Source organism: Camarhynchus parvulus, chromosome 6 (genome assembly GCF_901933205.1).
Source record: "Camarhynchus parvulus chromosome 6, STF_HiC, whole genome shotgun sequence".
Classification (NCBI taxonomy): domain Eukaryota; kingdom Metazoa; phylum Chordata; class Aves; order Passeriformes; family Thraupidae; genus Camarhynchus; species Camarhynchus parvulus.
The window spans coordinates 6,293,170-6,365,258 of record NC_044576.1 but is presented as its reverse complement, the minus strand read 5'-3'; the positions used below and the strand labels follow the sequence as shown (position 1 = coordinate 6,365,258).

The 72,089-nt window shown below is 38.3% G+C and overlaps 1 protein-coding gene across 2 annotated transcripts; it reads left to right on the top strand.

Annotated features, from left to right (window-relative positions):
* Positions 1 to 13,789: 13,789 nt before the first annotated feature.
* Positions 13,790 to 64,128, top strand: CABCOCO1 (ciliary associated calcium binding coiled-coil 1). 2 transcript variants are annotated; one of them, XM_030951460.1, is made up of 8 exons: positions 13,790 to 13,808; positions 20,627 to 20,775; positions 23,628 to 23,797; positions 26,793 to 26,937; positions 31,080 to 31,152; positions 60,631 to 60,690; positions 61,084 to 61,218; positions 63,471 to 64,128. In XM_030951460.1, exons 1-8 carry the CDS (start codon positions 13,791 to 13,793, stop codon positions 63,510 to 63,512), a joined length of 792 nt encoding a protein of 263 aa, XP_030807320.1. In that variant the 5' UTR covers position 13,790; the 3' UTR covers positions 63,513 to 64,128. The 2 variants fall into 2 exon arrangements, with proteins under 2 accessions (XP_030807320.1, XP_030807321.1); XM_030951461.1 differs by having other exon boundaries at positions 13,797 to 13,877.
* Positions 64,129 to 72,089: the final 7,961 nt, after the last annotated feature.

The following is a 72,089-nucleotide window of genomic DNA, read 5'->3' as shown; positions in this document are numbered from 1 at the left end:
TGTATAGTTGCTTGATTGTGGGGGTGGGTGGTTTTTTGATTATCTAATCTATTGAGAGAATCCATGTATCTTTATTATACTACTTAATGGCCTGGAAACACATTACAACAGCATAGTAGTTTATTTATAGCTATATAAAGTTGAATTACTTTTAATGAGACATTTGCATACAATTATTGCAATCACACTGAAATGGAACAGCTACTTCAGCACATTTTTGAGACTTTGGCTCAAGAACTCTGAGGATTTCCCTTTGCAGCTGCTGGTAAAAGTAAATTTTTTTACCCATGCTCCAGACTGTGGTACATGCTCTACCACTGTTTCTGGAGGGAGGGAGCCCATGTTGCTCCAAATTAAATTGTAAACACTGATTCCCCTGAGAAGTCCAATAGGCTCAGTGCAAAATATAAGCAACTAATATTTTTATGGATGTCAGCTCTCATAGTAAGTCTGTTTTCTATTTCAATTAATATTTTGCATAAATCAGTGTCTCAGTAAAATAAGCAACACCACACTGAAAAGAACACAAGGCAACTGTAATTAAGCCATATGTTTAGTAATGTGCTGAACAAACAATGGAAAAAATTACTCTTTGGTTACTAAATCAATTGTAATCAACTTCATTCCTCCCACTGATCCACCTCTAGGAGCTGATAATACCTCTGTAGATATCAGGAACAAATCCAGCAACTAAATTAATAAAGCAAAATTGGTGGTTCAGCTACATGTGTCAGCATGAATGTATTGCTCCCTACAGCTTTATCTCTACAAACATCTTTTTGCTCCCAGAGGGCACTTAAAAATCCATACTGGTAAAATAAATATAAAGAAATTACTCAGCTTTATAATTACAGCATCATTTAAGAATTTCTCTGCCTTTTGCCAGATGGGTTGAAATATGATGGATTATTGCTAACAAACTATTTATCTCCAATAGTCAAAGAAAACCTATGAGCTAGTATTGCTTTAATTTATACCCTGTGAATAAGGCTGTTGGGATAGCTGGTTTGCTGTCAGGCAGCTTGTCAAGCTCACAGTGATGGCCTGAGAGAGGGTATTTGTGGCACAGGGGCTGCCATCACATGGTGCAGGATAGCAGCTCAATGTGCTGCTGCCACTTCAAGGTAAATACTTGACAGTATAGGGTCATCTTTATCAAACCTTCCCCCACAGATGTGGGCAGAGGCATTTCCTGCCTACCAGAGTAAGGGAGAAGATGCAAGGGACAGATTGAACATTTTCTGGAGCCTGAAGCCAAAAATTGCATTCTTGTTAGCTTGGCAACTGGTCATGGCTGCTGGCTGTTCTGCTGTGGTTTATCACTGGTTCCTGCCAAGAAGGAGTGGTGCTGATAACTGGGAAAGCACTGAAAAAGTGCCTGCTCCATGTCCATGTGGTCACAGGAAGGAGCACAGCAGCATCCTGGGCTCAAGGTAGCCCTGCTGTGCCTGTCTGGGAGCCAGTGAACAGAACTAGAGCACACAGAGCCCTGATTCATTTTAGTGTGTGTAACACAGACATGGCTGGAATACATGCACAGGCCTTTATAATCCTTGGGAGCTGCAACGAGGGGATGTCAGCTCAGTTCCCAATGGCTCTGGTTTGATTATCCTGCAAATTGCTGTATTCATGTGTGGAGAGATAGAATATAAGATAATAAAGATAGTGCAGAAGGCAGTCTCACACCTGAGGAGTTGCAGCTGTACTAATTACCAAAGATTAGGAACAGGCCTGCTCTTTATAGGCCACAGCTGTGTCCAGTAAGAAGACGAGTGCTACAAAAGAGAGGGTTAGCTGGGTGAGGAGAGAGATGGAGTTTGTTGGCTGTGCTGTGAAGAAGGAGTCAGTACTGTGAGGAGATGCCCATGAGAAATCACCGAGAAGGTATGGGAGCTTTGCAATAAGATGACAACATTCATGTATGGCAGGAAGTGTCTGAGAATTCATTTCCGGTGAAGTGCACACAGATAATGTGTTTAATGCTTTTATCTTATTAACCTGTGACTATTAGTCAGTGAACTATTTAAACAGCTAGGTGCTATTTAACAATAAAGGACATTTCCTTGCCAGCTATTTAATTGTCTTCAAAGAGTAGACATGACTTATGGGCACAAAAAAAGAATGAAAGGAAGAAGCAAAAGTCTCTAATTCCTGGGTTGAAATTCCCTGGAGGTGTTTGTCCAAAGAAGGAAAATCCAGATACCCAGAGCTCATTCCTAAAGAGAATGTAAAACTGCCTTACTTTTCTGTATTTCTTATGTAAGATTCCACTAATCAGGATTTCCTGGATAAAGAATGTCAGCTAAATCTTAATTTTTGCTGGCTTCCCACAGAGTAGTGATTATTAAATCCAATAAATACCTCCTAAAAAAATATATGTCTGCAATGCTAAAAGTATAATCCGTATTGTAGGAAAAAAAGCTTTACAGCTGTACTTGTAGTTTATAAATATTAATGAAATAATTTTTAGTAGAACCTTGCAAACTTAAAAAATATTTAGAAAGTGTGTACAATTATTACATAATGAAATCAAGGGTCTGAAGAAAGTGGAGACAAATCCTGAAAGAAAATTTAAGTTTGTTTGGAAGGTTTCAATACATATCTTCAGTGATTTTTAAAAACATTTTGAGTTCTAAGTTATATTAGTGTCTTGATGATATTGAAAATCTTGAGTGCCTAGTTTTATATGAAAATAATTTTTAAATAACATTAGTGGTTTGATCAAAACCACAAAAAGTAGTGTGAATTGAAGTTAAGAGCTGGAAATGGAAGTTCTTATTTTCATTTTTTAAATTACTCTGCTGTAACCAACCTGTGCGCATTGGACTGACTTTGCTCCAGCTTTATTTACTCCATAAATATACAAATGTCGTGATATGCCAGTAGGTCCAGCTTGGAATATTCAGTGAAATTGCACTATAGGGTCTGTGGATGATGATGAGACATCACAGACATCACTGGACCTGATGCATCCAAATTAGCTGAAAAGCCAACTCCAGCAGCAAGCTGATGTCTCCTGCTTCTGCTTTGAATGTTTGGGGATAGAGGCTACAGTAGCACAGAGATAAAAACAACATGAAACTATAGAGAAACTGCAGTAGCATGGAAGAGTTGTCAGTGTCTGTGGCTGAAGATCTGCAGGGGGAAGTGGAATGGGACAGGTGTCCTACAAAAGCCCAATTACTTTTTCAAATGTTCTATTGTAAGGTAATCAGAATAATAAAGGGTATGCAAATAATTCTGGCATTGGAACACCTTAGAATTCCTCTAGCATACAACTGCTCTTCTAGGGAATGATTTGGGTGCAACAATGTGGATTCTGCTGCACCAACATGAGACAGATTTACTGATGGGAAGCAACTGGAAGACTCTTGATGAGTAAGTACATCTGTCTCTACTCCATAGGCAGTGAAGGCAAGAGTTTAAAAAATCCCAACAGTTCTCAGCAGACCTAAAGTCATTCCAGAATAGATAGCAGCCTACTGCTTCTTGCATTCCACCTTTTCTGTATTGGCAGAGGGGAGAGTATGGGAAATACTGTGACTGCATGAAATGAACCCAGGTGTACCAAACAGACCATGTGGCAGCTTGTTTGAGAGGTCAGTTCTGGGAGCTGGTGGAAGGGGTCACATCTTGCCTGGTGTCACCGGCTGGCACAGGCTGCGTGTCCTGCAAGCAATCCTGGTGTGTTACAATGACAGCAGCGATGCCAGGAGAGCTCACACAGCTGAAGGCTGGGAGGATGAAGGGGATGTGAGTCAGCCCCGAGCCAGCCACCTTCCGAGTGGCCAAAGCTGCTTCAGTGCTGCTGCCAAGACATTTGAGGAGTGCACACAGCTCTACAGGGACACGGGGATGCTGCTTACTGCTGGGGAGGGATGCTGGAGGAGCTCTTACACCTTGTTCCCTGGCATCTGCTGGTGCCACAGCTCTGCTCAACTCTCTCAAACTGTGCTTCAATCCATTTAAATCCTTTGTGTCTTATGGTGGTATAGGTGAGGTGAGGGATGCTCACAGGAATGTCTGAGTTGCCCCAGCTGGGCCAGCAGACTGAGATGTGGGGCATCAGTTTCTTCTTAAGAGTAGAAGCATTGCCCTCCTGAAATTACAAAAAGCTTGGTGGTCTTACAGTGTGTTTACATACATTTAAAATAGAATGAATCAAATGGAAGTAAAAAGAACAAATGTGGACTTCGTGAAGATTTATAACGTGTCAAAACTAGGGAGAAAAATTCGCAGTAATGATCTAGCAGATGAAAATAAGTTACTTTGCATTACTAATGGATAGTTTATATTGCAAAGCCACTGTCCCATACTGCACACATTATAGAACCTCTTTGCTATCTCAAATAGATAAATAACATTAGCACAAAGCCAAGAAGATTTATAGCATGCATGAATCTCTCTCCATTACTCTTTTCCGACTAAGTTTCTGTAACTCTTTCTGTTGCATATGAATCACTTCACTGACCAAGCTAATTCATAGATTAACTCCCTTGGCTCCAGTGGAAGTACTCCAAAGATGATTTTGAGGTGTACACTAAAACAGGTCATACAGTGAGTAAATGGATGTTATAAAACAAAGTGCTTGTGCTAATTGGCAATGGCATCATCCCATCAACCCCAGAACAAGTGGATTCTTCCTAGCCTTTGTTACAGATCTCTATTACAGACAAGTAATTTACTTCTTTTCTTTTTCTATCTATTGTTGGTGTTCTAAAGCAATTAGCTCCTTGGAAACTATTTTTCCTTTCATCTGGAGACAAATGTTATTTCTGCTTATGTTTTTATAGTTACTACCTAATATGACTGGTCATTCTGGTAGAATTGTACTGTTATACTTGGACTGTCTGTCACCTTCCAACTAAAGATCCCAAAGCACATGGCCCATCTTATGCCTCCCAACACTCAGAAAGTATATATGTAATTTTATAGATACTTAATAGATTATTTCAAAGAAGAGGATTTCAAATTCTGTCTTGTCTGGAAAATTCTAGTGGGTTTAGAGTGCTTGCCTTTTGGGAATGATCCTTGCATATTCACATCCCAGATGTTCCTTCTGGTGGAAACCCAAGTGTTGCTTGGTGGACTGTGCATCTAAATGGACTTTCTGTTGTGGGTGGAGGTTACATCAGTGCACTGATGGTTTTGTATGGGCCTGGGTCTGCTGCAACAAGCTGTTATATTTCTCCCTAACATGTGTTTCACATCAATGCAGAATTAGCACATCATCACACAAATGATCAGTGCTGGGTTCAGTCCAGGAAGAAACCAAATGTAAAAGGAAACTGCATATGCACAAGTTCAGATTTTTAAATGGGAGCTGCTGCTAAAGGCTTGTAGAAAAATCCTGGCACATACTGAGGTAAGAAAAATGTCTTTACAGTTTTAAAATTTCAGATCAAATTTTTCCAGAGTTCTTAGCAGCATTAATCAAGATTTTTTTAAAATGCCTAAGTTGTGTTAATTATGCATGTGTAATGGTCTGGGAAATGTGGAAAATCTTAAAGTGATGAGAAAAGAGTTTGATGTCCTATTTAATATTTAAGTTCATTGACACCTCCTGCCCCCAAAATTAACAGAAAGCTAAACTGTGCCTGAGCTTTTTAAAATGCATATGGACTGACACCAAGTATGAACATTTTCAGTCTTAAAGGAATAAAACTGAGAAAATGGCAAGCAATCAGAAACAAAAGTTACATTACATGCCTAACTATTGTATCTATAGTGGCCACTACTACTGCCATTATAATACACAAGAGAATTTGAAAGCATTTAGATTTGCCTTTTCAGCTGACAAGCTGCCGCAGGTGCTGTGCCATTATAAATAACTATTCAGCTGTTATGTGTTATTGTCTAAATCACCATTTTGAACCTGAAGTATAAGCTGCACAACCCATAGATCAAATCTAAGAAATTGGCTCTTGTTTGCAATGTAGTTATTTTAAAGGAAGAAAATACCCAGTAAATCAAACTCACAAAGAATTTTAATTACGCTACTTGTTCCTAGGAGCAGTATTACAGTTTTACATTCCAACACTGTGTGCATGGGAAATGTAATACACAACACCTGTTAACAATATATACTCTGATGAATGCTTGGCTAAAAATTGGTGTCTGATTTTTTTTAATTATATAGGGTGGAAAGAAAGAAGATTGAGTCCATTTTTTTCTGTAAGTAGACAAAAAGTATCTATTTAGTATAATGATTTATGTTTTACCACCAGATGAAATCACACAGGGAATTTTTTGGTCTAACACAGAAATAGTTATGGTTGCTCTATCATTATTACATGAGTGATAACGGGATTTATGCATAGCAGCAAAAGGTGTAGGTAGCACTGGAAAAATTGTTTCCATTATAATTCCCTACTTGCAGCCTCTGATTTTAATTCTTATTTGGCACCAAAAATTTACATAGTTGAGTTCAACATAAAAAATGCTTTATTTGGACTGTATTTAATTTCTCTGTATTTTCAACAAAACCTTTCACTGTGGCTGTGAGAAAAATATTTCTCTGGTATGTGTATAAAACATCCAGTTACAGTTAATATTTTGAAACGCCACAGAGGCAGTGAAAATTTAAATAGTCATTTATCAAGAGTAATGTCTGACTTGGGTAACATGCAAAAGGTAGTCACCAAGAAGGAATGTGTGATCCATGTGCTAGTGTAAAAGCAAGAGGTAGACGAAAAATTACATTGCGTGTGATAAACCCAGGAAATAAAATTTTGAGTCAGTTTTGTGTAGGAAAGCCTATAATTATCTTTTGAAGCTTAGTCTGGTTTTGGAGCTTGATCTTCTTTTCATCAAAGGGAGTTTGAAATTTACATCAGAGGAAGTGAAGAGGCAGAAATCAGAGCTGAAAGAGCATCTCAATCCTCCATTTTGGGGACTTTCCATTTTTGCTGCAGTTTTAACTGCTAATGTTATAAATAAGTAATGGCTCAGTCCTCCCATCCTGGCTCTGGCTGAACTCCTGTGGCTTTGCCTGTGGATGGCTGAGCAGCTGCCCTGCTCAGGTGGCTGCAGTGCTGAGGTAGGGGAGCCCTGACAAGGACAGCAATGGGCGGGTGCATCGCTGCTTCCGAGCACACAAAAAGGTTGAACAGAACAACTGGAAATATTACTCAGGCAGCCTAACAAAGCCGTGTGCTTCTGAAGACAAATGTTTTCACTGCAGGGTTCCCAAGGAACAAAGGGAGTTGTGGCCTTTACAAAGTACACAAGTGGCAGAAATACTTGTATACAAAGTCTGACTCACAGCTCATGTAAAGAATATGACAAACTTCTTAGTCTAATTCATTAACTCTAAATAATGTCCTTTCAAATGCCATCCCCAGAAGCAGTTTCTATTGGAGCTATTTTTTATCCTTTTGCCACAGATTGTTTTAAAAGAATTATGGGAAATGACAGCTGTAGAACTAAAGTTCAATTTTTCACAGATGAAACTACAAAATGCATGGAGTAATGTAATCCAGTCAGACAAGTGAGTAAATTATATCTTGGTTGCAACAACGCACCACTTGCTGAATATCAATAAGGATATGTTTCCTTCTTTAGAGTAAAAATATTTGCTGTTAATGTAAATGGTTCTGAATGTCCCTGGCAGTATAGGCACAGATGCCAAACAGCATTAAAACTGAGCAGAATCTCATAAGTTCTGTTTGCGAGGAAGAGGAAGACGGCATTCACAGATGTTAAAACAAGGAAGATGATTCCTTTTACATTGCTTTACCATAATGAAAGTCCATTAACTTCTATCATCTTCTTTCAAATTTCAAGTAAATGAGAAAAGCATAAGCTCCAGTTCAAGGAACACTCAAACAGTGCACTCAGTTTTTTTCATTCTTCTTCTAAATTTCCTAGGATAAGTGTGTGGGTAACTCTGCTCCCTGTGTACCAAAATACCCCTATTCTCTATAACCCAAGTCACAAGTGTTAGCAGAGTATATGTGAGCTGTGCCCCATCTTTCTCTTTGTTTGAATTTTGAGTTCCAAGATACTGAGGAGCTCAAGAAAGGGTTAGAGTAATCAGATTTCCACTCTAAACAGGCTAATTCTGCCTCATCTAAATCAATAAATTACATTAATAAATACCTTATGGAAATATTTGACCCCTGTTCTAGAAGAAACCCATAATGTTCCATATGACATCACATGCAGAGCTCATGTGCAGTTAAAGTGATATTCTTAGCACAAATATATGTGCTGGCCTTGGATCCTCTGCTCAATGAGTTTTTATTTTTACAAGAAGTAATATACTTAAGCTCTCTAGAGCTCTGCAAATTCACTTTTTACATGCAACTACATAATCTTTTTGGAGTGAATATGAACATTAACTCCTCCTTGCAGCTCACTATAAACATATGCTTGCACAGCAGATATTTCAAATTCAGAATCCAGGAAGGAAAGTGCTCCCAGGACTGACTACTGAGTTATATACAATTCTATTTTAATGTACTTTGCCAAGATGAGTCCATAACCTCAAATGAGTCAGGGAAATAAAGGGGAAGGGCAATAACAAACAGCTTCATCGTAATTTTGACCCTAATGCCTAGTGATCACAAAATAACCTTTAGGCTTACATATTTATTTAAGGAGACCACATGGACACGTTCTTCCTGAATGTGTTCATCCACTCCTTCGGATTTGTACTCTGTGATTCCAAGTACACAAGGAGAAGACACGTGATCCACTTTGTTACTTGGATCTGGTGGCAGGGACACTTAGGCTGTATTGCCAGACTGCAGAGTGACACATTTCACTCTCTTGGACAGACCTTTCTGTAAAATGGAGATTTTGCCATACTGACTCTCCAGGTGTTTCTGCTGTAGGTGGGATCCTACTCCAAGACATCACTTAAATATGATGTTATTATGTCCCAGTACTTCATGCTTGCCAGTCCTTTTTAAATGACTAAAGAAAGCTTGGAAGCTGTTTGTGTAGTCCAACAAACAAACAATTCACAAGTAAACAAAGAATACAGTCAGCTTTAATATACAAGACAACTTTTGTCTTGATTAACTATAGTCTCTGTATTAAAATTCCCCTGTAATTTCAGCTGGATGTGTTTTTTCACTTGCTGCCCTAGATTGTTATATGTTATTCTAAAAGCTGGTTAACGTCACATGGAGAAGGTGGCAAAAAATCAATAGAGCTTCACAACAAAGGCATGAAAGGAGTAAAATATGAAACCTATGAAAGAAATTATGTTCCCATTTGGGGGCAAAAGGGCAAGGACAATGGAATCAGTGAATTTATATTTTTTTTGTAGACTTTCCTGTGTTACTAAGATGTAGTACTTCACGCAGTTGTGTCTTTCTATCTTCTTTGGTCTGCCAACAAAATGAAACAGTAGTTCAAATGGAAAAGTCAAGTTTTGTCTATCAAAATGAAATTTCAAGAGAGTTTTCCCAGGAGATTAATGTCTCATCTTTCTCATGGAGTAAAATATACTCCAGTTTCTGTAAACTTGCCAAGATTAACAGTAGTTTATATCTTTAGAAAAGATACAGAGTAGATGGGAATCTGAGCTGAAGTGGCTGTCTGAAGAGAGAATATATACATGTGTGTTATACAGTACCAATACTTGAGTATGTGTTTAATATATAACATTTTATATAGAATATGAATATACATACTCCTGTATTTTACAAGTTTTATTTCTATTTGCAATTATAACTTGTTAAATTATTCTTTCTGGTGATTTTCATCGCTACATGAATTAGCAAATTCTCTGCTGCACAACATGTCCTGAAGAATGCAGCTCTCTGCAATGAAACAATTCTCTCAACAAACCCAAAACCCTACAGTAACCTTATGTTAAATTATTTGTCCATTGTCACTGTGTACTCATGGCTGTATAAGATTTAGGGGTCTTAGAGTCACTCAATGGTCTGTGCTCCTCTTTTTGTCTCTTGTCTTGAATTTGGGACTTCTGAGTAAATTGTTCTGGTTTGAATAATAACTATGAGGAGTCCTTGAGTTCTGTAGAGATTTTGGGTTTTATTTTGTCAATTGGTGACCTTGAGGGTAGTTAGTTTGAAACAGCTGTGCTCTAAATTATCCCTATTGCTTTAGCTTATTCATCAAGTCTTGTAGTTTAGGTTTTTGTACTAAGAGGTGTTCAGAGGGGAGAAAAACCTAAGCTTTCTTACTGATCAGTTCATACTGATGGTGTACTGCAATGTTATATACACATTTACATTATTCCCTAAATTTAATACACAGTAAGGAGCTGTCTTGAACTACTGGATTAAATAAATTCCTATTTCTGCTTGAAATTCTTGTTGGCAAGAAAAAGTACAGGTCCCCTGGAGATGGGTTACATGTTCTTTTAAGTATTTTCTATCTAATTTTTAGGATTTCTATGAACCTCAGTTCAATTTCTTGGCACTAGATATAGCAGTTTTCTGGCTATGATCAAGAAGAGAATCAATCTAAAATTTGCTTTTATCCTACACTGAGCCACTTCTCTTTATGGTGAGAAGATAATGGAATCATTGATAGAATAGGTGTTTTACTGCTTTCATTTCTTCGTTTGCATATTGTTTTGAATAATTGAAAAGTTATGATTTGCTCCATTTAACTTGGACTTTGTTATTGCTGGGCAGAGTACTAACATTACAAGTCTCTCAAAATCACAGTCAAATCACATGGAAATTTTACCTACCTATTAATTAAACAGGCAGGGACAGGTACTGAGCTGGATTGTGTTGACAGTGAGCAAAAAAGAAAGAGGATCTGTCCCCAAGTAACTCAGAACCCTGTCTATCCTGCTGTTGATATACCAAAGCAATTATCCTCTCGTACCTGTATCTCATTTTAATTGGACACTGCCTGAGAAATGGCAGAATTATCTTTTTGTTTTAAAAACAAGTTTCCCTGACAACCTGGGATTTATGTTTTTCTTTTCCTAGTACATAATCATGCCCAGAATTTTTTTCTGAAGGTGTGTATCTCTATATGTAAAACAGAAGAACATTACCTAGAGGGAATGAATGCTGTTCCCTGAATAGAGTATCTGCTAAGAATGTTATAAAGGAGCCAGGAGGGGATGATTAATTACTGTGTTAATGCACTCAGGTACAGTAATGCAGGGCTCTTTATTAAGAGTCACATAGCACTAATGTCCTGTTGCTTTCACAAATTACCCGTTTGTTACTGGGAGGGTCAAACCCAAATACTGTGTGCAAGTCTTCCACATATGCCCGTGGGTTTTTTTCAATTCTTGTACCACAGGACATGAGTATAAGCAATTTGTTGTCATGAGGGCTGGCAGCCAGGAGAGCTATATGTCCATCTGATGTTGATGTAACAAGCAAGGCTCTGCTAGGAATTTCTGTCTGCTTTTCATCCTGAGTTTGCCTATGGCTAATTACTGTGCTTGGTGATGCTTAACTAAAAATGACTGGAAATGTGTTTGCAATTGAACATTTTTATAGGATCTCTGTCAATAGGAGGATGTTTCTTTAGGCCTTTGCTTTGTAAAAGGCAACTTCTGAAAATTCATTCCTTTTCTTAAATTAGTAAGTTTCATTTACTCCTGAAATGCCAGGATCTCTGCAATGAGTAACAAAATCAGACTGAATCACCTTGGTTACTAAAACTTTGGAAGTCTTGCTGGAATATTTTGGAGCACTTGCAGCTGCTACATGTGTTCCAATTGCAGGTAGCCTGCACTATCAAAGCTTTGCTTGTAGGTGTGACCTTTATTTCCCTTTTGACATGGACTTGTGTGATGCAGGAGAACCTGCTCCCTGCCCAAAAGACAGAGTATCGTGATGAAGAGGAAAATATTTTTACAAAGACAGCTGTGTAGTTCATTGTGCAGAGAGCAGTGTGGAATTGCTATATTGGTGATGCTTCAGTGCATAATTAGCAAAGTGAAAATTCAGCAACTTGAAGAAAATTAAGGGGAACAACCAGCTCTTTGCCCAGCCCCTGCCAGGGCAGAGTGTTAGTGGGCTGTGTGGTGGTTATCTTGTACAGGTTAGAGGTGGCCCAGGCACCATGAGCTAAAGAGCTTTAATCAAAGAGAGATGATAAAGAAGTGTTCCTTCCACGATGCTCATGCACTGAGTGATAGCAGTCTTGGCAGAGCATCTCCCAAACCTTAGCTCTGCTTGCTTCTCAGACAAATAGAAGAGCACTTATGGTGTAAAGCCAGACTTTCAAATATGTTCTGCTTAAATGACATATTTTAAATATTAAATAACAGACACTTTCAGGAAACCTTTACATCTAACAGAACTGCACCAGTGGAGAAAGAGCTCTGCTGTTCTCTAACTGGGGTATCTTTGATGATTAGAAATCATAGGAAATCTACCATGGTTACCTGTAGTAGGAAAGGACTACGTCAGCATTTTAAGTTTAGTATTTCTGTGTTGCACTTAGAAGTTTTGCATTTGATGGAAATCAAAAAGCCACCTTAAATATTCATGTACACATGAATGTGGTTTTGTAAACATGAAGGATCCACATGAAATTAGATGGCGTGATTTGATGTGATTCTTGAATCCTTTTTTTTTTTCCTATTTCTAAGCCTTCTGACACCGACTATCTAAAAATCTAAATTGAAAAGTAGGAAGTTTAGGAGCTCACAACTGGAAATGTGGTTCGAGCTTCAATCAGCGCTCAGCTTCAATCACCCGCTCAGTTCAGGTTTTGTGTAAGAGAGAATTCAGTCCTTTTATATTGAGCAAGAGACATAGAATTAGCTCTTTCTAAAGGCTTTAAGCCCCCAAGTCTTTTACATTGAAAATGTTCATGGAAGTCAATGGGCATATTCAGTTACAGAGGAGTACAGGGTTAAGTCTAGAATCTACCTGTTACCAACTAGATAACATAATAATGAATGTATGCAATCTTACATTGCATCCAAATATCACACTTAATTCCCCAGTTTTAACTCCTTATTATGTGCAGCTCTGAATAATGTTCTTATTTGGTTAGATTTATATACACTGTAAAAGGGCCAGTAACACAGCTGTGCAGCTATCAGCCACAGAGCACAGCACAAATTGTAGGAATTCACAGTGTGGGCTCTATTTCTTTAAAATTTACAGTGTGGGCTCTATTTCTTTTAAATAGTATGAATAATTCTACAAAACACTGCAGGATCCAGCTCTCTGAACCTCAAAGATTTCCGACTCCTTTTGGAAGCGCGATTGGTCTGCGTGTGTCAGTGAGGGTCAGGGTGTTTGAGCAGAACAGGAGCTACAGACGTGTTGAATCTCACACTATACATCACAATCTTAGTGGGTAATGGGCATGTTCTGGTCTCCTGTGCCCCAGCTAGGACACAGGTACCGTACTTTGTGGTTTGCACATTTAAAAACACTGAGGATGACAATCTTCTGAAGGTGGCAAACTGCTCCAAAGCAGTGGCACAGCCTGAAACAGCTGCAGAAAATCCCGGGAGGCCTTTGCTTTATGTGGGGCACTGCAAGGAAGTTGTTTTGTCATACCAGCTCCCTCAGCACATCCATAAACTTTGCAAAGTAAGTTATTACACTCCTTGTTCTTTTTACTGTTCACCTACGAAATGCTTGCATTTTATTTGATATTGCGGGTAATTACTATTACTCTGAATTACTGCTGCTGCGTGCAATACAAAGCTGACAGAGAAAATGTTTCGATGTAGTTTTAGTGCACTACTGTTCCGAGTTTATGAAATAGAAGCAGCAGGCGCTGGGCCGGGCCGCGGCGGCAGCGAGGCCGTGAGGGGCGGGCCGGGCTCTGAGGGGAGCGCGGGCGGGGCGCCGTGAGGGGCGGGCCTGGCGGCCATGGCGGAGGGCGTGCAGGTACCGCCGGGATGGGAGCGGTTTGTGGTAAATTGTCCGTGCTGAGCTGCGCCAAGGGCCGCAAGGATGGTGAGGGGTCTGGAGCATCTCGTTTGTGACGAGAGACTGCCGCAGCTGGGCTTGTTTAGTCTGGAGGAGATTGAGAGGGGTCTTATCAATATATTTAAATGTCTCAAAGGTTAGGAGGATGGTGCCAGTCTCTTTTCAGTGGTGCCCGGTAACAGGAGGCGCAACCGCCATAAACCACAACACAGAAATTTCCACCTCAATATGAGGAAGAACTTCTTCATATGGAGGGTGGCAGAGCACTGGAACGGGCTGCCCAAGGAGATTGTGGAGTCTCCATCTCTGGAGAGGCATTTGAAGACATTGCAAACCCGTCTGGACGCATTCCTTTGTCACTTGCTCTGGGTGACCTTATCTCGGCTGGGCGATGTACTGTATTACCTCCACAGGTCCCTACCAACCCTTACGATTCTGTGATTTTGTGTAGAAAAGGGTGTGGCGTTAAAAAAGCTGTGTGTGTATGTAAATATGTATATGTACATATAAAAATACACCCGTCGTCAATGTCCGTTTCCAATGTCACTGTCGTCACCCAGTCAGTTCAGTGGAGAGACGGGGCCTGCCCTGGCAGCTCCTCCAGCAGAGACTGCGGAGCCTGGGCTAGCACAGCCCAGCCAGGTCTGTCCCTCACCCGGAGCTGCTGCTGGTGTGTGCCTGCTCCACCTCTGACCTCCCATTCCCTTGCCAGCTTTCACTCGGTTATGGACCCTCTTTTTTAAATGTATGGTTATTTAGTACATTGGCTTTTTGTGGCTTCGGTCGTAGGGAGCTACAGGAGTGGTTTCGGTGAGAAGCTGCTGGAAGCTTTCCCTTGTCCACTAGAGCCAATGCCAGCCGGCTCCAGAGCACACCCACGGCCGGCCAAGGCTGACCTCACCAGAGACAGAGATCTGGGAGAACAGATTTAGGAGGGGGAGGAAGGAAGCCATACAACAGCAGCTGGAAGAGGGGGATGAGGATATAGGAGAGTGACAGTCCTGTAAACACCAAGGCTAGCAGAGAAGGAGAGGCAGGAGGTGCTCCAGGTGCCAGATGAGATTCCCCTGCAGCCCATGGTGACACAGCTGGGGCCCATGGAGGTCATGGTGGGGGAGACACCCATGTTGGAGCAGTTCATGGAAGACTCCCTGGTGGGGGGCACTCCATGCTGGAGCAGAGTTAGAGTCTTCCCCATGAGGAGGTGGCAGGATCAGATGCAACACGTGATGAAATGACTGCAAGCCCTCTACGCCATCCCCCTGTACTCCTGGGGGGAGGTGGCAGAGAAAACTGGGGTGAAGTTCAGCCTGGCAAGAGAGGAGGGGTGTTTTGAAATGTAGCTTTTATTTTGCATTATTCTACTCTGATTTCATTGGTAACCGATTATTTTTCTGTCCAAACCAAGACCATTTTGCTCATGACAGTAATTGGTCAGTGACCTTTCCCTGTCCTCACCACAAGCCTTTTGTTATGTTTCCTCTCCCCTGTTCAGCTGAGGAAGGGGCTGGCAGAGAGGCTGTGGTCCGCTCCTGGGCATCCAGCCTGGGTCAAACCACCATAGTGGGCTTTTTTGTGGTGGCAGGAGTCTCCTAATTTTTGGTTGTTGAGGAAAAGGCTTGTGGTTTCCTTTTAAAGAGTACTGGGGCAGTAGAAGCAAGCTTACACTTTCCTTCCAGCAATATCACAGTTGTGTTTCTCACCTTTCATTGCTTTAGGTAGCTGAAGTGCTCTGGAGGATTTTATAAATCCACAGTGTTTGCATTAATACTTGCTTTATTTGCTTGTCTTTGGCCTCCTCCCTGTTTTTTTCCTGTTTCCTTTTTTGATTTGCTTGACAGAGGTGTGGTTTCTGACAGGCAACTCATTTCATGCTGCTTGTCAAGAGATATAAAATTCATTCCTCCCAAGAATGTATGAGGTATTGCATCAACTCAGAATTTCTCCCTCAAGCCTGTCTATGTAGTTCTAGCTACTATAAGATAATTTTCTTCTGCTTGAACTGCTTTGTTGTCTCCACTGGCCAAGAAGTCACTGTGACTGTTGTGGGAGTGATTAAGTGCCCTCAGCCGTGTCATGGTTGTGTCTTTGTCAGTACAAAGCTTACCATTTAGGTTTCCTTAAATAAATAAACCCTCTTCCAAGTGAAATGTGTTGCTAAGTATTCTAAATGCTTCATGAAAAATATATGCATCTTTCACAGTGCTCTCCGTAAATATTTTGGCAATTGGAGCAGCGTAACACTGGGGTAATGCAGTCAGATCACAGGAAAAGGATACAGGGTGTGCTCTATGGGACACGACAGGCTGTCAAAAATATATGGTACATCTGGTTGAAATGTACCATTGAAATTTTTGTAGATTTTACTTCATGGCTTTATAGAAAGAATCTTCAGAGGAATTCAGTGAACTTTGTTTTTTCCACATGTTTTCTGTTCCTCATGTATTGAAGTTTGTTCTACACACAGTAGCTTACCTTTTTGATATTTCTGTCTATCCTTTATGATTTATTTTTATCGGAAACCATGTGGAATTGTGTTTTTATGAATCACATTCTACAGTGTCTAGTTTTGGCTGAAGGTAGCTTAGCATGGTCCATATATAAGGCGTAGGAAACACTATTCTGGTGCTGTTTCTTTATATAATTTCTTACATTTTGAGACAATTCCTTTTATTTAAATTGAATATTTTTATAGTTGTTACAGCTTGTAATGACTTTCAGTAGAAGGTCTGTTAGAAAATCTGAATACTGATCTTATCAAGTCTTGCTGCTGCTTTATTTTTAACCACATTTTTCTCATAAGTGGTCTGCAGCTGTGAAAACATCAGTAAAATTTATTGTCATCATACATTTGGTCAACCATAAATCATGATATATGGACTGTGACATTTTTGAAACATATTTTGTTATTAAAAGGATACTATCATGTTTATAGTGTTCCTTGAAAGCTTTCTTTGCCTATAGCTTTTGTGTTTTGCATTTGACATATCTGCATATTTCCCTTTTGAAGGTAGTTGAAATGAGTGCTGCTATTTTTATTTCCTCATTTGTTTGATGACAAATGTTTATGACTGAAAATAACAACTATTGATCTTAACTTCCCATTGTGGGAGTGGACAAGTGGGGCCTTTTAAAAACAAACAGGAACAGTGAATGTGTTTCTGTTTCTGCCTTAACTATTTGCGTAGAAAGCTTCAGGATTTTCTGCTGCTACTGAAGCATTTGACAGCTTGATAACAAAATGTGTATAATAATACAAATAACAGCCTGTGTTGCTGGTGTAGTTTGGTTGGGTTTTTTCCATTCCCATTTTGATTAAAGTTGTAACTGATATGCAACGCTCTTCCAGGGTGCATCTGCTCTGCTGTCAGCCCAGGCAGAGCAGCTGAGCTTCCTTTTCATGAGCTACTGGAAAGTTGAGTCCAGTCTGATTTCCCTGGTAGGGTGAGGACAGCAGGATCATGGGTTCCTTATGCTTTTAGTATTTGCTACACTTGTATTTGCTGTTCCTTGTGTATTATGTGTTTGGAAGCCATTTTGCAAAGCGTGGTGGTGTATTGTCAAACAAATGCAAATGCTGTCTTCAGCCACTGCAGAAGGCTCATCCCAAAGGACAGGCTTATTTTTCTTGAGGAATGCTGGTGCTCCTTTCAATTGCTGTGTTTCAGGATTTGGCCACTCTGGAAAGGCCCACACCAAAACTGCAGGTAGTGGGACATTTTTCCTAGCCAGGGGTGACTCAGTGCAGGTTTGAGGTTTTGAGAGTTCTTTCTCACCCCTGTAAACACAGAGGTTTTTTGCAATTTGTTGTTTAACTTTATCAGTCTGCTGCTGCTATTTCCTGCTTCATGATAGTGAAGAGAGACTGAGAGATTTAGAAAGATTTTACTTTTTTGTTTTAGACTGTCTGATTTGGTATTTTGATTTGATGCTAATGTTAACAAGGGATGCCCACAGTATTTGGAGTAATGTATTGAACAGCCAGAAACATATTGTGCATTCAGAACAGCTAAAAATCCTTCAAAGGAAAATGAAACCGTAACAGATAATTCTCTTCTGTATTTAAACAGGCAGTCTGCTGCTGGGAGTGGGCATTGGTAGGATTGGTTTCAGGAGTTTTTTTCCTGACACATGAAGACAGCATTACTAGAATTAACTCACCTTGGATTACCTCAGTCAGTCACTGCAGTTAATACTAAAATGAACAGTAAATTCTTTGACACCGGTGAACACATATAAAAATAATCTCACGGCACTTTTAGTAGTGGTTATAGAGACAAAAGTAATCAATCAAAATAATTGTAAGCTTTTAGTCAGGTGTGTGTGTGTGTGTAGGTTCAGCCCAAACAGAAACTGTCTATAAACACAGAATTGTTTAAATGATTTATGGACCTTCAGTACTTTCTTAAACTACAGAAACATTACTGATTTTTTAAAAATTTAAATCATGTGCTTTCTGTCCCATAGTTCCTCATCTGTCATTTGTGACAGTATTTCTTCTTATCTGATACCTGTGCTTGCTATAGTGGACAGTGGTGCCCAAACCCCATCCTTATCATAAGCATTACCAAAACCAGTAATACATTGGTGGGAATGTTGCTGCTGGGAATGTTGTTCCAGCCTCCAGGTGATGAATTGGATCTTGGGAAGCATTCACCTTGCCCTGTAAACTGTTGTGGTTTGATGTGCAGATTAGGGAGCCTTATCTGCAACGCTGAGTTAGTTACAGTAGCTGCCAATCTCTTCAGTTTAAACTGCAGCTTGTAAAATGTTAGTGTTTTGCCTTACTAACAGTTATGCCCAGTAAGATGTTGACTGGATGACGAGTCATGTGTAATTTATATAGTGGTGGTCACTGTAAATACTAAACTATTCTATGTATTGAACATCCTAAGAGAAAGTGAGGGAGGAGCATTTATTCAGTTTCCAAAGCATTAATATCAGTTACTCATTTAATTCTGCCCCCATGGCTTCTAAAGAATCTCATGTTCAACAGGTTTCTAACACCACTGCAGGAAAGCGTTTATATTTTTTGTTCTTACTGAAATATGTCTTTCAATAATTGTATATTAGCAGGTAGTGCTATTGTTTTTTCCCTGCATCTTCAATTATAGCAGCATTACTGACTGTAGGAGTATTTTTTTATGCTGTTTAAATTACTGCTAATAAAAGCAAGCTAACATCATGCTTTTAACTATGTGAAGGAAGCCTTCATTTATTTCATTCCTGTTCTTATGAGATAGTGTATCTGAGACTGACTTGTTTACAGTTGGGAACAATAATTTTTCTTATTGAAGTAGATGTGAAAGTACTCAAGTACTTAATTAAAAGGGAGAAAATAGTCTGTCCACTGAATGAGTGTTCTTCGTTGCTCTCAGTCTTGTTTTGTCCCTCCTGTCTGTGGTGGTTCTTCAGCTAGTCCCAGGATTTCAGTGCATCTTGTAGCTCAGCAGCAGCAGGGGGAGTAGTGTAGCTTTATTTGGGGGCTCTCCTTGACCAGCGCTGGAGTGAGTTGGTATCAGCTCAGAGCAGTGCTGGTCAGGCTCAAAACTCCGTGTGTGTCAGGAATTCTCCCTTGCTCTCCTTGTATGAGCTGGGAGCAGGATTCTGCAGGCTTTGCCTTGCTGCACTTCTCTAAACTCCAGATCCTGCAGGTGTACAAGTGTATCTGCTGCAAGCAAATTGTGCCAGGGGTTTTGTGTGGTCAGGCCAGGCAGACTCCCAGCAGAAGGCTGGGAGGCATTTTGGGGCTGGTTCAGCTGCTTGATCAGAGCTGGGCCAGCACCCAGTGCCCAGCAGGGCTTTGTCCAGTTTGGTCTTGAAGGGCCTGCAAGGATGGAGATTCCTCTGCCTTTCTGGGTTATCTATTCTAGATACTGAAATATTTTCATACTGCAGTATTTTTCTTTATGCTGCCGCATTGTGGATCCCCTTCAACTGGAGCACGGTCCATGACCGTTGTCCCTTTTTCCCCTGCAGTGCGCCTCTCTGAAGGGGCTGCTTCATCTCACACCTCACTTTGTCATCTACATATTCTATTGTGAAACAGTTCAAGGGGATTTTTTTTCCACTGTTTTTTGCATTTCATAGATTTCTTACTGAAATTTATTTTTTTGTCAATGACAACACAAAATATCATCAAATATTCCTATTTTTTTCGAAGCCCATTGCATTGTTAGTTCATGCTCAGTTTGTTATTCCCTAAGAAGTGTCCGTCCTTCCTAGGGACAGTAGTGTCAGATCCTTATTATTCTGTTGCAGCAAACATCTTGGACTTCTGTTTGGTTAGGGGAAGGAGAGAGTGTAGACAGTAAATTTGAAAATGCAATCAAGTACATGGTGGAGAGCAAATAACATAGTAATTTTCGTGTATTCTCATAGTATGTTTAGGAGAAAGTTAATTTTAAAATTTAATTATTGTGCAATACAGTATCATGTTGGTCAAATTTAGATTCATGGATTCTTTTGCACCTTTAAATCTCTGTTGTTTTTACTTGCAAATTAATTTAATCTTGTGCTGCACATAATATGTCATTGTGTTCCCATATGAATTTATGACAAAAATACTATGTTCCATGTATCTGCCCAGCTTTTCTCTAGTGAGAATATGTTAAGGTATTGTGTTACTGCTGTATAATTACAGCTGTCTTGCATTTTTGGCATTTGTTGAATTAATCCCTTGCATACCTCCTCAATATAAAAATGTTATTTAGATAAGTTACTGACATAATAAAATAAACATTTTTTAAATTACATTCCTATGTACATGTATGCAGGATGAAGTCCGAGATCAGGATGAAGTCCCCGATCAGGAAGAAGTCCGAGATCAGGGTGATTTAGGTGGAGCAAAGATTATCAATAGGACATTTCTTTCTCTTTCCCAAATAACTGCCTTGTCAGAAGAAGATCTGGAAGGAGTTGAAAAGTAAGTAGCAGTGACAGCAATGCTGGAACCCATATAATAATGAAATAAAAATTGCAGACTGTTAGATTTCTTTTGTGATGGTTATGTTATTAGTCTTTAATTGTTCAGTTAAATCATTGATATTTAATATTATTCACAAAAGATGGCAGAAACACTTTTGATCTCGGATCCAGCCTGGTTTACTGTTTTTCCTATATCTTTTAATTTTGCTTAGACTCCTTTTTTTCCACTTGAATTTCACCTTGTCGTGGTTTCTGAATTTACAATAGCTTTAAATACACTGTAAACAAAACACAAAATAAAAACAGGCTGATACTGAGCTTTTTTTGGTAAGTCTCACTGGGTAACTTTTTTTGCTAAAACATTCAAGATTCTGTACTGTAACATGAGTTACCAAAGAATCAGAAAGGTCTTGAAAGTTCAGCAAGGGATGGAAAGCTTAAGAAGGCATTAGCAGGTCGCCATTATGGTGTTCTGGGGAAATAGGAGGCAGCCAAAGACTTCTGATGTCAGGCTGCCTTTGTCTTTCCTGTCCCAACACTCTCCCTTGTTATTAGTGTTTAATAGCAGCTAAATTTCGGAGGCCACGAGTTCAACCTGAGACTCCAGATTTATATTTGAAAGATGGGACTTCAGAAGTGCAGGAATTATTTAGGAGCGTTTGTGTCTGCTAGTAGGTTCTTAGGGAATTGAAAGCCAAAGGGCTGGGCTGCTGGTCTAGTTTGGGAAGGAAGAGGTGGGGGGTGTATAAAATCCAGCTTTGTTCCTCTGAATAGGTAACAATTTAATAGAGATTAAAATATTCCTGAAACATATTCTGTTCTTCCTATTTGTCACTATTCTAGGGAGAAAAGGTTTTTCTAGGATTAAAAAAAAAAAAAAAACTGGAAAGAAAATTTGCCACCATCAAATAATAATAGAAAAAATTCTTTCCTTTCCTGTTTTCTCTTGCACAATAGGCCTCTTTAAGTTTAGAGGAGACTGAAGTGTACAACTCATGGAGTCCAAAATGCGCTTAATGTGCGCAATTCTTTGTGCAACTTTCTCATCAAGATGAAAAAGAAAAGCACTGAAAGATCATATGCTCTTTTAGTCTCAGCTGATCACATATGTATTTATATATACATGCTGTACAAGGGGATTGTAAAGTATATACTGCATCTGACTGGAAGGAGCATAGTTACAGGGTATTTTATGCACACGAAGCAGTTTAACTGCAGCATTAAAATTTTCTTTACCACAGTGCATTGTGTCTATTTACAAGAGCAGTTTGAAGGCCGCAGCTAGGATTAGAAAATCAGAATAGGTCTGACTGAGTCTGAGAGTTTTGACCAGGAAGTTTTGTACTGATGTCCATCTTGGTAAGACTTGAACCCTATGACGAAAGAAAAAGCAGGGAGGGTAACTATGGAATCAAACTGCCCCATCATTTCACAAGCATGTACAGATACTGTTGTCAGTGACATGCCTTACAGAATATTGGAAAGATGAGCACTGGCATTGTTAGCAGAATCAGAGAAAATCTAAATCCCTGAGAAGCTCTGATTATGAAAACACAGAGTTGGCAGAAGCTTCAGAGAGAGAGGATATGGACTGTTTCAAACCTTGGAAAGTTCAGCTGGCCGTGTTCCACTTCTATTCCAGGACACAAGTTAAGTGTTTTTAACCGACTTGCATGTGTGCAGCCGTACAAATTTGTCATGCAGAACAAAGGAATACATGTTTTAAACAAAACTGATTGGATTATATGCTTTACTCTGTTAGCTATTGAGGCTTTAATTAAAGAAAGAAACTCATCTCTTTTGACAGCATATCTGTACTGTGTCGGGTAAAGCCCTGAAACTCTAATGGCTGCAGTCAGTAGGTCTGGGATTAATGTCCTTCTTAGGAAGGAATGAGAGGGCAGCAGGGCTTGGGAAGACCTTGCTTTTTCACAGGAGAGTAGAAACTCTGATCACTGGCACCTGTGTCCTCAGCTGTAGTTAAGAAGCCAAGGATTGCTTTAATGTAAAACTTAACTACCTGAGACATGGCCAAAGTTACACTGGAAGAATTGAAACGAAGTCCTAGCCCCAGTCCCCTCTCTTCATGTGGAAAAAAGCACACACTTATTATAAAAGATGTAACTAATTCTGTGTTTGGATAGAGTAGACATAAATGTGTCAGCAACAGTATGGCCTCCTACAAGGGAGTGTATTTTTTCATAAATTTTGCAAGTTAAAGTGAGTGGAAAAATTTTCATGGTGCGCCAGTAAAATGGGATAAGGTTCTTTTTAAATGTTTTGACCATTATGGAAGTGCAATTTAAGCTTCTAAATATGTTAGCTACTTTCAGTAATTATGTATTACATTATTTGCATTAATTTTCAAATGTAATTTTTCATCAGAGGCCACATGAAAAATAATCTTGAAATGTAAACAAGACCTTATTACTACTGTAAAGCTATCTAAATCAGAATGAAAGCATGATAGTGGAAAGTGGAGACTAATTGTGTAATTTCATCCCACAAACCAATTCCTGATGAAACACTTTTTTCCTCTGGAATTTTCAATGTATTTCTCTTTGGTTTTGTAATGCTCTGATTTTTGTTCTTTTGTCAGTCCTATCTTAACACTTCAATAGTTTTTGGTGAAACCTGCACGTAATTGTTTACTTTTTGATATGTCCTCTGGTCATAAATGCAATCTAGGAATTGATGTAGCTAAATTCAAGAAATTATGTACATATGCACAAATGAATAATATAGCAACTAAACAAATATTATGGATATAATTGCATGCAGACCAAGTAAGACTTTGGAATCTGTAATTTATTTTTTTAATTTCATGATTTTACTCTGCAACTTTTTTAGGAAGATGGCAGAATTTCTGAATCTTACACAGCTAAAGACATCTTTGAAAGAAACTATTTTATTCGATTATTATACTGCAGGATTTTGGTGGGCTAAAGAGATGAAGTTCAGTCTTATCCAGATCTCAGGATTCATGGGTCTATTAAATTTTGCCTTGGAGAACCTCAGCAGTAAGTATAATTAAGAATTGTAAAATAAATATCTGAAGTGGAAAGCAAGAATGTTTCCCATTTTAATAAAGTGATATTTAATTACATGTAATTGTGAAATTATTTATTTTCCTCTTGAATGTTGCTATGTTAGACCTTGTGCCTGAAAATAATTCTTACTGGCAGATCTCAAGTCTTTTGAGTAGAATATTCCTCCTTCTTTGTACAATACGTTGTACAAATGGCCCAAGTCCTGAAGAGACCTTTTCTTTGCTATGGTAAAATAAATAATAATTACAGTTGAGTGAGAGCAAGGAGCTCCTAAATTCCAATTCCAGCTTTCTCAGTGACTGACTCACTGTAGCCTTGGGCACATTTCTCTGCTGTTTGAGATATTCAGTACATCCTGTAGCATTACAGCAGGTGAATTACTTCTCTTTATCCTCAGAGGTCAACTCTCAGCTTCCTCTATGGCAAGTGGTGCACTTCTGGCACAGAATCTATGTTAACTAAGGACTGGTGAGGGGAGTAAACTGGCATTGCTGCTGAAGATGAAAAATGACAATGAAAGGACTGTAGCTCCTGTGGCTATGAGGAAATCTGCCACAAAGCATGACGCTTGGTCTAGTGGGAATGAAATAGCCAGAAAAAAATGGTAGCACTGTCCTCTAAATCCTTCTTTGTCAGAGATTCTAATGCTTGTTTAATATTCACTTTGAAGGTGATTATGTTCAGAAAAGTCCATCCCAGAGGAAGAGTGAAAGAACTCAGCAGTTTCATTCAAAAGAGAAGGCAAATATTTTAAAATCAAACTCATAACAGTTATTATACTTGTTCACTGTAATTTAGTTCACGGGCCTTTCTGACTTGGAATTTTGACAGAATATGTACATGCTTTATGATCATTAGAATTCCAGTTGTCCTTCCTGTCTCCAATAAGAGAGTATCTTAACATATGCTAACTATATTACTATAACAATGGAGCAGAATGGAAACTTGTCAGAAATCAGCTTTATGAGACCATGTAATACGTGTGTACACAACAGGCTGGTAGCACAACCACTTATTAAAACTGACTGATGTTTTTCAGGAATGTCATCTTAGTTACATTAAGCTTTGCCAAACTTTTAACTCTTTAAGCTTAAGAAATTTTCCATGGCCCTGTCTTCTTTTGGTGAATTTTTATATATAAAATTGCAAGTGAAACAGTTCAGTGGGCTTGCAGACAGAGGCTGTGGGGAAAAAAAACCCCAGTATTTTGAGTCTTTTTTTTTAAGAGGTCAAATGCCCTGGTGCTTTGAAGTAAAGAAAAAGATTTGGCAAGCAAATATTGTGAATTTGTTTTTTGTTGTCCTGTGAAAATCCATTAAGATTTGGCTAAGATATACATGGTTTTTAGAGAAAGAAAATGTAGTTTTTAAATGCTTGCAGGAAACTTCTTATATTTGCTTCACAGCCCAGGGCTGAGATGAATTTTCTTGTAATTACCAAACATTTCAACTAAAAGCAAAATTCTAATGTCTTCTATATTGATGACTCTTTCTTTTCCTTTCCCTGCACTGGACCCAGTCAGCCTGGAGAATTAAACTGACTTGGGCGTAGTAGCAAGAGTAGCATTAAGCAGGAAGAATGGATTTAGAGAAGGAGGGTAGTGGAAATGCATTTAAGGCAGGTAAAGCAGCAAGGAAAACTGGAGGCCTTGCTTGATTGGGAGTCAGAATGAGTTACATTATTTGATTCTCTTCTATCAGTTGGGAGTAAAGTACTCCTTACCTCACAGAAGTGCTGCATAAGTCTTCCTGAGACAGGTGGTTGGGACTAAAAATCAGGTGTGCAGAGGAAAGAAAATTTGGATGAGTTTGCAACAGACTCAGGGCCTGGGTGATCCTGTTATGTGCCTTCACTTCCCTACAAACGATGATATTTCTGGTTCTATTGCTTTTCCTTATTTCCTGTGGCTTCTGTTTCCTTTGCATTCTCTGTGTTTCTTTCTTGTCCCTTCCCATATGGTTATTTATATTGTACTGCCTCTCTTACTGAAAAGTGAGGTAGAATTTTCAAGCCTTTGATTACCGTACCACTAAAGGGCAAAACTATAAAAGAAAAGAAGTCTTCTAAGTATTTTAATTTGTTTTCTGTACAAAAAACCCAAGGAGTGTATCAGTAGAGACATAAAACAATGAGGAAAATAAATCTATTTCACCAATGGTGGATATTTCCCCATTTTTTTCTGTAGATTTTTTTAGACATAAAAGAAAAAAATTGTATTTGAAGCTTTTTTTTTAACTTCCCATGGTACTGGCGATGGCAGACACTGTGTGCAAATCATAAAGATGGATCCTTTCTTTTTATGGGTTCAGCAAGCACTGATACATTTCAGATTGTCCTCTTTGTAAGGACAGTTATCAAACAGAATTTAAATTCTAATTCCAACCTGTTGTGGCACTTGGTTTTGATTTCCAGGGTAAAAATGTAAAGTAATTATCTGGTTTGGAAGGATATAAAAATATCTCCAAGTTTGATGATACATGCAGGGTCTTATGCATATTCATGTTTAATCTATTATGACTGTAAGCACTTTAAAATATTCTTCACCCTTTTTAATATCTGTTCCTGTATTAATGGCTTATGTTGCAAGGGGCATGGTCAGAAGAATAATCTTTTACAATTCATAAGAAGTAGGCTACTTTAAAGAAAAACATACTCTGCCTCTCAAATTTGCATATTATTCTGCCTGTGGTTCTCTCAGTACAGGTAAGAGGTGAAGCTGTAGTATCTTGAACACCCATTATGATGATCCTTCCATTGTGAAGGCAGCGTGGTGGTTTTGTAGTGGAATTTTAATGGACACTTTAGGGATGAGAATAATGGCAATAGAAGCATTTGACTGCTGTTGGCTTTTAAGTGGTAGTCATAACTAAAACTTTAAGAAGTCTTGTAATTAAAATGGACCAAAAACCCCCATCCCACCTTGTCATGTTTATACATGGTTTTGTTCTTTGGGATTACTTTGCAGTCAGACGTATGACCTTGGGAGACAATGTAAAAGAACTTGAAAGAGCAGTGACTGGAATAAGAGAAACTGAGTCAGAAGAAGGAGGTGACGTGAATTTATTCAGCATTGACCAAGGCAAAGCAATCATTGATTTCTTGTTTTCCAGGTATTTATTTCTACAGAATCTATTTTTTATTTCATTAATCTAATATAGTGAAAAAATGACTGATAAAATAACAGCAACAATAAGAACAACAACATCAACAATTTAAAAATTATTATTATTATATTTACACTACTTCTACTATTAGTATTTTGCTCTTATTTTACTGGATACTTTCCTACTGTGCCAACATAATGCAAACACCAAACTTTAAATCCCAAAAAAAGAAGAGACAATATGCAAGGAGCAGTAAAGATCTGGCCTCACATGTGAAAGCCCAAAAATGAAATTTGGACTGGAAGTTTATAAAAATATAAGATTGTGCTGAAAATATTCCTTTTGGGTTTTGTTTGACGTGATAAAAGAAAACAGAGTGATGCATGGGCAATAATCTTGTTTTGCTTTTAAAAGCTACTTTTAGATTCCATCTGAATAAAATTGTAGATCTTATTTATCTTATTTAGATCTTATCTTGACTCTGTTACTCTTAAGTATTTGTATAGCCTTGACAGTTATTGTGTACTGAAGTGATTTAAAGTTTTGTACTTAGAGAATTAAGGTTCTGATCATATAGGAGTCATAAAAACATTGTACTTCAAAATCAGCAAAAGTCCAGTATGTACATGAAAAGGTTTTGTGGCAGGTCTCAGCTTTTAAACAGAGACACAGAAAGAGATGCAAATGGCTGTACATTCGTTATTTATTTGAGAAAAATACCGAGTCTGCTAGCACCAGTAATGCCCCTGTATGAAATTCTGACTGTATAGCTGTGTGTACAGCCCATTTCCACTGGAGTGCTGTGGTTAAGGCAGTGGCTGCACTGACATACCCCTGTTTGCAGTACATGATGGACAGAATGGTTCTCAAGCTGTTCAACCATCCATCAGTGGCAGAGGCAAGGAGATGGAAAATGAGTGAGTTACTCCTGTAGTATATGCTCATCCACTGTACTGCAGCTCTAGCCCTTCAGCCCATTTTCTGCCCCAAATGGAGGTGGAGGGATTTTTGGCAGATGGGCATAAAAATTGAGTAAGGTCATGGCTGATCCATACGTGGATTTGCTGGGAGTTTTCTGACTTTTCTGTAGGAAAAGTGTAACACAGCAAAGTGGGAGTTTTAAGAGTGTTTTTCTGAATGCAGAAAAGTATTTTCTCTTGAGGAAAGGCAAAATACTAGGGTAGCTATTAGCCTTCTAGTTTAGATTACTTGGATTTAAAGGGGGATTTAAACCCATTGCAGGCATTTTCTCTTATGATTGGGCTATAAAATATGTCTCTTTCTCCTACTCTCTGATTTTTTTCCTTTTGTTTCTTTCCCATGGAAAATATAAAACACTTAAGATTCTTCCCATAAGGAATGGGAACATCTCTTTAAATCTCAAATTTCTGTAGTCAAGGCAAAATAATGTCCTGCCAAGTACTAGCCCTAAACTAAAAGGAAACTTGGCATTTAAGATGTCTCAACTCCTTTTACTTCTGCCTTCCTGTCTGTCTTTTGTGTATTTATATGGAACAAATGTTCTTTCCAAATAGCACATCTATAACTCTTGTGTAAATTATCCATTGAGAGATATCTTGTCCATGAAGTAATTCTTTCACAGTCGGAAGAATTTCATCCAAGAGATTAGGTGCTCCATCCTACTTTGAACCAAAGTATTAGCTGGGCAGGAATACAATCAAGCTGCAAAACTTTTGCAGCAGAATGGTATTTTGGCCACCAGATATGGGTTGTATGTCCAAACTGCTTAATTTATTACAAATGGATGCTGTAGCGATGTCATGGATGTACACACATAACACTGAAATGTATCATATGTGTCCAGTTTATGCCATCCATTATTTCAGTCACTGGAATATTTTTTTCTAAATAAGGATGGAATTGGTACACTTAAATGGGTGTATTTTAAACTTTATTAACTCAGAAATAGTTTGAGTTTTATTACAATTCAAATTAATGTATTAGTTCAATATATTTTTTCTTGTTTAATTTTAAATGATAAGCCTGTAGCTATTTTCTGCTCAAGACAGTATGACATGTTGTAGTTCAGATCACATTTTTACAGATGAGCTGTAAACCCACGGGATTTATAATGGAAACAGGGACAAATGCTTAACCACATTGGCACAAACTGTGCAGCAACTATAATGACACCTTCAGGTTTGGTGGAAGGTGACAGTTAGCATCTTTTTATCTTGTCTCCTTGGGCAAACACACATCAACATAGCTCCTGACATTTTCTTTTCAGGAAGCAGTGGAGCTGGGGAAATATGTCATTGTTAATCACCTTCAGATTCTCATATGACATCATAAGAGGGCCTATTATTAACAATATTACTTACGCAAGTAAAATTATTTCTGGGTAATTGCTAGAAACACTGGTATGGAATTTTTAAATTGTTCACAGCAAATTGAAACAAAAAAGGGCATTTTGTATAATGCCTGATAAAAGAAAGAAAATGACACTGTTTTTCTAAATAAATGCTGATGTCTGATTTATGTAATTTGATTTCAAGACCATTAAATGGAGAAATTTTTTCCTTCATACAGGATTAGGAGTGCCAGGTTGAATAGAGATAGTTTTAAAAATAAAGACATAAAATTCAGAAATGCCAGAAATAATTACTTATACATTTGGGTATATATTTTAAATTATATGTACCTGTAACATAGTCCATGAAGAATATCATAACACATTCGGAGGGGAGGGGAAAGAAAAGACCTGACTTTTAGGTGCTGCAAATCTGGCTTATTTCAAAAACACTAGGATAAGAGAACAAATTTGAAATACTAATTTCTGCCAATCCAATTGGAAGGATATATGTCTTATTTCCTGTGTGTCTATGATGTTCATAAAATATTTTTTGTCTTTTTTCAAATAATCCTTGTTAGAATTTTACCAAATTACAGGTGTGTATGAAAGGGGACACATATTTACATAAATCAGTGTGAGTCATTTCCAGGTTAAGTCCTGAACTCTCTTTAAAAATAATTTCTGTGTTTCCACTGAAACATGTCAGGAGTTCTTTGGTGAAGTACTGCAATAAAAATGTACTTAAATGAAATTGCAAATACTGTAAGAACTTAATTAATTGCCTGTGTGCTTTGGGTTTGGGAGAAGGCAGCCTCTAGCTGATGGCAGTCAGACTTCTTACATGGGCCTTGCCGGTACCAAGCTGAAGGTGTTGCTGACCCAGCTGATGGGGGTCCCAAGAAAAGAACCTGGGTTCTGTCCCTAGGCAGAAAGCACAGGAACCAGTTACAGATGTTCCCTGCAAATATTGCTGTATCTTTCATGGATACAGCAGGCAGGACAGCAATAAATTCTTGGAATCATTCTTCAGCCTGGACTTGGTATGAAATCACAGAGCAATGTTTTAAATCTTATGTCAAAATGATGTGACAGAAGCCAGGAGTTCTGTATCATGATTGTAAGAGAAGAACTAATTGTAACAGACTATGACAAACAAAACTTTTGGTTAGACAAATGCTGTATCATTGATCATTAGAAAAGGAAACAAAATTATTTGAAACATGTGAAATGGAAAGCCACACATGTTTAAGGAAGATAAATATTTTAGTCCATTGACAAAGTCTATTTAAAGTTGCTTTTGTTGTAGTACACAAAACTGCTGTGTGTTAATCTAGTTTTTTAGTTTTTCTTTGAGGAAATACTACACTGATTTTGCAAAGTGACCTTGAGAGAATAAATACTTCTATTCTTTATTGTTTTGGTGTTCCAAGATCAAACTTTCTCCCTGTACTGGCAGCCCATCCCAGAATCTGAAAGCTGATTTGGCTTTGTTTCCTTCTTGTCTGCTATTGCTGATAATAAAGGCATAAGTATCCTGGTGATAAGTGTTTCAGGAATTACTTTTTTCAGAGAAGAACTTTGTCTTCTCGGAGTTCAATTTCGTAAGGACTAAGTGGATGTATTTTTAAGTATCACACTGTATTTTCTACAGCCATCTGATAATAAATCCTGCAAACTAAATATGCTGCTTGTTTCTGAAGTTAAACAACTGTTTCTTTTTAAAATTTGGACTATTACCATGCTGGAGGGTATCTCTTATTTTAAGAAAACTTGTAATATTGTTACCTTTCCAAAAACTTACAGCTGTGATAGTCTATGTTATGTTGTTTTTCAGCTTATTTCAATACTATAAAGCATATGACTACCTCTTCCACGTTCGTAAAGAAGAGCCTGTGCTAGGTAATGAGGTGAGTCATTTATATAGATGGAACTCATTATGCAGAGTTCCTTAACGAGTGTGCCATGGCATATGTTTTATATTGCTCAAAGCAACTTCATGTCAACATCCCTGCATTACTAACGTAAAACGGCTGATTAAAGAGCGCAAGTTAAGATGTTTTGATCCTCATATTCAAAATTAATTTGGGATCTCAAAAAAGTGTAAATGCATTGCTTGGTTAAGTCGTTAGTTGTGTTAAATCAGGAACACTTTTGTGTAGGTATTTGTAAGTTGATGCATGTAATTTGAATTAGCAACATAAGTCTGACTCTGCTTTAAAATCAGCAATCAAAATCGGAAAATGTTGTGTGCCATGCCTAGTCTGACCACAGCCCTAATAAACATGTATGCTTGTGCATGTACAGAGTTCTGTACATGCTTCTGTAGCCACCAAGAGTTAATTATACTGACTATAAAGAAAGAAACAAGCTAGAAACTGAGCATTTTGAAAGAATTCAGTTAACAATAGTGAGTTGGCATCACAATGAGCTTTGTGATGCGTTCTAACTTATATGTGAAAAACTACATAAGAAAATGTGTTGATGCAAAACATGGTCTTTAATCAAATGGACGGGTTCAATTAATCAAATAAACCTTCCTTTAGCCTGACTGTGCTTTTTGAGGATATTTGTTATTATACATTTAAAAATATTTCCATTTTAATTTTGTATTAGGAGCCAAGTGATGGCCCAGAGGGGCACACTAGTGTATTATTTTTGATGGTATTTATATTTTAGCTTATCAGTACACAATTAAGTTAAAATTAGCACACTGGAAAAATTCCTTTACACTTTCAGCTGATATTTTGACTCTGGTAATGTGGGATAATTGCTTTCCATGTTGCTTTTAAGTAGCCATATTATAAAATGGCTTTTCTTGACACGGATGCAAATATTTGGAAGTTATTCTTGTCATTTACAAGGTGGGTTAAAATTCCAACTGTGATGAAATAGGTGACAAAACTGTCAATACAAAGGTGGAGCAGAACTTCAGCATTACTATGTTAGGGTGGGGTTTTGTGTTAGGTAATCAGATCAGTGGGTGGTTAGCACTTCTTAATTGGTAAAATCGATTTTAATGGGGCTTTGATTAAGTAATTTTTGTGTAAACTTGAATCATGAGTCTTAGAAGGTTTCAGACTAGCTTTAAGGAAATGTGTTTGTGTTTTCTGAAGTCTCCTTTCTGGGTGGGTGAGATCATCATGCGCTGTCCCAGCTGCAGGACAGGGCTTGCCCTGGGCAGACTGGGGGAGCACCACCTCTGCTGAGGGTACCAGCACCTCTGGGCAATGGTAGGAGTGGATTTCAGGGAATGACTTTGGTCATGATCCATCCAAGCAACAAGTGCTCTCTGCAGCTACAACTGTCACAAAACCCTGCATGACAATCTTTAACTCCTTTATGGCCTTTTCTTACATATGGTGCCACTTCTCTTCAATCCATCTGTTTTGTATTCTGAGCTACATGGCAGAGAGCTTTTAATTTGTCCAACTACACTCCAACACCCAAGAAAATCAATACTTATATTCTGTTAGAGTTCATTTTGATAGGGTGATGCATTGTTCTTCAATAAGTAAAAGTTCAAGGTATTGAAGCTGCACATATAAATTTATGGCATTATTTGCACTTGCTTTATGTGTTAAAATGTGAGGGGAGGTGAAATCAGCATAGACTTTAAGTTCTTTTGCTGTAACTTTGTTTTATTTAGTAATTCTTATGCATAAAAGAGATCAGTACTTCTATTTTGCAGTCCCTTAGATGAACAGTTTTTTGGGCTGCCATGGTTTGGTGTGTGTGGCTGTGGCAGGGACACACCTGGGGTCACTGGCTCTGTAGTGCATCTGCTCAGGGAATGGGAGATCAACTGAAATTCATGTGCTGAAAGTAGATAGTAAATTTGTGCTGAAAGTTTGGCTGCTGTCCTGTTATGTAGACCAGTGTCTTACTAAAAAAAAAAATGCCCTTGCAGACACGCCACAGCCCAGAGCTGGATCTGATCCTGACTCTAAGCTGAGTGCAACTAATGTCTAAGAAGTTTCCTTTTAGCTCCAGCAATAAAAGCTTGTTCTTTTGGAACAGGACACTCTAAATTGTAATGGCCAGATTTGCCCAAATAACAAAAACCACAGTGTTCCAAGAGCTTAATTACAGCATTATCTCCTTTTGCAAATGAACACTTTGAGACGAGTCAGTGAAATGACTTGCTTCAACAGAATTGATTTGCTTCCACTGAAATGGCTTTAGCTCAGCGAGTATGTGCACCGAAAAAATTACCTACGGAATAAAAGCCCAGCACCCTCAGGAGAAGATCTGCTTCTTTAATAGAGATACAGCTAGAACAAATAAAAGCTGTACTCAGTGTTGTAATGGATATCCTTTTAGGGAAACCACAGCGTGTGTTTTCCAGAGAAATCTTATAGCGATGGGTTGTAAAGTCATTGGAATTTTTTTTTCTCTAGCACAGGCAATTATACAGTGTTCTCAATCAAGTTTCCTTTTTGATCTTTCACTGCAGTTATTTTCAAATGACCCTGTCATTTCCTGTGTAGAATGAAATCAGACAAGAAAAGGGAAATGACTCAAAACTAGGATTATGCATACAATATCTGTGGTCGTGCCACTTAACAAAATGTAAGTTATTTAAATGTAGCACATAATTAGTGGAGCTTCACAGTCTGATTAATATTCTGCATTTGATGCAGCTAGCATAATAAAGCCACCTCTGTAAAACACAGACAGTGTTCAAGTCTTAAAAAAAGGTAACAAATGCCAGGCTAATTTAAATATATATATTTTTTGCATGGGCTAAAGCCTTTAAACCTCAAACTGCCTAAGGTGATCATATTACCTTGTAAAAAAAAAGGTTAAAACAGAAAGACATGAATGCTTGGTTAGATGATAAAACACACATCACACTTCTAACCTACTTTGACAGTATTTAAAATTTAAAACTTGCCTTTCTAGCTATCAAATCCCTTACTTCTCCTTCATTCCAGATCTACAAAGACCTATATATTATGTATGCATGAATACCTGTTAGAAAACATGATGGTACAAGGAATTGCTGAGAAGTGTTAAGATTGCCAAGTAAATTCATTGCTTTTTTTTCCTGTTACTATTATGAGCAGTTCCCCCCATTTAGAATGATTACAGAAAAAGCTGTGCTTTAGCTGTTCTATGGCTGTGATCCAAAACAAAATGCAAGCAGTGCTGCCATACCAGAGTTCTTCAGGAATATTGCTGTTAAAGATACTGGTTTTTTTCCCTTCTGCCTGTTCTGGACATTTTGCTCTCTAGCTCTGATTTAGTACACCTATATTAGCTTGCAATTTCAAGGAAAGCAAAAGGAGTACAGACTAAATATTGATGTTCAGGGAGTCAATGGAGCAATTCCTATTAACACGTCAGATCTTAGAACAAAGGTTTAAATTGTTAATACATGAATTGTGTAGAAGTTTATTCTTCTCTATTTCTACATTTAGTTAATATATTCTGCTTTGATAGGATGATATATTACACAATATCTTGCAAATTTTTTTCTCTCATTTACAAATTGTACCTTATACTGCAGTTCATGCTTTTTGTTGCTCTCTGTTGTGTATTTTTGGATGGTATGAGGCTAAGGTCTTTTGGGATTATGTCTGCTTTGAAACATTTCCTAATAAAAATAATGTGGTTGGTAAATCTAGTTTTATTCCTAGTTGCTTTAGCCAGCCTGATGGAGTAATCTGCTATTTTATGACCCAGATGACTAGCTAAGTTTGACTTCTTGAAATAGTAGTGTACAATGTAATTTTCTTTAGAGATGTCATAGTGGGTCAGGTTGCAATAAAAATATCAAAGATTAAATTTAATGGCAGTGCAGATTCAGTATTATAGCAGTCACTAGATATCATCCTTTGTGCTTAGAGTTCCAAACTAGTGTCCATTAATGCTTTCCCTCTGTGTACTCCCTACTTTCTGAAGCATTAAGCATTTGGGCTCTGTCTGGTCCTTACCCAGTTATGGGTTGGGGTTTTTTTTTAAGTTTGACCAAAATCCCTTCTTTGTTTAAATTTAAGGAAATGGATAGGAAGAATATGCTTTATGAAAGCTAATAAAGCTTTTTTTTCTTCTGATGACAAAAGCCCTAAAATCTGGGACTTGACTTTGATACGTAATCCTCATTAGGTGTTGCATATTTAGATTGGTTAATCAATCATTGTTTAAATGAATTTGCTCCATGACTTCTTGAGAACTGCATTTTAGAGATGTATGAAACCAGAACATTTCCATAAGCACATCAGCTCACACTACAGAAACTCATTCCCCAGCTAATGGAGTGCTTTTCAAAGCCTGGAGGTTTCAGATATTTTTAGTGCCTAAAAACCAGTGAGTTGATGTTTTGTAGCTTTGTTTTCTAAATATCACCATGGCAAAGACATCAAGAAGAACATAGGACTGGAAGGGATGTCTTCAATTGTCAACTCTCATGCTGCTTTCTCTTAGGGAAACATTCATAATCCTCTTCAGAAACCTGTCAAACTCCAGTTTAAAAAGTTAACTTTTTTTTTGTCTTTGCTCCTTCAGTTAGGAAGTGCCCTGATGCCTGGTTTCTGTTATTGTTATAAAACCTCAATTTTGGGTCTGGGTGTATTCATGACAAGCTTATGTGCATTTGTCCTTGTGACAGTTTGTGCTGGTATTGACCTTTAGCTCTCGTTCCATCCCCAGTGTTTATTTTTCTAGTGCATAAAGAGACAGCAATTTTATTGTCAGCCTTCATTCAGCTAGACTAGAAAAGCCAGCCTTCTCTAATCTTTGCTTTGAAGGTAGTCTTTAATACATATGTGCTTACATCCATACCAGCTTCTTGTCATCCTGTTGGCCTTCTTCTATAATTGTTCCACTTTAAATCAGTTTGTTAGAACATAAGTGACCAAACTGACATAATATTGTTGCTGAGATAAAAGCAAGGCCTTGTAAAATATCAATAGTGCTTTCTTTTCCTCTGCTGGGAATAGCCTACATGATAGGTCCTAGAAGTGTTTTATACCTGTATTGTGTGCCTATCTCATTGTACATCTGCTATTCTAGTTCTCCTTTGTTATTGTATTTTCTAGCTGAGGTACTCCCAGTGCACTATAGGCTTCAAAAAAACAAGATGTCCCCACAATGTCACCTCCCAATTTGTCATTGAATACAAGAGTGAATAGACTTCAAGGATGTTCAGTCCCATCTGTGTGGTATTCCTGCCTACTCATAAATTGATCACGTCTCTCACATTGCTTTTGTCTAGAAAATTATTTATTTAATTTACTATGAAATTAGTCTGGCATCATGTATCTTTGATAAATTGATGTTGTGTTACATTCCATTTCTCTTTAATTTCCATGCTCTTATTTAGTTTTTCCTTCAAAACATGTTCCTCAAGCCTTTGCTGCTACGAAGATCAAAACTACAGCTTCAGGAGTAGGTTCATTATTTTCTGATTGTGGATGTTTAAAACTGGTAGTCAGTCTTTTGATGTCTGAGGGGAAATTTTTGATGTCCATTACAGAAGTGTGCCATACCCAAGTCCAGATTACTGAAGTAAGCAGCTGGAGAGCCAGTGGGTTTTTGACAAAATTCACAGATATCCAGCCCTTTGATCTTGAGGCTTGCTATGGCTGTAACTGGAGATCTTGAAGGACTTGTGATTAGTCTGAATGAAAAGTGGAGTCTGTTGGAATTGTATGCAGTGCTACTTCAAGTATTTAAGCATCTGTTGTCTTGTAGAAACAGCCTTTGTTTTCCAGAGATTGTGTTGGTATACTCATTTGTCAGTAGGGAAGCTACACTGATGCTTAGCAGTTAATTTCCATGTAGGTCACATGCTGATGGTCTTCTAATGAACTTTTAACATTCCTGAGTTTTGGTAGCTGAACTGCTCTGCCCTAAGAGCTGGTGAGAGCTCCAGAGAGCTGGTGGAACTCATAAGCCAGTGCTGAGTACTTTTACTAGGCTTTAGAGAATGATTAACAAAACGTTTTTTAAATTATTTTCTTAGGAAACATCAAATACAAAACAAGCCTGCTTCTTAACTCAGTAACATGCGTGAAGTCACGAAAGAAAAGAATTCAGGCAGGACAAGTGCCAAATAGCTGACATGGGCTGTGCCTTCAGTGTGCTGAGCACCATGGTTCTGACCCAGCCAGCATTTCAACAAGCACCTCTTCTTAACAAATTGGGAACTTTAATTTCAATGGACCTATTCACATACACAGAATTAAACTGAGAAGTGACTGGGGTCACATTGCTCAGCACCGTGAAGGATGAAAAACTAAAGATACTAGTGAAAAAATATTGAGGCTCATGATCACTTTATAGTTCAGTTGTACAGCTGACAAAGCATCACATTTTTTGACTGTATGATGTTAGAGAGAGAGGGAAAAAATTTGAATTCTTGGCAGGAAAACAATTTTGGGACTATGCAGGAATTAATATATACACAGATGTGTTCTATGAGTTTTTTAATTATTTATTTAGAAAGTGACTTGATTTCCATATGTATGGAATTGTGTGTGTGTATATGTGTTTGAATGTATGTAAGCATACATAGTTGGGATAAGAGCAGTAATGACTTGTTTATTTGCTGGAATGCAGGTCAGCTAGGAATTGTAGGCTTTGATTGGAAGGGTAGTCAGTGCATTAATGGCAGCCTGTTTCTGCTATTCATCAGAATGTTCTGTGACCCAAATGATGAAGTGCTCTATCAGAAGACGGCACATTTAAAAATGGTTATCAATCAAGATGTAAATTTTAATAGAAGACATTGAGATTGGCAGAAATGTATTGACTTGGAGACATTTTTAAGTGGTTAAGCAAAGTAGCTGAGGACAGACTATTAGGATATGAATTTTGTTTTACTTTTCTAGTATTCTGAAATGGTTCACTCTGTTGATGCCCTTTGCAAATTCTACTTGTTTAACTTGATCAGCATGAAAAAAAGTACTTGGAGCTGAGCAAAGATCAGTACTTTTGTTTCATAGGAGAATCTGAGAATTTTGCAGTTTGATTTAATTCCAGTTTAAAACAAAAAAATAAACACTTAAGAGAATTGCTATTCTGACATGTCTGTGTTTAAACTCCCTGACACAAAAGCAGTGCTTTTGAAGATCATTTCAGAGCCCCAGCTCCATCATGGTGCCATACAGCATAGTTGGCTCTGCTGGAGCAAGACCCACACAGTCTAGGGGTCCTCAGCTTGCCATAGGGCATGTTGCTGGGGAGACAGGAATCTAGAAAACAGAATTCTTTATCAGCCAGTGTGGCAAACCATTGGAAGGACTTTGTACATATGCTGGTGAGAGCCAGGTAGGTCACTGCTGGCACATTGGCAGAAAGTTATTTGCACAATAACTCAACTTTAGGAAGTTCAAAGAATGTAACTTGAAAGGAATCTGCTGAAAAAAAATAGAGACACATTTTATTTTGAGCCCAGTGCATTATGTCTGCTGCAGTACAGTGCTATTTTCAGTGTTAAACTCTTCCATGTAAAGTAGCAGGGATCAAGGAGTTATTCAAGAATGTGCCACATTTTGTTTATATTTTGGTGGTTCAAATTTAGCTGCCCTTTTTAAAGTTGTTTGCCAGAAGGTACCATTTTGGTGCCTGTACAGTTTGACTTACTGGAGACTGGTTTTCCAGGGCAGTTGCCCTGTTTCCAACATTTCCTGCATAATTTTTGGTAATTGACTGACAGAGATCCATGACCTTAAAGTACAATTAACAACTATTTTGTACCCCTTACCTTTATCTGCAGCTTTTCATATCTTGAAAATCAAATTGCATTCATAAAAGTATCAGTGGAATGGGCAAGTGATGTTATATTTCATGGGAATGTATCCCCACGGGTGAATATTTAAGTATCAAATTCATACATCTTGTGACCTTATGTTATGAATAACATATTGACCTTATTCATATAAATAAATAGCATGACATTTCTCTACCATGATGATTTATAATCAATATACATTTTAATAAATTTTCATCCATTTAGTTGATGTTATGAGGACAAATGTAATCCAAGTCTAAATAACAGACAAGTTTTACAATCCTTTAAAGTTCCTTTTTAAAACGCACTATAAAGTTTGTGTCTTCTAATTCCACCTTGAATTTTACAACTTGTCATAAGATACAACATAAAGTATTTTTACTGAACATTGAATCTGATGTATTTGAATATTAATTCATAAAGCATTATTTTGATTTCCTTTAAATATGCTAAGCTCAGCAAAATGTAGTGTTACTCATTAGAAAGCTAAGCTTTATAGGATGTCTGGTTGGTATTTGAGGTAACTTATATTGCTACTTAGGTTTACATTTAATAAATCTTAGCTAAGAAAATTGTTTAAATTTCAAAGGAAAGATAATAAATAAAATGAGGGCATCGAATATTAATGTGAACTGTGCCTTTATTTTGTTAAAGCATTCAGAGTTAAATAGTGGTGGTCTGTTAACCATCTAGGGCTATTTGGCAAGTCTCTAAACTTACTCAATAATCAAAACATAAAAGGACAATGGAAACTTTTCACAATAAAAGAAAAAGGAGTTGAGTACAGAAACGAAACAAATTATTCTCTGCTTTTTCTTGGTAAGGAGGTGAACTTTATAGGAAGGGCAGCAAGCTCTGTGTTAGGGTTGCCTTTTCCTGCCTTTGTTATAAATTACATCTGTCTGTGAAGAATCCTCTCCAGTTACTTCGTGGTTCATGGCTACGGGGGAGGTGTGCATGTCTATCTGGAATGGGGCAGAGAGAGACTGATTGTGGGGGAGCCTTTTCGTTTTAATGGTTTGTTTTTCACTGAGGAAATGGCAATTCTAAGCATTAATTTGCCTTGCTTACTAAATATACAGATGGATAAAATTCCTAAGGATCCAGCTGTGTAAATAGAATATTAACAAAACAACTGTTTTCTTCAGCATTTGTATTATTTGTTCTTTGAAGCTTGCTAGACTTTTGGAAGACTTCAGCACCATTTAGGTTCCGTGTAATCATTCAAAATGTTTTTATTAGGGCTTAAATGAGGAAAACATTTGGCAAAGGGATGGAGTTTATCCAAAGCATAATGTTTGATTCTTTCACGAGAGTCTGAATACACTGCAACAATATTGTAAGGCACCAGAAATATGGGAATAAGCTGCCAAATGGTACTGGAAGAAGAGCCATATACATACCCAGTATGTTTGGTGTAGTGTGCTCTCCATGGCCTCCTTCCCCTGCACCTGGTGGGCAAAGAGATCAGGCTGAGGTAGCCCAGATGTGGCAGTGCAGGACTCTGGCCCCTTTCTCTCCTGTCTGCGCAGTTTCCTTCACCATTTGATCCCGAGGCTGGAGTCATTTGCAGGCTGCTATTGACTGAGCAAGGTGGAAATTCTGTCCTTCTTCAGTGTGGGCTGATGGCCACCTCCCACCAGCTCCAGCCCACTGAGCCTCACTCTCTCCTCTTCTGATGGGAGAATGGAAATCTTTGGGAAATGGGCTCCCATCTGCCTCTTCCATCAGCCTTAGCTAACCTTGTGCTGCCTGAGTCTCCCACAAATCCACTGTGTTTCTGTGGAAGCTGAGACTTCTTTATGTGTTTCAAGCACTCAGAAAACATCAAACAGGTAGAATATCTCCTCAGAGCAGGCTTGAAAACACAGCAGCTGGAGCCTTTTGGTGTTCTTCACGGTTAAGATTATTATCTAAAATATTTTTTGGTTTGCCTTTCCACGTATGCTGTTGAAAATTTGGTAGTGAACTCATCCTGAATCTCCTCTTGGCCAACTTAAAGCAAAGAGAATAAATACTTGATTGTTTATACTTAATGTTTGCTCTTTCCTACTTGTTAGAGTGGGCAGACTGTTTGGCTGAACTTAAGAAGCTTATATGGTGAGTGTTCAGGTTTTTTTGGATTTTTTTTTTTTTTTGGCTGATTGCATCCTCATATTTTGTCCTCTGACTGCAAAGCCTATGTCAGAGCCCATGTAGGTTCTGCAGGGTTACATTGCAGATGGTGTTGTGTCCAGGATAATCCCTAAACAAGTACAGATGTTTTTGGCGGAAATACCTCAACATTCTGCTTTCCACTTTTATGACAAGTGGTCCTTTTGACTTTTTGGTTGGTTCTACAAGAATCCCACAATATTGTAAATACACATTGCAGAAAATGTTGTTACTACTCCCACAGAACAGGTCATTCTGCATGAATTACATTCTGATACACATATGACTATTTTCTTAGTATTAGAATTCCAGTGCTTGATGTGTTGATTCTGTTCTATTCAAATAATACGAGGTAAGGAAAAATATCTCCTGTGCACTTGCACTGTCATTTATTTTGACTGTGCATATGAAATTTGGCCTGTGAACACACTCTAAGGAAATGACATAGATTTTAAGTGATAAAGATGAATGTTGCATGCTTCATTTATAGGAAGGCCATCCAAATATGGTCTTGGAATTGTGAGAACATCCTGTGCTTGATGTGTCTTGAATTTTGCATTGATCAAGGCTGTGGACAAGTTCCAGGCATTAACAGGCTGGAATTCATGTCTATTTCTAGATTTACTGGACATTGTGTGTTGTGAAAAGATTGCAATACATTGCAACTAATGCATATAGTACTCTTATATAATAAAATGAAAGAGTGCTAGAGTTGTTCCTTAGAGATTATTCTACTTTGAATATCTACTTTACATTCTCTCAGTGTTTTTCTTAGCATTCATTTTGTATTCATGGTGCCCATTTATCATTTTTGTCTCTATCTGTTATACATTTAGGATCTTAATGATTTTCTTTTGTTCTAAGAAAGATACTGTGCCAGCTTTTTGTATTCATCAGGAATTAGGATGTAGTTGAATACTTACTTTTGGAGAAATGTTAAATTACCTGTAATGGTCAGATTTCCAATGAAGTATTGAAAAGTTTTACTCTCACAATAGACTATTTTCAGTTTTTAGTGTTACTGTTGTCCTGGCAGGTCTAGATTAAAAGAAAGTGAGGGCTAGAGCCTAGGTAGCTGACTTTGGGGTGGGGAGGGGGGCAGGAGGGGATGGTTGGCTTTTTTGTGTGGCTTTTTTTTTTTTTAAATAATCCTACCATTGGTTCACTGTGGTGCCCTGCAGTGAAATTTCCAAAAATGTCATTATGTTTCTATTGATTTTGAGAATGACCCCTTGAGTCTATTGATACTGCATGCATAAAACTGTGCACTGAACCATTAATTTCTGTTTAATAATCATGTTTTGTTTGAGAAATCAAGAAATTGTCAAGGTGGAAATAAGGAGCCAAATGTTACTTATTTTGCCATGACACAGATTTTATCTTTTGTCCTTCCTCCTTGCTTGCAAACAGAGCTCTCTGGATTACTGAATGTAAAATTAATATCCTTTTCTTTGCAACCCTAACATGGCCAAACACAATAGGAGTAGTTAAAGACAGGATTTCAGTCTTATCTCTGTGTTTCTGATCTACTGCTGGTTTGTCTTCAGTTCCTACTCTTGTTATTCATACTGGTTTTATTGCAGTATATTTAATTGTCTCTTTGTTCTGATCAATCCTCAGTTAAATGGGTAAATAATAAAAGAAAGAGGGTACATAATCAAATTACCAGCAGTAATTGGTCAGTCCAAGCATTACTGGAACTTTATAGTGGGCGGAAAGAACAGGGCTTTGGTATCAGAGTCAAAAAGGCCAAGCCTTTAAAACTGACAACATAAATACATTGCTACATTGGCACATCTTTGTGAATTTAAATTACAAATTATTGTGCATAATCAGAATCAGAGCAACTGGAAAATCATACAGCATGGATAGACTTTATTAATTTTAGATACAAATGAAAGACATTAGACAAGTTTAGAAATCTGACAGACTAGGAGAATCTTAATATTTGACAAGTGTAAGATAAAATGAGACTTTGTCTCCTGGATTGCTGGGTTTTTTTCTTTCTTTCATAGTAGTGGAAACATTACAAAAACTAATAAGCAGCAAACCATATGCATTAGATAATAATGTAGAAGTCTGTGGTAAGGAAGCTTATTTGGGTAATGGGAAAGTTTAAAGGTTATACATTAAATGATCAACAGGACATTGTGTGTTACACAGGGGACTGAGTTTCTCTGGAAATTGGGAATTAAGCCCTAAAGTTTTTCACAACTTGATTGCCATTTTAATACATTTATGGCTTTGCGGACCATAACATGAGTTGATTTTGTTTCATTTTGTAGTGAACCAATACAATTAAGAAGACAAATCTGCTTTCTTCCTTAACATTTATCTGTTAACATACTAGCAATTTTAGTAGCAAAATAAATTGCTTAATCAGAAAGGTGCCAATAGCTCTAACCTATACAGACATACAGAATTTGATTTTCTTAATTTTCATTTTCTCCTTCCACCAAATGAATTGGAGAAGAATGGACAAAGAGTAATGAAAAGGTAGCATGACTTACCAAACTAAACCCTGCTCTGTGGAATTCAGTTACATAAAAGGTCATTTTTATAGATTTGTGCTATTTAGAGGATTCTGCCTGTCACATCTGATAAGATCAGAATGGTGGGGAAAAATTCAAGCTGCTCATGAAGAGTACACTGAACTTGACCAATGCTACAATAAATAGTTGTGTTTCAGCAGGGTGTTGCAGCTTCATGTTTACCTGGCTTTCAGGTTGACTCTGTCAACTACTTCCCAGTTAAGATCCAATTTACTCAGGCTGCATAAAGTCTTCGATGTGACACTAATGTGCTCCAGAACTCTGTCTTCAGGGAAAAGTAATTTCTATTCATCAAATATATCTTGAATTTGAAAAGTAAAGAATTTGGGATGGTGACTTTTTGACAATTTTTTCATGCGATATTGCATGAGAAGGCTTGTAATGTCTGTCCCTCTATTACTGTTGTCAGGTATAACATTTTGAGCGAGCTGCTAAGATTTACCATTCAGTTCATGTTTCCTAAATCCACTGTGCCCCAGGTAATTTCAGGGGAACTGCTAGAATTGTATCGAAAATAAACAGTATATTACCATGGTGTGTAATGTGCAAAATTTGGCCTCAAACTGAAAACTGTTACATTAAAAACATGCTCTCTAAAATGCAAACATCCCATATTTACAGCTGTAGAAAATACTGCTACAACTTAGTGACGTGTGGGTGGATGAGTAAGTAGGGTAGAAAGTGCTGTATTGGTTTATCTTGTGGGTCATTCCCAAATAAGACTTCATTTGAAAACATTTTAACTAATTGTACTTTGTGTTTTCTGTGGTGAATTAAGGAACCTAGTTAGTGTTCAGCATTAAGAGGAGGTTGCTGCAGTATATCTGCAATATAACAAGAATTATATTTGTTAATGTACTTTGGGAGCATTTAAATTCTAATCACGCAGACGAAAGGAAATTTCAAGTGATGGCAAGTAAATTTAAATTACACAACAGTAAAGACTTTCATACCTTTGAAAATATTTCAGCACTGGCTTTTTTTTCACTTGCTTTGATTATCCATGATCACAGCAGCAGAATTCTATTGCTGTTGCCATAATTTCTGAAGCATAACTGTGCTAACATGAAATATGTATATATAGGTACATTTGCCAACTTGTTTTAATTTTGTCGTTGGCTTTCCACCTCATATGTTGGGAGGGGCTGCTGATCCGCACAGTGGCTGAAGGAGAAGGCAGAATTGTTGCAGGAGAGAATGAAGATAAGCAGGCAGCATTTGCAGAAAAAGGAGGCACTTTTTCTGTGGTTTCAGGGTCAAGAAAATAAGATTTCCATCCCATAAAACCTGTCTCTGTGACCTCTGGGAGCCCTCTGTGGCCGTGCAGGTGTGAGTGGCTCACAAGCACTGTGTAAGGCAGGATTTTTATGCCACATACAATTGTCAGTTTGCCCTTGTTGAGCAATCCTCTGTATCAGGTCTCACAGGCTTTATATGTCCAGTAATGTAATGGATATAGCTTGGCTTCTCCTGCAAGCTGGATCTTGGCTAAGGTAGGAAAATGCAATACACGATATGTAGTGACTGTGGAAGGGGAGAACAATTCTTTCCAAGGAAGCATTTTCCTACCCTTCTCAAGCTCAGTGTCCTCCTACCATGAGTCTTTTCACCTCTTCAGCAGCACCTGCTTATTGTAAAAAAGAGAAGAAAGAGCTAAGCACCACTGTGACCAAAAATAGAACTCCCCTTTTTTTTTATTATTTCTGTGTTTAACCTCTGCTTTTTTAATCATATGCACAGCAAGAAAAAGGGGATGTGCTCTAGCAACTTGTCAGCTATGAAGCAGTGCAATTTTTTAGCTAGAATCATGCTATCAGTTGGAAGTAAACAATAGGTCTGCATATATTTAATTATTTACTAAATTTTGAGTTATGCTATTCTTTTAATTATGTTAATCAGGCAGGCTCCAACATTGCAAGCCTTGGGGCTTGAAGTGCAATTTCAATGCTTTGTATTAAATTTGCTGAACTTTGGAAAAAGATGAAATGGCTTAGTATTAAACATTTGCTTGATTTAGATTTTACTAACCCATGCACTTTATAACTCACATTCTTTCAGTGCAATGTACAGCCCCAGCAGAATGACCATAATAGTAGTAGTGAGCAAGTGTTCCTTTTGCACACAGGTTTTGCTTATAAACTTGATGAATAAAAGCCTGGCTGTTGAGGGAATGGTAAAGATCTATTGTGCCTTGCACTTCAAGGTCATTAGTTCAAGCACACATCATTAAAGGCAGAAACTTAACATCTGACTGGCGCTTCATAACATACATTAAATGAGTTAGTGGTGTCAGTGGAGACAAAGAAAAGAAACAACCAGTTCAATTACAAGAGAAAGGATTGGACTAATGCACACCTCCAAAAAGGGGGAGGAATCAGGAGATGCTCAATATACTCCTGTCTTCCCCTGCATGCAGTCCCGAGGGCTTTAGTCTTCCTTCTGTCTGGAAAGGTTGTAGCCACCCTGCTTGTTCTCATTTCATGGCATGAGCTCAATTGAGTTGAGCTGGATAAATACTTAGGTGGAAAAGGATCCAAGGAAAATGCAGGTAGAAGATGGTTTGGTGATGAAGTAATAGTGAACCTGGTTTGGTGCTGCACAACAGGCTCTTTGAAGGGAGCTGCCACACTGATATTCTGGCCACTGGTCATTCCCTCAGGCATATAAATCACAGGCAGAGAACAGTTGGGCATGGTGTCCTCATGACTGCCTTCAAGTGAGTAATTACAGCCTGCCAATGGTAGCTCCCCAGAAAAGTTAATGGCATGAGGTGCTCTCTTTTGATCAGTTGTGCAGTGTGATTGTTGCTTAAGGCTCTTTTGAAGAAGTAGTTGCTTTTCAGTGGTGTGATTCCTTTATGTGAGACCTTTATGAATATTAGGTGAGTTTAGAGGAAGGAGTTTGTAGAACATGGCAGTGATTTTTTTATTAGCCATTTAATATTTAGTTGTCAAAATGAAGTAAGTCACTTCTGTCTGCTCTAAAAAGTGCATTCTTTTTCCTGCAGCTTTTTCCCTTCCTTTGGTCTTGTTGTTGTTACTGTTTGCTTTGAAATCTGGGTTGACACTGGACCCAGGATGTCTTTACTTAATGTATACATAGGACTTAGTGAAAGAAATTATCTCAGCCATTATAAAAGAGCCCTGTGACATTTCCTCTGTGGTACCTTTATTCAGGAACAGACCAAAAGGGGAGGGGGGATCAAACAAAAAAACTTCACCTAAGTAGTTCCTTTATTAATAAGCCCCCTTTAGAACATTTTGTGAGTAAGAAGGAAAATAAGGAGAGAAAAACTAGAGAAGGAGAAATTCAACTTCCTAGACAAATGAACTTCCAGAAAAAAAAATAGGGACATATGCAGCCTTGGCTTGGTTTGGTTTGTTTATTTTGCCCTTTAGCCCTTGTTACTTGTATAACATAAAGTTCTTATGCCTTTGGAAGATGTTTTAGTCACAAGTTTTTTATAGTTTTAATATGAGTATACATTGAAAATACTTAGTAATATTTTAGATTTAATGTTTTAGATTTCTTTTTATTCTCAACACTTCACTGAAGCAGAAAGCATTTTTGGAAGAGGTCTTATGCATCTGAGCCCCTGAATTAGTCTAATGTCACAGTCATTGAGAGGTGGTTTCACTTAATTGTAGTGGGGAAAAGCCAGTGGAAGATTTTGCAATGGAATTTTATGAATGAAATTTTGGTTTACTTTTAAATAAGTATGCAGTGCTCAATGAAATGATCTCTGGAACTTTTGTGAATATTTTATTCAATAAGCTTAGCCCATGTTTTTTTTTATGAGGAAAGTGAAGTTCCAACTGTCTTTTTTTTAAATTTAAAATGTCAAAAGCTTCTGTATAAAAAATATATTTCAACCTCTAGGTATTCAAGCATCGCAAGAGTATTATTTATTTTCATAAAGGATTCTATCTAAATCTACATAATAACTTTTTTTTAAAGTAGACTGGGGGGGGGAACATGCATAGAATATGTCAATTCTTTCCTGAAAGAAAACAACTTGTTTATTTTGCCTCCAAACTCAAATAGGAAACTTTTTTGACATAAAAAGCAATTAAGTTTTAAACTTCTTGTCGTCTCTGCTAGAAAATCACACAACTTCTAAGCAATTTAAAAAAATAAATCTTCAATCTCAAGTTATGGCAACCTGTGATATTTAGTTGGAGGATTTTTAGGATTAAAAAAAAAAACCAGAACTTTTATATTTCAAAATATTAGTGCATCAGCTTTATTGGAACAAGCTGCAATTGTTCAAATGATCTCAGTAAAACAATTTGGACTACGGTTCCCGGAATGCTCATGAAGCTGACATATCTACATGTTCTCAAAAAGTCATAATCCATCATTCTGATGCTAGATCGATGGATTATGACTTTCTGATGTCAGATCTGTGAATTAAGGCTTTTTTGAGTACAGCCTGCTATCCAATTATTGCCCTTATTCATATATTATAAATCATTATTCCTTCACCAGGTAGTCAGCAGTTTCTATTTCCTGAAGTTTCAGAGCATTCTTTTTTTAGCCATTGTGGCACTCCCATTGAGCAATCAAAAATGGAGAGCGCTGACCTGAAAAATAAAGCTTCTATCACAGCAAATTGTTGAGGGAGCAACAGTCGTTTCTAATTCTTCCAGTTTCTGTTGAAACAAATCTCATCCGCTTCCTGCACAAACAAGCAATATAATAAATTAGTACAAAAGTCAGTAGCTGGCACATACTGACTTCATTTTTAAGTGCTCATGCCTTAAAACTGATGCTTTCTTCTGAGTAGTTTTCATTTTTTTATGTGAAGAAAGATCAACTTTAGATTTAAAGCTGGAATTTGCCAGCGTGCTGCCTTAAGTGACTGTGTCTATTAGGTGCTGTTAAACTGAAGTTCCTTTGAATGAATTATTTATAGAGTAATAAACTTATCTATAATGTAACAAAATGTATGATAAAAATAAAAAATGCTTTACTGTAACCAGTTTTGGTGTCAAATCAAAACACATTTAGAACAACTTTATTAAAAGATACTCAGAAAAACAAGAGGAGTTGTTTCAGGACCTATCGTGCGTTCTGAAAAGTCATTGAATGAAATGTAATCATGCTGTGTTGGAGAGTTGTTTCAACAGATTTCTTAAGCTAAGGGAATTTAGGTCTAGTCTGTGTGGATGGAGAAAATCAATAGTATGATCTTGTTGGTTTTTATTTCATTTTGCTGTACTGATATTCTTCATTGGGATGCAGTTTTCACAGTAGATGGCTGTGCATAAAATATGCCCAGTCAGTACATTGCTGGTGGAGTAGTTGTCAAAAAGGATGGAAATCGATGAAAAGGAGCAAGGTGTAATGAGTGGAGTAGAATTCATCTTTATTAACTATTTGTTCTAGTCCTGTGACTGTTTTGAGAGAGCTGTCATAGTGCTGGCTCATGCCTCAGTTTCTCCTTTGGGTGGCCACATGGATTCTAAAATCTGTGTTCCAAGGACTGTTTCCTTGGCACTCTCCTGATAAACAGGTTTGTGTATCTTGTGTCACCCCTGTGTTGCTCTTCAGTCAAGGATGTTATCAGAAACTATATGAGAGAGTTAACATTTTGCATGTCCTGCCATTAAGTAGTTTGGGGGGGCAGTTTGTAATATTTTAATATAAGGGGAAACATTGTCTTGGCATATTCATCTCATTCCTTATTGTTTATTTCAGGAGTTCTGGTCATTAATGGCATCCTTGCTCTCACCTTCCTTTTCCTGTTACCTCTTTTACATTTCAGATTTTGGCCACCAAGGCTTCCAGGGTGCTGCAGAGCACTGGAAAGAGGTGGTTTGTTGTGAGAACAGAAATAGTTGTTGTATGAATGCCTCTGCAGAAAACATTATTTCAAGGACAAGTGCCAGCGCAGGGATGGAACTGGGGCGGGGCTCCAAAGCCCTCCTTGTTTCAGATAGCCCTGTTTTGCTGGTGGGGAGTCGCGTGAAGCTCCCGCCACCCACGGAAGTCTGCTCCAACCCATTTTCAAGGTTCCTGTAAACTGTAGATGCCCACTAGATGGAGACATAATATTTTCTACAGTAGTGGCTATACAGATGGTAATCAAACCCACCAGCTGCTGCCTGCGCATTCCGGGCACCGCGCCAATTTACTGGCAGTATGTCGACTGGGAAGCAGACAGTGACACACTTTGATCGAAAAGCTTGTATGATGATTTTTTTTTTGTTGTAATATTATTGTTTTTTTAAAAAATGATAAAAGAGATCAAGATGTGTATCTTGATCAAAGGGTACTGCTGTCTGCTTTCCCATCAGCAACTTCTAATTTATAGAAATCAGATTGCATGGAAGGCAATCAGCAAAGGTTTGAGGTCTTTCTTGTTCTCACTGCCAAGGCACGCTGACAAGTGAGAAAATTAAAATCAGAGAAGGTAGGGAGAGAACTAGTAAAACACTGGTTGAAATATAATTATTTAAAGTTCACAATTTTAATAATTTTAGGGCTGTTAAAAATCCAGTTAAAGTGATCCATTTGTCATTCACTTGTATTGTAAGAGCACCTCAAGGTCTTTCTCTGATGGAGGGTGTTGCTTTGAGACTAATTTAGCACGGAGAGAGAAATATATCTATTACTTGTTGTCATGGAAGAATAACCTGTCTCTGGTTCTGGGGCCAAGTTTTTCAAAGGTACCTCCTATCAACTCTGTTTCTTCCATATGGAGCTGTGCATCCAGTATGATTTATTAGGGAGTATACATGATACAATGGGCACCTGTAAAGAACTTTTAACCCAGTCGGTCCTATAAATGTGGAGATACCTGGTACAGAGGGACTTTACTGAAAATTTGTCTATTATACTTGGTAAGGTCTTTTCTCTTGAGGGTCTCTAGTTAAGTAATTTTTGTTTTCAGTTCTTCGTATCGACTTCTTCTTTAAAAGCCTTTTGTAATTTTATTTTTCAGTCCTTTCAGGCTTAAAAAACAATTAGCAGTTGTATATATATGTGTATGTATGAACTGTGTTTCCATGCAGGGGTCAATATTGCTGGCCAACATAAAAGCACAAACCCAGTGACAGTGGTGAGAATTGCTTCACATTCTGCCAGTTTTTAAAAGCAAAATGGAAAATGACATCATAGAAGGACTGGGATATGTGACATTTTGTCTCAATGGAGCAAGAGACTATTGAAGGGAAGAAGCTTAATGTAGGTAAGGAAGTGAATAGGGCTCACCTCCAGGAGTCTTCAGAGTGAGACCTTTGATGTGATCTCTGGGTTATGCTCAGCCTTACTGCCTCTCCTCCAGCCATGAGATGTGGTTGCTGCTTCCCATCACTCTTGCTCTTTTCTTCCACAGCACCAAATGAATCCTGTGTCCTCATCCAGCCTGCCTTTCCCTGTGCTGCCAGCCAAGCTTCCCAACAATTAGTGATTTTCCTATCTTCTCCTCCACTTCTCTTCTTGGCAATCCAGACACATTGGATTTTCCTGCTGAGTGCTTTCTTCTAAGGGTTAGATCAAAAGACAGCAACTTCAGAGTAGGCGATGTCATGTTTCTGGGTATGGCTCTGCATTCTCAAGAGAAGATGCTGCCATTGGGTGCTTGCTCCCTCTAGGTATTTATGACATTGCTATTTAAAAAAGCTGCCAAGGAAAAGGTGCTGCTGAAAGGAATAAATAAAACCCTTTGGCATCATTGCTTCATTTTTTTCCCATCAAAAGCTGACACATTGTCTTTATCTCATCAGGCAAACTGCGTGCAAACTTTGTGATCACGTGTTCTTTGCCTATTTTTGTAGAACAGAGTTTCTCAGAGAGACAAAGCACAAGGGGAGGAGAGGAAAGGCTGCAGTGTACAACTCAATGCAATACCCTTTAGCTTCACTTATTCTATGGCTGGCTCAAGATTTTCACTCCAGAGCTGGAAGTGTTTGCTCTCTATTCTGAGTTGTGATTGAATTCTGTATGATTGTGGAAATCTTTGAGCAAATGTTAGATTTTTGTTGGTTCTGTTACTTGTGAGTATGGTAATTTTCTATAAGATGCAGTTAACAGAGTTTATAAGGGATAAGGAGTTAAGAGACTGTTTTTAGTTTGTTTTTTTTTTAATTGGAGAGAAATTATTCAGTAGAAATGTTTGTTTCTTCCCGTGCATTGTTGAAACAAATTCTAAAAATCCACATTGGATTATGTGATTTGTCATGAGCTTCCTAACAAGTCAAAGCAGAATGAGATTTATGCGATTTTTCAGCAGAAACCATTTCATGCCCCAACAGAAATGGAAATGACTGTTCTCAGAAACCTTCCAAGTTGAAGTGGGAGGAGATAATCTGCAAGGAGATGTTACCTTCTCAAAAACAACCTCACATCATCCAAGGTGTGGTTGGCTTTGGCAGTTTACCAAGGGGAAGCTTTACTAGATTTCAAATCACCCACCTAGCCAAGCTGTGCTGAGGCAAGGCTTTGTTTAACTCCTGCATTCACCAGACCAACCCTGCCCCTGCCCACAGCTGCGTTTTTATCTAATGTGAATGACAGGATTCTAAGGGAGAGTTAAAACAAACACAGGCACTCACACTGAGATGCAGCATAAACAGAATTATGAACATGTACGTAATGAGAGAGCCTCTTTACATTGGGCCACAAAATCATGTAAGGAAGGGAAGGTTTCTTTAGACTAATAGGCCATGGTTACAACTCTGCTGATTCAAATTCCATAGAAATGGAGTTGTAAAGAAGCACCGATACCTTGGACTTATGTGGAGGGTTTGTGTGTGCAGATCAAATATTCTGGTGTTAAAATAGACTAGTTTCACATAGAGAGGTGACTGAAAACTGTAACTCTGAAATTTCAGAGAGCTGGCTTGCTTCTGCATTCCCACATTGGGAAATGTATGCTAATGGCTTAATTTTTATGATAAAACATGAAAAATAAGTCCCTAAAATAGTGTTGAATCCATTTTCTGATAAAACAAATTTGTTTTCCCATTTGTGATTAAAATGACCTACAGTAAGATTTTTTTTTAACTAGGTGTTAATTAAAAATATGGAAATGGATTTAAAAAACCTTGCAGTTCACAGTGGAAGAATTACCATAACTGATCTGTTCTCAGAGCCATGCCTGTTCTGAGATGTTTTTAAGATGTCTGAGTTACTGGTTGTTTTTCTGCATGATTGTTTCCAAAGCAAAATGTGATTCCAATAAAAACAGTAATTGAATTTACAGTCCACAGGACAAATTGTTGTTTTAACAGAAACTTACACACTCAGGCAAAGACCTTATGTTTTAGGTCTAATAACAAAGAACACAAGCTCCCCATTTTTATGTGGCCATATATTCTGCAGTTTTCTAATGTGGCGTTTTTTCTTTAAAAAATCTATATTGTATTTTTTAAATTATGGGAGCAGTTTTTCCCCCCTTTTAGCTCTGGATCAATATTCCTTAGGTTGTGTTGGTTTGGGGTTTTTTTTAAAGCAACCTTTTAAATGTTAGTGCAACTATTTTCTGTAGCATCAGCTGGGGGTGAATCAATACAGACAAGCCTATCCACATCTAATGCACCTAATGACTGAGAGGAGTTTGGAGAGAGCTTGTTCATCTGGCATTTGGTGCTGAGAGAACGTGCAGAGCACAGGGCAGTTGTGTGAGGGGCTTGTCCATGACCAGTCTTGTGTGGAGAACACGCTGATTTCAGAGGAAGTGGGTAGGAAGGGAAGGCTGTCCAAGAGCAGTGGCGGACAAAGGCAGGAGGTGGGACCTCTTTCCAGCATCAGGCAGTGACTGCCCTTTACTGAACCAGCAGCAAAATGCTATTTTTCTGCTGTCAGACTTTCTCTGCAGGCGCCCCTGGGCTCTTCTCAAGCCCTTTTTGTTCTAAAAGGTGGAGGGATTAAGTTTTCCTAGGTTTTTGGAATCTTGGTGCCTTTTTTTTTCCTGTTTAGGTAAAACCTGAAGTCTGTGCTTGCTGAACTAAGAGGAGTTTTGTGGGGCTCAGCTCCAGGGACACACATGCTGCTCTGAACTGGTGTGTGCAGAGCATGAGACACACTGAAGATTCACACATCCTGGAAACATGCATGTCTGCATTAGCAGGCTTTTTTTGGAAGTCTTAGGGCTGACCTAAAACCCTGTGGAACAGTAAGAGTTGGTGAGATATTGCTGCATCTCGGATGTAACACCTGGAGAAAGCAGTCCAGGATTGTGCCAACAGCTGTCTGACTTTTGCCTAGACACTCAGGGGTGCAGGAGGAACACGTGGTGCTGGTAATCATCTCTGAGTTCCTACAGTGACCATTTGAAAAAAAAAGGGAATATTTCGTACTTCTCACACCAGGCAAACCAGGGACCCTGGGTGAGCTTTCCTAGGTTCCCCTTGGGAAAAGGCCAGAGAGCAGACTGTGCTTGCTGCAGTCCAGGGCAGGTACATTGGGGAGTTTTTAGGTTCTTAATTTATCTTAGTTGACTGTCTCTCAGGAGAGACAGTTGTCTTTGCACTTCCTGCAAGCAGGGGTTTAGGGGGTTGACAGAGCCCCTAAAGCAGGTGTGATGAATACCAGCCCCCCAAGCAATTTAATTCTTATAGGCCATTTTGTTGCCAAAGGCACATGATCTCATGCAAATTGATTTTCTGAGAGTATGGAATTGCAGAATCTATAAAATGTTTGAAGCCTGGTCCCAGAAAGAGGTACAAAAATGCACCTGGGCAAGTTTTGTTTCACATTTTTATCATAATGTTTTCAGCATTCATATTGGTTCTTTACTGATAAAATAATGTGGTAGAAAAGATGCACAGCAAATGTAAAGCTCCAACCTGATAAAGGTGGATGCCACTGCCTGTTGTTTATTGGGTTCAACAGAACTTACTTTCATGGTTTGCAGATGTGATCATATGAGTAATAAAAGGGCTTTCATTTTTTAAAACCATTTGTAGCTCTAGATAGGTGGTTCCTGTGGGAAAGGTGCTTGTGGTGGTTTTTTATTTTTTAAATTACTTTAGATCCCTGTTGATTTTGATTGTACAGCCAATATAGGAGCTGGCTGTTCTTTGCTTGTTCCATGGCTTTTTCCATAGCCCCTTGAAGTAGAAAGGTGGGAGTTGACACTTTGAAGAGTCCAGACATGCAAGAGTTGCACTTTCAAGAACAAAAAACCCAAAATTGTTCACCCCTCCTGAAAATCTGTATGTATTTTTGAAGGGTTATGTTAGCCTTGAGGATTTAAAATTATGAGATATATCCCAAAAAAAATGAATTTCTTAAAAATAATTGTTTGGTTCTTTTTCGTTGCAGTCTAGTTTCCGAGCTTTCAAGATTCATGTTTTCAGTCTTTCCTCTGCAACCATAAGAGCTAACTTTATTTTTAAATGAAAGCTGAGATTCTCTTGTAATCCCATAACTCTAGGAGATTTGGCAACACTAAATGCAATGTGAATTTAGAGTGACCATTCCAAGGTGAATCATTTAGTGATGTGTCCTCAGCATTAAAGCCAGCTGGGGATTTTTTTTTATGTCTTTTATTTTGTCTTTCTAAATAATCTGCAAATTGGCAGCAATAATTGGAAGCTTGGTGAAAGCAGGAGAAGGCAACTGCAGCCTAGTAAAATCAGGGGGTTTTATTGTTGGGTTTTTTCCTGGTATGCTAAGATAGATTCTTACAGAATCTAGGCATTAAGGGCACTCTGCATTACGATATCTCTAGAGAGGAAGGCTTTGGTTGTTTTTGTAGAAGCACCCTTTTCTACTCAGTCAAGCATTAAAATTGGCAGCAGCTCCTGGAGTAGCAAGAAAATCCTGGTTGTCCTCATGTAGTTACTGAAAACAGTAAGAGGATATGTAAAAGCTTTAACTCCAAGGAAAAATATTTATAACTGTGACATTGTGTTTCCTTACAGTAATTTATGGGCAAAATGTAGGAAAGGAGGAACACAAGCTATAAATAATATTTCTTATGTAAACATAATGGCAGTAGCAAATTCTTTTTATTTAAAAATTAATATTGATGTTCATTAATATAAATTACCACATTTCAGATGACTCTGATGTCCTTGAGGCCAGATGTCACTGACTGATTTACAGCTTCCTGGGGGGAGGAGGAGATCCTGTTTTGTCAATGTAGGCACCAAATTGCTTCAAATAGCTATTTTAGGCTAGATTCTTTACTAATGTATTGTCAGCACAGTCGATTCGCATCGCAGATCAGAAACATGGAAAACTCTTTTAGAACATATTGACTTGGAATTTGAAATGCAGGAATAAGAGCATAAAGCTTACCTTTGACTCACTGAACTTCAGTCTCTTCTAGGAATAGGGGTTTGAAAACTCCTGCCCAGGAACACGCACACAGGATTTCCATGTGCATCATTAGCAACCAGGGAACATCCTTCAGAGGCAGAGTTTTAGGTCCTCATTGATCTTAATTCTACTTTTAATATTAATACAAATGCGTGTAGTGAGGGTGTGCAGGAGGAAGCTCGGCCACCTCAGTCACACCATAGAGATCAGATACCTGGATTAAGTTTTTGAGTGCTGTGTAAAATCCTTTGGTCCTTTGGACCTCATGCTGCAGAAGAGGATGGCAGACATGTTTGTGGAGCTATTGGCAGCTCCCAGGAACCTCCTGTGGGAACGCTCGTGGGTGATACCTCCGCAGGCAGGTGGGGTGGATTTGTTGTGTTTGCATATGCTGGCAGGTAAAAGGTGGGGGATTAAAGAAAGCAGGCTGGTTTGAGTCAGTGCATCTCTGTCCATTAGGTATTAATTCAAATTCAACCACATGAAATACAGGCATCCAACAAACCACCTCTTGTAAGTGCCTTTTATTGCAGCAGCTGAAATTCAGCACATTTGTAGGTGTGGGGCCCGCCATGTTTAGCATGTATAGCAAACTAATATAAATCCTGTATTACAGAGTTTGTTTGATAGCAAAGCTCACATACATATGAGAGAAATCTGTGCAGGCCTCTGGTAGGATAAGGTCCCATGGCATACAAATAAAAACTGCACAGGTGATATGAATATAGAGAATAATGCACAAAGAACTCCCTTTCTGAAACTCATCTGCCATTCATATAAATCAAACCTATATCCATTGAAAGGCTTGGAAAAATGTTGCAAGGCTTTAGAAATGGTCCATGTTGAATGTGGGATCTTTTTTCCAATCCTTATAAATAATTATTTTCCAGTGTTTGGTAAGTTTAGCTGCTGAGAATTTATGTTAAGACTGTTTAGAAAGGAGTACAGAATTTCAGGTAATATCAAGCTGAGAAGGTGGTTTTAAAATATTCTGTGATACAAAAGCCTTTTATCAAAGAGGCCAGTGCATCATCCCCTCAGTCTTTTTTCTCGTTTATGAAATAAGTAAACATAAACTCTGAATTCTCATTTTCAGTAAGCATGTTAGTAAAGCCAAACTGACCTTGACCTTAGCTTTGCTAATTCCCAAACTCTGATATTTATTCCTGGAGTAGATTTTTCCCCTTCATACCACATACATAAATACTGCAAACCTTTTCAATGCTTTGAATTAGAGTGGAAGTAAATAGCTAGTTTTAATCTACATAATATTTTGAGAGCAGACGTTCTGTGCTATGACTATTAAGATATTCCCAGCAGCCATTTCTATAATACTAAAACCTCTTATATCTATTATTAAAAGTAACACTATCAGCCAGGGCTTGTTATATGCCACAGAAACTTTAAATAATAAAATACAGAATGGATAAAATCTGCAATAATAGTAACTTAAGAAAAATTAATTTTAAGTAACAGATAACATCGGGGAGAAAATGCAATGGTATATTGGTAAGTTATGCAAAGCTAATTTTATAATAACTACCACATCTGTGGAATTCATCTATTAGAATGCTTTACCAATCTTCTTTCCTGTTATTATTCTGTTTTAGAAATTTCCCTCTGTACTATTTTACTGTCTTTTCTCTGCCTACATTTGTAGAAAGGCAATTTGCTACCTCTCAACAACAAGAAAAGTGTGTGAGTTTATGTACAGAACAACACAGGGCTTTTTATACAGACCTGTCTTTATGCAGACTTGTACCAGTAAGAATTCCAGAGCAGGGTTGGGACGGGGCTGTGCTCTGAGAGCAGTGGCTGCTCCAGCTGCCCTTCTCAGACTGGTGTCCCTGGGCTGGGGAGGTGGTGCTGACCTATCAGTCCCATGTAACGCTGTGCTGACTTCTCTGGCCCAGCAGCCTCCTGGCACCCCACCTCACCTCAGAACAGGTAAGAATAGTGCACCTAATTGTCCCTTCAGTCTCTTTCAGAGCAGCTGACACTGATAAGCCAGCTACATTTGTGCAACTGCCTCACAATGTCTTGATGTTTGAATTCCCGTGGACCCGCTGGACCGCAGTGTGCAGGAAAATATTGCCAATTAATTTTTAAGGCATTATCATCTTGCCAAACTGTTCCTCACATTTCGATAGTTATATTGATTCAAGAGGACACTTTGAGTAATACATCTTTGTCATAGTGAATAATGCTCACATAATGACAAATCTTCAGGAATTAAAAAAAGGAGAGTGAAGTTTTTAATGTAGGTCAGTGGAAGTAATTCACCATAAATTTACTTAGTCTTCAGAAACTAGCAACATTTTTTTAAAGCCTCTGTAACTGTATAAAACTTACTGTGTCTCCTTCTCTGTTTTTAAATAGATTTTACTACAGAGCCATTGGTGCTATTAAACATGAGGTTTTGTTCAAAGGAAACACAAAGACTTAATTGTATTTTTTAAAGGAAAGTATTGCATCAGAAGGATTCATTTAAATACGTTTGTTGGCTTCGGGCTCTCACCACAATTCATTCGTTCTAATTTTCCCCTGGACTTGTTAAGGACACAATGTATAGAAAGGAGCAATGCAGAATGGCATTTTTAGGTCACTATATTTTGGCTGTAAACTGTAGTCCTGCTCATAAACTTGTTATTACTAAACAAAAAGCTTCATATTCTACATTGAAGTTTCACAGTCTTTAAAAAAAAACTTTTGGCTGACTGTTGGGACTATTATGGCTCATTAAAGAGACTAGTTCTGCTGTAATTTAGTTATTTCTTAATGATCCAAGGGTTATTATTAGACATGGAACAGATGAGTAAAGAATGGCTGTCTGTAAAAAGACGCAGTGAAGTAAAAATATTATTCAGAAAAACAGAACCTCTGAAAATCTTATCCATGCAACAAAAGTGTATTTGATTGACTTGGAATTGATTCTAAAAACATGGTCTATTTTTATTACATAATTTGACCTTTTTTTTTTTTTTAATTTGGACTGGAGAAAATAAATGGAATGATCATTTAATCTAAATTTTAAAATTTATTTTTAGTGAATAGGTTACTAAACAAAAAATATTATTTTAAGGAAGCAGAAAGTAATTTTGAATTGTCATCCACTTCAGCTAATATTTTTAATTAGAAAATATAAGGGAAGAAAATTGAGATAGTTGCTAAATTTAAAAAGCTATAGTTTTTTAAAAAATAGAATTTGAAAACAAAATGTCTTTGTTTTTGAAAGAAATACAGTTTAAGTCAGTTTTTTCATTTTGATTCCAAACACAAACCTTCTGACTATTTCTTTTGTGAGTATGTAGGCATTGACAAAGTGCTGAAAATTTGAATTACAGTGATAAAAGACAATGCTTCTATAACTCTGTTTTTCTCCTCAGTTATAATCTGCAAATCTTTCTGTCAGCCTGTTATGTTCTTATAAACATGGGCTAATGCTATCTACCTACTTTACTGAGCTCACACATAACAGGGAACCTTGGAGGTAGTGACAGAGTCCAAACAGAAGTTCTGAAAAGCTTTTAGGACTACAAAAGAGATTTTTATTATAATGAAGTGGCTAGGTCTAACTTTGTATTTTCAGTGGTTGCTATCACTTCTGCAGATGTATAGAAGCTTTAATATTTTCAGCGTGTTAATTGTAGCAAGTAACTAAATGACCCAAATATCAACCTAGCTAGAATTTCAAAAGTATGAGGAAATTAATTTATGGGAATTGCAATTACCCTGATGTGAATTAATGTCGTTTACTTACACCATCCAAGCAAAATCCTGTTTGTAATCGCTGACTCAGAACTGGAACATCTGCCTCGTATTCTCGATGGGCACTTCCCCTGCAGAGGCCCCAGATACACCATTTCAGTGCTGTACCCTGCTCCTTGCTTGGCCACAAATGCCTTTTTTCACCCTATTTGGCACATATGTTTTCTGTCATCCATTTTTTTTAAGTAGGACACAAAACCTTGTCCCTTTAGAGGACACAGGGCTGTCTTCTGTATCACTCCTGAGAACCTGAGCATGGACTTGGTGCTTCATCCAGCTGCTCCAGGTGGGAAAAGCCATGCCCTTGTCAGAGCATTCCTGGAGCTGCAGGTCCCATGGTCCCCCTCTCTGCAGTGAGATTCCCACAGTCACAGCAAAGGAACAAGAAGAAGCAGCAAAACTTGGACCATTAGCAACTCTTAAATTATAGTTACATATTAAAATAGTTTCCTTAGGGCCTTATTTGATTTTGTGTCACTGCAACTTCACTCCGACTGACTCCTTAGATATTCCCCTGCAATTCCAAACTGCAACAGTGTCCCCATTCAGAAGTGACAAATTTTCTGTGGGAAGACAGAATGTTACCTAAGCACTGTGTTTTCTAAACGTAATTATCCACATGAGTAAGAAGCTGTAGTGTTATGAAATTATGAAAATCATCTGTTCTTTCCAAGCATTATAAAGAGGGCCCCTTGAGATGCAACTAGAAATTAAAGCTGATCTATAATCATTTTCAGAACGTTTTCCAGTTCTGAGCACCTGGATAGTAACAGAAAAGGTATTGTTTTTTGCTGTTTGCCAACGATTTCATTTCCATTTAAAAAAACTGCAAGAAACCTCTGAGCAATAATTAAACATAAATTACTTTCTTCTTTTTTCTTTTTTTCTATTTATGCTACCAGGATGAGATTGAACTTGACCAACCTGCAGTTTCCCCCTCAGCTTCAGTGACAGAATCTCAGGTACAGTTTTGTTCCTTTTAGCTTACTGGGGGCATGGGGGGGAAGGGGGGGTGCTTAAGCAGTTTTTCTATGAATTTCCATTGGATCCCGGTCACTGATGGCATTTATTCTCTAGAACATAGCATCCATTCTCTTCTAAGATTGAATGAAAAGACTTTTAATGCAATAATCAGTCAGCAGAGGACATTTTTTTGAGTGAGCCCATCTGGGCTCTTGCCCTGTGGAAGGATGTGTCTGCCTGGCCTGGGCAGTGTGAGACAGCCACGATGGTCTCTGTCAAGGCAGTGCTTCCCAAAAGCAGCTCTGTGTTTTGCTTCTCTTTGTACTGGTGCTGCTGGGTACAGGGCAGGAGGATGTTCTAACTCAGTGTTTCCTCTGGCTGGTTGCTGCTAGGGGACTGACCAGGGGGATTGCCTGCAAGAGCCCTGTCCAGGGGCAGCGTCTTCCGAGGCTGTAGCTGGAGTCACTGCTGAAGATGAGAAGTCTGCAGTGTGTGAAATCCCAAATGAAATTATTGGCAACCTTGAGGTACTATTACTAGAAAGCTATTCACTAATTCTGTCTATGGTTAATTAGCTAGCTCAGTCTTAATGAATATAAACTGTGTTTGTGCTAAAGCTGGCAAAAAGCACATCCATATGCTGTAAAAATGTGAATTAGCCTCTATAAATAACTCCTAGTTTAGTCAGCTTACATATGATAAGATAAAAAATAGTCAGTAATATGACAACATATATCTTCAGCCTTACTATGTGTCAAAAACACAGGCCAAATCCTGCTCTCAGTGATGTCAGTGATAAAATTCCTTCTTGGGGGTTCAGGACCAGCTGCTGTGCTAGAGTATATGCAATGTGTGCTTAATATAAATTGTTAGATGCATCTATGTCACACATCCTTCAATTTGTGTAAGAAATTACTCACTTATGCCAATTTTAGGCTTTGTCTGGTAGGTGTGTGACTACACAAGAGCTGCATTAATGAAACAGATTAGCTGTCAGTATGTGGTCTTCAGACTCTGAGGGGTCCATGATTTCTTTCTGTGAGATTCATGGAAGGGAAGGAAGCTACTGTCACTGAAATTAACAGGAAATGATTGAAAGCCAAAGAACAGATTTGCTAGAATAGATTTGCACCAAGGAGCTGCTGGAATTTGGTCTTACTGGCAACAACCAGGTGGCACTTTGAACTCCAGATACAGCACATTAGACACTATTGACTAAGCAGCAGTTTAATAAATACCTAATACTATCTGAAAATACTGTGGTATTGGTAAATTGGTTTACTTGGACTATGCATCAGTGGGGAATATGAATAAGAATTATTTTATGAATTATTATATTAATTAGACTAGATTAGATCATTAGATCAACCTATTTGAATTTATATTCCATTATATTCCGTTTCAATATGTCTTTAGAAATGGGAGGGAATCTCTGGCCTGTGTTATCTCATTCCTGTCCCTATCAATAGAAAAGAGTAAATACCTGGTTTTTGCTTGACCTTCATGCCACTAACATCAGTATTGAGTTTTTTTCTTTACAAGACTGCAGAGATGAGAAAAATACTTTCTTTTTTTTTTTTTTTTTTTTGCAACTCTGGTTGTATACAAAGAAAATAATTTCCCCTCAGGTTTTAATTCTTTCACCAGTGTATAATTTTCACCTGTTTTCTCAGTTTCTTGACCTCTGAAGAAGTCTTATAATTAGATTTTTGCCTGATTCATGATCAAGCTCATACCATTTTTTGTTACATGTGACATATGGTTACCCCATTGATATATTTGCAGAATAGCACTAATAGGGATTTCTAGGACTGGCAAGCCACAAAGTTCCTAAAATGTCAAGTTACTGCAAGTGCTTCTGGTACAAATCCATTTGCTTTATCAAAATTACCTGTATTCCATTAAGAGTGTAACTCTGAGTTTTGGAACAGTTTATGTAGAATCTGTAAAAGACCTATAAGCCTGTCCCAGTTTGAACAAAACTTTATCACTCTTAGAAATACTGTCATTGCACTCTTTCCATTTCTCTTGTATTTTTGCAGTGATCAATGCGCATACTGAAAAATATACAAATTACCCATAAAACACCAGTGTTTTTGGCCCTTTTTCCAGTGATCCCACATTTCCAAGTGCTACACAATCAGAGATTGCTATGCATTATCACTGCCAAAGATTTCATTAGGATACATCACAACCCCTGTACCTTCCCCACAAATGTTACATTGCAAATTAAACACTCAATGTCTACAGCAGTTTGGATTTCCAGAATGAGATGCATATTCATAATTGTGTTTGTAATTAAGACTGACAAGCAGCATCACAGAAATACGTTTTTTTATTGTTCATTTTCAGTTATGCTTTTTAATTCCAGCACTGTTTCAATAAAACACATTACATTAGAGAACAAACATCTGCAGCAAAGGCAAACAGTAGGAACAACCAGGTCCCAAAGCAATTTTTCCGGTTTGGTGTCTATTGTTAAAGGCTGTCTGAGAATACAGGAAAATTAGCCTATCTCCAAGACAAGGTTAGGTGAGGGATGGCTGTCCCAGATCCCTTCCTGCTCGTGGCAGCCGTGCCATCCATCGGAATTGCGCAGGGCCATGTGATAACGCACTATCGCGTAAGGACAGACAGCAACACCGGTCTGTCTGCAAAACAGGAAGGTGTGGAGGATAATGTCTGCCTTGCTGCTCCACACTGTGTCAAGACTACAAAGACAATGTGGGTCTAAGATAGCTCCATCATAACCTCCTCTTTCTTCTGATTTTCTTTACAGGCAGACTTAAAAGAAAAGCTGCAAATGCAGGAAGAAGCTTAGACTTGGAGAAGAGAAAAATTGAAAAGTCCTAAATAGCCAGATAAGAAAGGTGATGGTGGGTTTTGCAGGAATTGGGCAGTAGGGGATGGCACATACAGAGGCTGGCTCACTACCTGAACCAAATAATTTTTGTATAGAGGAAAATGGTTCTGTTAACATTTACCTCGAAGTATTTAATCCCAGTTCCTCAAATTTATGGTGTTCTGCCAGCGTTGTTGTTTAGTTTAGACTTAAGTTGAAGATTATAAACAGAAGGGCACGTAATTAAAACACGTTGAAGTTCAGTTTATTTCTGAATACAGTTCTAAATTCTAACTTTAAAAAAAAAAGCTGCAGTTTCATTCTCCCAGTTGTGAAATACTTAACAGTTTCTGCTTTACACCTATGGTTTTTTTCAGGAAATGTTGCTACAAGGAAAATACATAGAGAGAAAACATTATTTTGAGGCACTGTAGCTGTAATAAGGGGAGAATTTAATTAACATGTAATTACACACCTTGCACTGTAGCTATTCATTAATAATATGTATGTTATTTTGTTTTAATTTGCTTCCTAAGCTTTAAAAAAATTTAATAGCTTACACTTCTTTCTTTCCACCATATTAAAATTGCATAACTGAAGAGTTTGCACTTAGGTATTCCAAGAAGAGGTTCTTTAGATTTCAGTGGATTATTTTCTGGAATGCATGTATCCTTTCATCTGAGAATGTTTCCATATTTTGTCAGACATTATAGAAATGTTTCATGCTCAAAAGGAATCCAACCAAATAAATGACCTCAGAAGAACCGGTTGAACATCTATGTTTCAAACTTGCTGCCTGTATTTGTTGTGTCACAGAACTCTATGCCCTAGAAAGCATGTGAAATACAAGTCATGCTTTGAAGCATCAAGGCTGGATTGGATTGCATGTTTAGTGGAATACATGAGAAACAGAGTATTTTATCGTTGCGTTTTTGTATTAATTGACCTCTAAGTAGAAAGTTAGATTTTGTTTAATTTCATTCTCATTTTTTGGTGGTGGTAAATGAAAAAAATTTGCAAGCCTGACTCAGCCAGTCCAAAGAAGAAAACAGCTTGTAGCAGTTCTCCTAAAAGGTCTGATTTGATGCTGCCTGACTTTCAAGGGTGATGGGCACAGCACTGAGCGTGCAGCTGGAAAGGTCATTCCCATGTGCCCCACAGGATGTGGTCCCACAGCTGAAGACAGCACCCAGGAGCTGTGCCTGAGCACCAGGAGTGGGTGTGCTCTGCAGAGTGCGTGTCCAGTGTGGGCACAGAGCTCCTGCAAACCAATGGTTCACTGGTTGAAGGGACAGAGCATTTTACTTGGTCTCATGCACTGAGAAGAATTCTTCCCCTGGTACGTGATAAGGAGAAGTAAGGCCTGTAATGATTCACTTCCAAGTTCTCTTGATTGCTGTTTCCAGTGCTGGCCAGAAAACTAGTGAGAGCTTCCATTCAGCTGTTAAAAGCTGACTGTTCTGCTTTGAACAATGAAGGCATTATTGAGGCATTATTAGTTTTACCTTTAAAAAATATTTTGATTCCTGGTTATGTTCTTTTTTGTTTTATTCCTCTGAAATATGATTTTTGTTAACAAAACTTTCTGAAATCAGAATGTCCTTTATTTTGATACATAAATCCATCTCCGAAGACATTATGCTAATGCTACCATTTCCCTAGTTTTGAACTCAAAGGTGAGAACAGAACTTTTGAAGAGAGCTGTCCATATGACAAAGAGTATTTAAAATACTTTTTAGTGAAAATGTGTTATTGGCAATTTAGCATTGTTTAGCACTTCAGACCTAAATCTGAGGGCTGCAACATTCCTGCTGTAGCACTAAACAGAAAGGGACTAACTATGGTTTATATTAAGACCAATGCTAAACAAAGACTTTTGCCCATAGCTCTTTCTCCCTCTCCCAGATTTTGTCGAACCTCTGGGAAATTTTAAAGTGCTTTGAAGATGAGAAATAGTATATGAACCTCAAGTATTACTGTGATGATTTGTTAGCAGTCAATCTTAGTACATATGTATAACAGCTGAGGTAGTGCAGAAATCCAGAGTGAAGTCCAAATCCCACAAACCGTTTTCATAACCAACTTTCTGCTGAACTAAATAATGCTCCCAATAAAGAATAGATCCTGGGATTTTTTGGGAGTGGGAAGGAGGATGGTTAGGAGCCTGAGGGAGGGAAGATGAGTAAAAGGTAGACATAGCATCTCTCTAAGCAGTCGGAGTGTGAGTTCTGACACAGCATATGAACATTGAATTGAAGACTTCTTTAATGTCTTCAGAATGTTAATATGAAATGCAAAACATCATGCTTTGGATAGATGGGTAAGAACAAAATGTTCAGATGCAATATGGTGCATTAGGAACAGTCTCCATTCTGTATTCTTGGCTTTCCCATTGGTTTAAATCAAGCTTGCTGTTTCTCCAGTCTCTCATGTCATGTTGAGTTACTGCTGTAGTCATCTCTAAAAATAATTATGCTGTCATTCCTTGGACCTACACTTGAGGCTTTGGTATTACTATCTTTGAGTTTTTTTGGGGTTTTTTGCCACACTGTTGATCTAACGAAGTTCTTTACAATGCACATACATAGCATAGTTCTTAACAGGTTCCCACCCTACAGAGCTCTCATTTTAAAGCAGATAGATCTTGTGGAAATGAAGTGATGTTGTGTTCTACCTTGTCTGCCAGAGAAGTGGTGGTTTTCCAGGGACAGAGGACAGATGAAACAGTATAGTTGCTCCTATATAAGGTATAATATTGATGCTTTTTAGCATCTTCATGGCAAAATCCTGGTCTGTACTAGCATTTTATAATGAGACAGTGCACAACTAGTAATTATCCTCTGGTGAAAGAAAAGCTCTATTTTCAGGCAGTGCTTTTCTGTATTACACTGTCAGTGTGATGGAAGTTTAGATGGAAAGCAGCTTTTCTAGTAAGAAGCTGGCTTGAAAGTGATGGGAGAGGAGACAAAAAGAGAAGACAGTTTTTTACCTGTTTTATAGTATTTTATCATGACCTTTTCTTCTCAAGCCTTTCTTCTCTTCTTTTGCACTGAATTTTGATTTGAATTTGAAAATTGCCACACTGTTTCTTTCCTAAAATTGTAACTGGCATTCCTAGAAAAATTGTTTCCCTAGAAAAGCCACCGTGCGTAGGCTTCAAATTCAGCTTCTCATAAGTGAGAATAAGACATTTTCCTCAATAACCTACACTGCCAACCTGACCATAAAACATGGGCAAAGTCACCACTGGCCTGTTTCAGTCAGGCTCTTCAGCACATGATCCAGCTGACCACTCAAACATGTTCATCCAGGTGGGTGTGTTGTACTTACCTGAAAAGCCTCTGGAGCACAGGTTTGGCCCTGGGCTGACCCAGAAGGGTGTAAAAGAGAGAACCACAAAGTTCTGTCATCTGGCAGTCTAGGGTGGGCTGTGTTCAAGGTGAAATCCCCTCTGCTTCTCCACCACCCTTCACAGGGAAGTGACAGCAGTGACAAAACACTGTGCTGCTTGCCACGAGCAACTTCAAACTGAACGTTTGGAATGAGCATTTCAGCCCATTTTGTTGTGGCACTTTGAGCGTGCAGAGCAAGCTTTGGGCTCCAGCAGTTGTGGATTCAGATCACATGTACCAAAAAAAAAAAATCAAAGGATAGTTGCAGTGACTCATGTAATTGCGAGTCCCATTCAGATGCAGAGCCTTAAAGAGGACATGGAATTAGTAATGCTGCAGAAAGAACGGAATGTAAAATATTTCTAGAGTAGAAACAACCTGACATTTTACACAGTGGACTGCTTTAAATGCAATAGTGCTACTCTAAAGCTTGTGCTGTCCTTGGCTCAACAGAGGGTGCACTAAACAGGAGGCTTGTTCATGCACAATTCTTCACTCACTAGGCCTGCTGGGAGTTGTGTTTATTTTTAATGTGTTTTTGAATGTTTATGCAGCTGTCTCAAAGAACAGAAAAGGAAAAGGTGAGTTGTTACAAGCACCCCACCCAGATAGGGTAGAGGGAACAAGTGGGGAGACCTGTGACCTTGACATCAGGAGGCTGTGAGGAAGAATGGTCAAAAAAACTTGTTCTCCTAAATGAGCATGGTACTTCTGTGTTACCGGAGAAAGGCTGGTGCAGCTGTATCACTTCAGGACGCCAATGTGCATGGTCATTCATGGTGGGAGCCTCTGGAGGTTGCTTTCAGCACCTTTTAAGGTGAGCCTGTTCCTCTGGTGACTGCAAAGGTGGCATCAGGATTTTGCTTCCCTTCACTGAGGTTGGTCTACATGAATATCTCAAAGTTTTCATTTCTCTCTTTCCAGCCATTTCTGAAGATCTTTCATACAACATTTTCTTGACATTTGAATCTTACATCTTTTAAACTTCAGCCAAGACAATTTTCTTGTCTATTTTTATGATTGTATTGATTGTAGCATATAAAATGTCTTATCTGGGTGGAGCAGGATCCAAGTATCCCAAGCTGCTACCTTTGGCATTGGCTGTGGGAGATGCTTAGCAAAGAGCATAGGAACAGGGCATCCTAAAGGCATACCCCTGCCATGGACTGGTGCTTTAGAAACTTGTGGAGCCAGAGTATGCACCCATGGATTGAAATGGAAGGAGTTTGTCTGGTCCTTTTTTGACCTCAGCTGTGCTCCTGCCCACCATACTATTCAATGGCAATAAGTTCTCACTGTCATTTTTGTGTTGTTGATGAGCCCTAGCTGCAGTGGATACTGATGGCTCAAATTTCCTCAGCTCAGTGGCTTTCAAGATCCTCAGCTGTATTGGTGGCTTGTATGTCCTGAGAGTGGATAACCAGGAAGACACTGACTTATCAAGTACAGCAGGAGCAGCTGAGACCCAGGTAAGAGAAAGCATCTGTCAGTCTCTACAAGACTCAGCCAGCGTTTATGCCCTGTTACTGTTGGTCACTTCTTTTTGTGCCATATCTAACTTGGATTAATCCTCCTGAGCAGAGATGCGTCATTCAGTCTTCATCTGTGTGTCAAGGGACACACAAAGTGGCCCTGCCTGGACAGAAAGATACTGACAAAGGGAGGAAAAATGACCATCTTTGGTCTGTCAGGCAGACAGCAAATAGTTTGCTATTCTGATCATCAGAGCAGCAAGTTTCCTTGGAGCATGTAAGTTGTGAATTACCACACGGCTCTGAGAGGAAACTTTGCCCTTTGATTGTTTTCCAAAGAAATGTTCTCAATTTCTTTACTGCCAAATTCATATTACAGATCATGCTAACAAATTTTCCCAGGCCTTCTTGACCTTCTCCCTCCTCTCCAGTAGTAAAAGAAATTTCACTCAGGGCAGGGAGATGTTGAAGATTGCTAAATTTTGCTGATTTAGGAACAGAGTGAATGAAACAAGCTTAAAAATATGTAGATAGCACATTTCAGAATGCAGTTAGCTCCGCTAGTAAGGAAAATGAAACTTGTGATAATTCCGCTCTTTGACAGAGTGTTAGAAAATTGCCTGCTAATGGGTAGGTGGGGAGGCTGCACATGCTCCCTTATGATGATGGCAGAAGTGTGTGTATGGCCCTGGGGAGCCCTGACTTGGGAGGATGTTGGTTTTGGTTTATTTTTCTCCTTATTCCGGTAAATCTGTGCCTGTTCTCGCCAAAGTCAGGCAAGGTAACAGCAATGCTTTGCTTCAAACGAGGTGTTTTACATTGATTGGAGCTTGGGGGGCTCAGTGTTTAGTAGCACCACTTCCTCTTTTACTGACTCATTTGTAAGCAACAGAGTGAGCCTGAGAGGCCTCCAGCCTGAGTGAGGATTTTGGGGTGTTTTCTGAATGAACAAGGTGAGAGGAAGACACCCCTTTGCTGTGCTTCCCTGCTCTTGGCAGTTTTGGTATGCAACTGTCACAGGGCAGTTTTGCCACTAACCCCAGTTTTTCATTAGAGTTTTCTTACCCAGCATCTGTCTGGATAAAAAAGGGATGCAGATTTTTGTGTTGATTTTGCTCTGAGACCATTCCAGCCTCTTTTTGAAATGTCACATTTCAACTTAACAAATTGCTGGATCATGCAGTTCCGATGCCCCAGAAACCATTTTCAGTGACATACTACAAAAGCAGGACTGATACAGATCTCCTGACTGCATTTCAAAGACATACCTTTGGATGACAGTGTTGCAGATGAGACTTTAATTCTGTAGAACTCAGTGGAAATATGTTCATTTGCTACCAAAGCCTCTCACTTTAATTTTTTTATCTTCTACTCTAGTTTTCTATGAGTAATATAGATATGGGGGCTGATCTTCTATTGAAGTAGGGGGATCAATTATTCGAGTGAATTCTGTTGCTATCAATGCCAATATTTCTGTGAAAATATTATTATGTAGGGCTACATGAAAGTATATCTTTGTTATATATGTCAGCTTTCAATACTGTCTCCCAAATATAAATTATGAGGATGATTTTTAAGCCTGTGATCTCAGTTTTACTAACTCCCTACTCAGACAAAATGCTTCTTGATCTCACTAGGCATATTTACCGTGATGTGACTCAGGTGTGCTGGGGCTGGGGCAGCAGCAGCAGCCAGTGAAGAGCTGGGGGAGCTGGGCAGGAGCCAGGACAGCTGGGATGAGCCCCGCTTCTCCCACATGCTGAAAGGTGGCTGCCACACCACTGGGAGCCTCACTTCTGCTGGGGGTCTTCTCTGAGCAAAAACAGTTTTAAGCATGAGTCCATCAGGCTCAAAGCAAGAATTGGGATCTGTTTGCACATCCCTGCATTGCGTTCTGAGCAGGTTAAACACGTGTGTGTGTGGTGATATTGAGAAACAGAGTGATTTAGATGGATGCACATTATTCCTCAGCTCTGTGTCAACAATCAAAAATGAGCTTTTGGATTTATTAGTTCCCAATCCTGCACCTATCTTAAATCATTACCATATAATAAGGGCTCTATATGGTGCATTGTCAATAAAACCTAATATTGAGAAGATTACCAATCGTCTAGTGCAAATGGAGAGCACTGTAAATGATTTACAGAATACGTGTCAAACGTTAAAGCTGTCTAATACCTTCTAAAGTAGGTTGATACTCATAAATCTAAGATAAACGACCTGTAAAACCACTTAAGAAGAAATAATACTCATTTAATCAGGCTTCCAGTGGAAAGACTGGGTAGGAGAGCAATTCATAAGGAATTATGAAATCTCTTCTAATTTGGGACTTTGTTGATACAGAATGCATTTGAAGCATTCATTTGATAAGCAATTTTGGTTACTTGAAACTACTGTTGTAATAGCACTAAATTATGGCCCCACTGAAAAAAGAAAAGATCAAAGGGCATTTCTTTTATGGTTTATTGGGCTCTTATTTTTCCAGATTCAGCACTGTGTGTATCAGATAAAGATATAAAAAGTATTCATTGGAATTACTGTTTTGCTTAATTACAGGGACATAATGTTGGGTTGGCTTCTGTCGGTGTGGCTACCCATGCTCACTGATAACAGTAGATTCATTATTGCATTTCCCTGGGAGGAGCAAGTCATCATTTACTGGGACAAGCCTGGTAACAAATACAGTGAAACAATCTCCATGTTTTCACAGAGCTGAATGGCAACTTGCACAAAATTGGTCTGTTGAGTTTAGTGGTCTTTTCTACTTTTGTTTTCCCCCCAGACCCACTTGAAGAACGGCTTAATGTGTGTGGTGGAAAAATTAGGTCACTAATGATGATTTTCACTACCAAAAGTCTGATCCTTCAGCTCTTGTGCAGACAAAACTTCCATTCCCTTCAATATGTTTTTAAAGGCACTTGTTGATTCCTGTTCATTCTTTTGGCTCAGTGAGTGCCCAGAGTTCGGCGTCACTGCCAGCATTTATTCGAAGTTGACGCAGAGCTTTTCTTGAAGCAACTGTAGTGGTATATTTAGCCATGGAGCAATCTTTCCAAAGAGCACTGTGCTGTGACTCATGTGACTCTGCTGCTCTGCTGACCCTAGCAGACTTACTCATCGTTTACATAGTGGCAAACAAGATCAGGTTCTGGCTTGATGCCTTATTTCCCTTGATGCAATAAATGTGCTGCTTGCACATGCAATTTTACTTCAGTTCACGTTTTTTAAGATAAACTGGGAATCCAGCTTCTTTTGTCTTACTGTGAAAAATAAGGGTGCTTAACTGCTTCTCTGAGTGGAATTGGTGAATGACATGCAAATGCAGCTCAACCCTACATAGCTCGTTTGTACTGCAAAAATAACTGTGGGATGGCATGGTTATGGTTAAAATGCATTATCCATCACCTTTTTTCCTTTTGCTCTCACAGAGGGCAAAACATAGATGCAAGCACACCTATGCAACAGCTGTAGTCTCACCCAGTCATAGCAGTGGGTTTGTAATGAGCAGGGGGGCAACCTTGGCGATGCATTGCCACTGGTGAATTTTTGAGATACTGAAATCTATCCGAAAAAAAACTTGTTGATTTACTTTCTACTTTCTTCTCAACTGGCATAAAGAGTCATTTTACTAAAACACCAGTTAAACCGAGCATACATTAAAGATCATTTCAGAAATCTGTCAGCCTCAAGAA

Excerpts from the sequence above, each read along its gene's own strand:
- CABCOCO1 (XM_030951460.1), top strand. Across the intron at positions 23,798-26,792 it reads TGCCTTGGAGAACCTCAGCA|TCAGACGTATGACCTTGGGA; the intron begins GTAAGTATAATT and ends ATTACTTTGCAG. Across the intron at positions 31,153-60,630 it reads AGCCTGTGCTAGGTAATGAG|GATGAGATTGAACTTGACCA; the intron begins GTGAGTCATTTA and ends TTATGCTACCAG.